The 60,948-nt window shown below is 51.8% G+C and overlaps 4 protein-coding genes and 1 non-coding gene across 11 annotated transcripts; 1 reads left to right on the top strand and 4 right to left on the bottom strand.

Annotated features, from left to right (window-relative positions):
* Positions 1–1,263: 1,263 nt before the first annotated feature.
* PIN1 (peptidylprolyl cis/trans isomerase, NIMA-interacting 1) lies at positions 1,264–16,099 on the bottom strand. Of its 2 annotated transcripts, XM_034944429.3 has the most exons (4): positions 15,374–16,099; positions 12,131–12,343; positions 2,796–2,906; positions 1,264–1,856 (listed from the first exon to the last, which is right to left on the bottom strand). In XM_034944429.3, exons 1-4 carry the CDS (start codon positions 15,429–15,431, stop codon positions 1,747–1,749), a joined length of 492 nt encoding a protein of 163 aa, XP_034800320.1. In that variant the 5' UTR covers positions 15,432–16,099; the 3' UTR covers positions 1,264–1,746. The 2 variants fall into 2 exon arrangements, with proteins under 2 accessions (XP_034800320.1, XP_034800319.1); XM_034944428.3 differs by lacking the exons at positions 12,131–12,343; positions 15,374–16,099 and adding an exon at positions 3,273–3,644.
* A 4,563-nt stretch (positions 16,100–20,662) lies between these two features.
* On the bottom strand, positions 20,663–23,263 carry UBL5 (ubiquitin like 5). 2 transcript variants are annotated; one of them, XM_003809608.6, is made up of 5 exons: positions 22,794–23,263; positions 22,383–22,449; positions 22,107–22,190; positions 21,908–21,945; positions 20,663–20,813 (listed from the first exon to the last, which is right to left on the bottom strand). In XM_003809608.6, exons 2-5 carry the CDS (start codon positions 22,436–22,438, stop codon positions 20,770–20,772), a joined length of 222 nt encoding a protein of 73 aa, XP_003809656.1. In that variant the 5' UTR covers positions 22,439–22,449; positions 22,794–23,263; the 3' UTR covers positions 20,663–20,769. The 2 variants fall into 2 exon arrangements, with proteins under 2 accessions (XP_003809656.1, XP_003809657.1); XM_003809609.5 differs by having other exon boundaries at positions 22,714–22,881.
* A 9,053-nt stretch (positions 23,264–32,316) lies between these two features.
* LOC100972116 (large ribosomal subunit protein uL16-like) lies at positions 32,317–32,780 on the bottom strand. Its single transcript, XM_063599857.1, has one exon. It carries the CDS (start codon positions 32,778–32,780, stop codon positions 32,385–32,387), a length of 396 nt encoding a protein of 131 aa, XP_063455927.1. The 3' UTR covers positions 32,317–32,384.
* LOC112439161 (small nucleolar RNA SNORA70) lies at positions 32,749–32,889 on the bottom strand. Its single transcript, XR_003027460.1, has one exon. It is a non-coding gene; the product is annotated as a small nucleolar RNA SNORA70 (small nucleolar RNA).
* A 1,022-nt stretch (positions 32,890–33,911) lies between these two features.
* On the top strand, positions 33,912–42,686 carry FBXL12 (F-box and leucine rich repeat protein 12). Of its 5 annotated transcripts, none has more exons than XM_063599856.1 (4): positions 34,096–34,233; positions 34,370–34,442; positions 39,718–39,761; positions 41,247–42,686. In XM_063599856.1, the coding sequence occupies exon 4, from the start codon at positions 41,247–41,249 to the stop codon at positions 42,066–42,068; it is 822 nt and encodes a 273-aa protein (XP_063455926.1). In that variant the 5' UTR covers positions 34,096–34,233; positions 34,370–34,442; positions 39,718–39,761; the 3' UTR covers positions 42,069–42,686. The 5 variants fall into 5 exon arrangements, with proteins under 5 accessions (XP_003809654.3, XP_054959413.1, XP_054959412.1 ...); XM_063599855.1 differs by lacking the exon at positions 39,718–39,761 and adding an exon at positions 38,649–38,853; XM_003809606.7 differs by lacking the exon at positions 39,718–39,761 and having other exon boundaries at positions 33,912–34,259.
* The last annotated feature ends 18,262 nt before the right edge of the window (positions 42,687–60,948 follow it).

Genomic DNA, 60,948 nt, shown 5'->3' with positions numbered 1-60,948 from the left:
CAGACAGACAAGGGAAGAGGGTACCTGGAGGGGCAGGTGGTCACACTCAGAACCGGAGGACTCTCAGAACCGGAGGACTCCCAAAATGCACAGGACACAGAGAGACGACCAGTCACATGGCCCCACACATTCTTGGGCAAACGCAGACACACACACACACACGGGTGGGGGCAGCGGCTCCCACACAGAACGATGCACAGCCTTCCCTGGGCCCTGCTGCTGACGGTCAGGACACAAAGCCCATTCTTCACCCTGGAGTGGAACTCAGCAAACCCTCTGGGCCCCAGCCACTAATTTCCGATCCTTCCAGACCCAGGGCCTCCACTGTTCCAGGAGGGGTGCGGTCACTTCCCCAACCCCACATCCAACTGTTGGTGTGAATGGTGGCATGGCTGCCTCACTCCCAACCCCCCTCCACCAGGCGATGGGAGAACATTCTGCCTGGCGGTGTATCCATGCAGCCGGCTCTCCCCAGCCCTCTGGAGCTGAGAGGAAACCCATTAAACCTTCCTAATGACAAATGCTCTGGCAGGCAGGCAGCAGGCGAATGAGCGATTGCTCCCGAAGCCAGCCAGATGGGAGCGGGTACAGGTGATTGTTTATGAGGCTTGGCCTTTATTAGAAACTCAGCGCTTGGGGGAGGGGAGGTCCCTTGGGGCCAGGCTTTAGTTGCTCAGGTCCCTAAGCTCTGCCAGCCAGGCACCCCCGCAATCTGGGCTGGTACCCATCAAGTGGAGGGGGAATAGGGCATGCAGGAATAACCACTTCTCCATCAGACCCACAGCCCCCCGACTGAACAGGGGATGGGGGTCAGGCATGCCACATCCACAGCCCCCACACTGGCAGGGGACCCCATCTCCCCGCCACCCGCCCCAGGATTCCCTCTGCTCCACCTTCAGGCACTAAAAGCCGTGTCTGCTCCCATCCCCCTCCCTGCAGGAGCCCCCTCCAGTCCGGGAGGGCCCTGTTGCCATGGTAACTGCAGCTGCAATGGGTGCTGGGCCAGGTGCCGGGTTGGACCCACGAACCTTCTGGAAGCCCCTGAGATGGCAGGGAAGCAGATCTCAGGGTGCTGGGCAGCTGGTCAGTGCCCATGTCCCCAAGAGCCAGCTGTTGTGACTCCCCCTGGCCCAGGGCAAGGGGGAGCCTCGGGGGAGAACTTGCAGCTGGGACCCTTAGGATGGGGGGGGCCATGATCCCCTCCCCACGACATCTTCCCCGCTATGCTTCCCTGAGGAGAAATGAGACACAGGAGAGCAGAGCAGTGGTTCTGGGTTTAATTGGGGGTGAAAGGGTGCTGCACAGTTGCTCAGAGGGCCCATGGCTGGGCCGCACGAGTGTTCGCCTTTGCGAATGATCAGAGGAGCGTGGCCTAACTAGAAACAATTTGGCCCTCGAGTCTGCCTCCAGCACCTGGGGGGACACGGGGTGGCTCTGCTGACCAGGCCTTCTCTTTGGAACACCCCTCCCACCACACTGCCCTGGGTCTGGGAGCCTCCCACCCCTGCTGAAGTCAATTCCTTAAGGGAGAATCTGGCGGTCGCAGCCCCAGCTGGGGATGGACAGGGAGTGGGGACCCCAGGGCCCCCAATCTGGAAGGGCCCCCTCCCAGCCATTTTGGGAACAATAAATACTGTGTGACGGTGGCAGGGAGTGGGGGGTTCGGCCACTGGCTGGCGGGCAAGGGGGAGCTGGCCGGCCTAGCCGCCCTGCCCTGCCCCGAGGCCAGGCCTGGGCTCCCCACCCTCACTCAGTGCGGAGGATGATGTGGATGCCGGAATCCGTGAACACGGGCCCGCTCATCTCTCCCGTCCGCAGCGCAAACGAGGCGTCTTCAAATGGCTTCTGCATCTGACCTGGGAGCCAGGAGGGGCGGTGGGGGTGTCAGGGCTGGGCTGGCAGAGGCCAGGATGAGGCAGGGTGGGTGGCAGCCGCGACAGATGGGGCTCCTGCCTGCGCTGAGCCTCACACTCGTCCACACTCATCCGTCACCGTGTTTATTGCCAGTGCTGAGCGGCGGCCCAGCTGGGGGTGGCAGGGCCATTAAGGAGGCCCTGGGAAGCCCGAGGACAGCATGAAGGATAGCAGGCAGGGCTACGGCCGCCGCCGCGCATTTAGGGGCCACTTCGGTGGTGAACTCATCTCCCTGGGCCCGGTTCCCAGCCCTACCATGTCATCTGTCCCACCAGCCTCCTCGGAGGAGGTGGGCAGCTGCTGGTCCCATGCTGCCGCCCCACCCCACTAAGACACCTGCACACCACACCCTGCAACCCATCCTGGCCTCTCCCTGATGTTGTTCTGTAGACCCCGAGGACTGAAGAGGAGGAGGCCTAGCCCCCTCTGTCCCTGATTTCCACTGTCCTGGCCAGACAGGCCCAAACTCAGGGCCACCTCCTCTCACCCCTGGTTTCCCCACCTTTGAGAGGGATTCTGGGGGACAGGTCCTGGGACTCTCAGGGCCCCCAACCTTAAACCACAAAAAGGAAGAGGCAGAGGACAGGATGTACCCGCCTTGGTGGGCCTGGGATGAGGACATCTGTGCATAGACACACAAGAGACCATGCCCCCTGGGGTAGAGATGATGCCAGGAAGAAAGTGCTGCAGCCCCCTCCCTGTGTGGCCCTGGCCCTGCCCAGCAGAGCAGCCTCTGAAGCCTGAGGAAGGGGCTGTGCTGCCACCTGCTGGACCCCGAAGGCCGGTGTGGCACCTGGGAGCCCAATGCCCAGACCCTCCTGGCCTCTACCCCTCAGGGTGGTAAGGGTCACCCGACCTGGTGGGGCCCATTCCTTGCGTACCTCTGCTGAAGGCACCCAGGTCTCCCCTGGCCTTGGCTGAGCTGCAGTCGCTGAATTGTGAGGCCAGAGACTCAAAGTCCTCCTCTCCCGACTTGATCTTCTGGATGTAGCCTGTGGACATGGAACGGAATGGGAGTGCCAGGTCAGGGGCGGGGGGTGGGGCCTGACCAGACAGGATGGAGGACTCCAGAGCTGGCCAGAGGGGGAGGCAGCACTTCACTTGGAAAGCCTCCCCCCACAGGTGCACATGCTCCCCACAACCCCTCTCCTCACACATACCTGCATGCGCAGTCACACCTGTCCTCACCCACACCCAAGAAGAGGCGCCTTTCACGAGCATGAGCACTCAGTGCACCCCGCCAGTCATCCATGAGCCCTGCCACCCTGCAGGTCTCACATCCCTGCTCCCGCTGTCACTCTCACCAGCACACACACATGCACACACACACACACACACGTGAGGGAAAATCTACATACAAGCTGGATGGGCCAGAGGAGAGCAGCAGGCAGGGAGAGGCTGACCCAGGCAGGGGGCTGGCCCCCCGGGCCCCCTGGGCAGAGGTGGGAGAGCTGTCCAGAGAAAGCCCAGCACTGCCACGGCAGCCCATGGCCCCAGCTGTCCCATCTGGAAAGAATAGCCTGGCACTGGGATGGGCCTCCAAGGCACCCTGGTGGGCTCTGCAAGGGACACTCGTGGGCTGTAGCCCCAGGGTCCCAGAGGCAGGCAACATAGCTCTTCTCCCGGCTCCCCACCTACAGTCTGCATGCTGGCAGAACTCAGGGTGGCCCCACCCTGTGTGGCCCAAACTAGCCCATCGGCTCTGACGCTCCAGGAGGCGGAGGAGGCCAAGGCTGGTGGAGTTAGGAGGAAGAGGGCTGCCAGCAGAGGGGGCAAGACAGCAGCAGAGTAGCATCTGAGTGACTCACGTTTCGGAAGCCAAGTGGGGAGGGCTGCGTGTGTGTGCACGTGGTGTGTGTGGTGTGACTGTGTGAGCAAGTGTGTGTAGGCACTCTTGTGCATGTGCCAGGTCGGGAGGAATGGCCTACCGCCTTCCTGACTCCAGGCCACCCCCAGGAAGGTGCCCATGGGCCAAAGCCTGCCCTACCCCAATCCTCCTCTTGCTCTGACACAAACGGGCGTCCCTTCCAGTGTCCTCCCTAGGCCAGTGGTGCGACAGCCCCAGCAAGCCAGGGCAGCCCTCTGGGTGAACTGCACCCACCCCGTGTACCCTAAGGCCTGGCAGCCACTCTCCAGGGACACCAGTTCTTCTCTCCAACGTGAAGGTCACCCTGACACACTCAGTAGGGGGTTTCTTAATGTCACCCTGACACTTCTACCCTTGCTCCTTCTGACCTAAATGATGCCATGACACACCTGCCGGCCAACTTGCCCAGGACATACATAGCTGATACACTGGCCTGGAGCCTGTCGGAGAGCCACGGGAACACTGCTGGGTGACCTAGCCAGTGCTGGGAGGCCTGGACACCCAACCGTGGCACCTGCTGAACACACTGGACTGATCCAAGTGTCCCCAGGGCCCCTCGGCCTCACACTCTAACCTGCTTGGGACTGCAGTGGAAATGGTACCACCGTGAGAGCACAGCCATAGCTCCCTGTTTGGCTGCACGTCATGGCAGCCACCAGTGTCCTGGTATCTGAGCTGGATGTCACCACGACCTGCTGCCCTGACATCCCTGTGCCTCTCCGCCTGACAGTCTTGTGCCAGTGGCTGTGACATGCAGCATAGTGCCCGGCACCGAGCAGGACCCTGACCAATGTCCCTTACTGTCATCATTCTTCCCCTCCATGGGGACTGCATCCCAGGGATGACGCAGCCTCTACTGCTCTGCTCTCCCTATCCTTGGCCCTGCCGGCCCACGTGTCCTGGTCTGACAGGGACATCGATGCCATACAGGGCCCCAGCTTCTGTTGGGATGGCACATTACAGAGGCTTCTGCCCGTGATGCCCTGGTTTGATCAGAATGCCCCGCTTCCAGGGCTGCCACGAGGTCCTCCTCTGTGCCAGACACATCCACCAGTGACTCCGACTTAAACCAGATGTTGCTAGGACCCCCTCCCACCCCTCCTCTCCCTGAACTTCTAGGTATCTCCTTGGCCTTAGGCACAGAGCACTGGAGTCCCCTGTCCCTCCTTCTGTCTGGACCACTAAGCCAGCCAGGGGATCGCACGGTGCCCCCAGGGGTACCCACCTACTTCAGGGAAGCAGTACTGCCTGCAGGTGCTGAGCGTCTGAGGAGCCAGGCCCAGGCCCTGAACAAGCATCACCTTGCCACAGCCCCCAGCGGCCAGGGCTGGGGACACAGCCACAGGGATCCCTGAAATTGGACAGCCCGCCCAAGTTGTCCTCTCTCACACACATAGTGTGCAAGCCATACCACTTAAAAACAAATAAAAGCCACACTTTGGCACACCAATAGCTCATATCACCCAGATCTGCCTCTGACCTGCCAGCTCTCTCGGAAAATTTTCTGCTATGATGGGAGCCTGCAATGACTGTTTTTGTTTTCCTTTTGCAGAGATGGGGTCGCACTATATTGTTCAGGCTGGCCTCAAACCCCTGGGCTGCAGCAATCCTCTTGCCTCAGCCTCGCAAGTAGCTGGAATGATTTTTTTTTTTTTAAACGCTTTCTCTTGAACCTGAGAGGTAGAAGGTACAGTGAGCTGAGATCGTTGCCACTGCACTCCAGCGTGGGCAACAAGAGCGAAACTCCATTTCAAACAAACAAACAAACAAAAACGCTTTCTTCCTGAGTTCCTGGTCTGTGAGGCTGACCTTGAGGGGTTTGGTCCTGTGTGTCTTGTTAGCTCAGCCTGTACCTGACCCCCCGACAATGACATCCTCCGACTCCCACCTCGCAGACCTTGGTTTAAGCCTCTTGTCCCGCCTGAAACTCACCAGCTATCCTCTGGTCTCCCCCAGAAGCCTCCCCTAATCCCCCACTGTGTGAGGTGCCTCCCACTAGGTGCTGCATTTACTACCATCCTATTGGTGGGTTGCTTGCCCACCTCACAGTGCAGGAATGGAGGCTGCTGGGTTGGCCTTGTTCATTGCTGCACCCTCAGAACCCAGCACTGTGCACAAAACAGGTGTTCACGAATGTTCAAGAAGTTAATGAATAAATGAGACAGAAATAGGCCATGGGGAAGGAGGGAGACAGGGATCTACCACGGGGCTTGAGGCAGAAATGCTGGAATCTCATGCCCTGTCTGCCTGAAACTCAGGCTGCCACCCTAAGGCCAGACTTCCTGGGCCTCCTCCAAGACAATGTGTCAGCCTTGCCCGACGACGCCAAAACCCGTGAAATTTGATGGGGACTGTCGGGTGCTGGAGCCCCATCCTGATTCGATGTGGCTCCAGCTTAGAACCACACAGACACAGGGTGGCCTCGCCAGGAGCTCCCAGTCTGGAGCAGGGGCCTCCACCTGCTTCAAGGTGTTCAGGACCCCCTGAAATTGTATGCAAAACAGAATGGTACCTATCTGTGCTGGCAGACCCCAGCCAGCCTGCTCACAGTGTATCCCCAAGGTCCAGGAGGACATGTTATGGGTGCTGACTCCAGACTCCATCAGGTCCAGATCCTACCTCTGCTGCTCCTGAACAATGAGAGTCTGGCAGGTGACTTTACCTCTTGGAGCCTCACTCAACTGGCCTGTAAAATGGGGTAACCGCTGCTCCCACGTTGGAGCCTGTTCCAAGGAGTGAATCAGTGACCGCTTAAGCAGTGGCTGTTGCAGAGCAGGCCCCTGACAGATCCAAACTGCCCATCCGTTATGGACTCAATGTTTGTGTCACCCCAAATTCATGTGTTAAAGCCCTAACCTCCAGTGTGGCTGCATCTGGAGATGTGGACTTCGGGGAAGTAACTAGGGTTAAATGAGGTCATAAGGGTGGGGCCCTGATCCAACAGGATTAGTGTCCCTTTTTTTTTTGAGGCAGAATCTGGCTCTGTCACCCAGGCTGGAGTGCAGTGGTACAATCTTGGCTCACTGTGACCTCTGCCTCCCGGGTTCAAGCGATCCTCCTGCCTCAGCCTCCTGAGTAGCTGGGATCACAGGCGTGCGTCACTACATCTGGCTACTTTTTTTTTTAGTATTTTTAGTAGAGATGGAGTTTCACCATATTGGCCAGGCTGGTCTTGAATTCCTGACCTCAGGTGATCCACCACCTCAGTCTCCCAAAGTGCTGGGATTACAGGCATGAGCCACTGCGCCTGGCCAGGATTAGTGTCCTTATAAGAGACACCAGAGAGCTCGTGCTCCTTCACTCCATGCACATGCGCCTGGGGGATGCCATGTGAGTGCACAGTGAGAGGGCAGCCGTCTACAAGCCAGGAAGTGGGTTCTCGCCAGGAACACAATCTGAGGGAACCTGGATTGTGGACTTCTGGCCTCCAGAACTGTGGAAAGTGATGACTGTTGTTTAAGCCACACTGTGTGTGATATTTTGTTACAACAGTCCAAGCTAATGCACATCAGTGACCTAGGTGGGAGTGAGGGAACAAATGGGGTAGTCCTTGACCCCAAAAATGTTTCGAGACGTGCTGTCTCCTCTGCCTTGCCAGATCATTATGCTGCTTCCAGCATACTTCCCCCAAGCTGCCCAGGCACCAGAGGGGAAGGGGCCTGGTCGGGGAAAGAGGTGACAGGGTCAGATCTGAGAAGACCAAGATCCAGAAGGAGGGGCTAGAGGCCGGCCCAAGGCCAGCAGGCTGGAAGGGCGCCAGTGACCTTGAGGACCCCGGGACAAAGGGGCTGACCTGGATGCTGGGATGGTTATGTGAGTAGGACAGCTGCTCATAGTCTCAGCCTTGCTGGGACCCTCCAGGCCCTGGGCATGTGAGGGGTGGCTGTCAACAGATCTGGGTGGAGAGCGGGCAGGGAGGGCTTCTCCACGGCCCATCCTCCTTAGACAAGGACACTGGCAATGACTCCCTTGGATCTCTGACAGCCTCTGGCTGTGGCCCAGCAGCTGCAGAGGAGCCAATGCTGGGAAAAGGAGCCTCAGCAGAAAATGTGGAGGTCCCGGCTCTCTCTGCAGGCAGCCTGTCCCTTCAGGGCAAGGGCGGAGCACCAGATCTAAATGGGCACTGAGGAGATTTAGCCCGGCTGCCAGCTGGGGAGTGAGCTGCCCAAATCATGATCTCCTGATCACCCGGCATGAACCCTCGAGGGGAGAACATCCACTTCATGGAAGAGAAAATGAGGCCCAGGTGCCCAATGCCTGCGCCGACACTGCACATGATGATCTGTTACCGAGTGTACCTCGGCCGGGGCCACCTCACTGCATCCTCCTATCGACCTCTGAGGAGATCTGCCCCAGCACCATCTCAGGCAGGAGGATACCAGGAGAGGGAGGTCGTGGGCCAAGGTCATCATCCGTGTGCTGAGCCCACCAGGCCTCCTGTGGTCCTATCCGGAACTCTTTCTACGGGCTGTGGGGTGGCAGCAGGGGCTGCCCGTGAGCAGAGGCCTTGACTTGACCTCAGCTCCCCCACCGTCCACACCCAAATGACTGGGGCTGAGGCTCCACCACGCAGAGCGTGCCAGCCACTGAGCCCATCGCTCCTGGATCCTCATAGGCACCCTCTCCCCATTCTACAGATGAGGCAACTGAGGCCCACACAGCTGGCACTGAAATCCAGCCCTGTACGAGCCCAGGGTGGGCCACGCTGTTCTGCCCTGACCCTCCCCCAGACATCCCACCCCTGCCCACCTAATCCATCACCCAGTCCTCTCTATCCTGCCTCCTGAATCTCTCTTGGGTCTGCTCCCTCTTCTTCTTCCACTTCCAGCCCCCAAGTTCAAGTCACACCACCTCTCGCTCCAATTCCTCCCACAGCTTCCACCAGGTGGGCAGGCAAGGTTCCTGCTGACATTCCAGAATCTGCAGGTACCTACGGTGAGGCCTCAGGGCCTGGCTACTTACCAGGTGCACCTGTCCAACCCAGAGATGGGGGAGACACCCTCGCCCACCACACCCAGACCCATGCCCTCCTCACTATCCCCACCGACCTCAGCCTTCTGCCAGCTCTCACCAGGATTGCTTGGAGCAGCTCTGTCCTGTGCCTGGCTGCTCTGCTGACCCCCAGGAGCCCACTTCATGCCGCTCCATCCCCAAATGCCTGCACCCTCCTGCTCACTCTTATAGGGTCCGGAAGCCTCAGAACAGAGACCACTAGAGCTGGGAGGACCCGAAGGGTCTCTCTCCTGCCTTCTCCCTCCACTTCTTCTTCTTGCTCTGGGGCAACCAAAATCTCTGAAGGTTCTGGGCCTTCCAGCTTCCCTGGCCCTTGACATTCTAGCTTCACAGATCTCTGCTGAAAGCAGAGCACTGTGGGTTCCTCTCCTGGTCCCACATGGGCACATATGTCCTGCTGCCTCCAGGAAAGAACCCAACCTCCTCACCTGACAAGGACCCTCCTCAACCTGGCTGGGACCTGCCCGTGAAGGGTCTCACCACCCCCTAGCTCCCTCAAAGCCTTCCCCAGAGTCCTGGCTACATCCTAGTCCTAGGCCTTTACTTCTGCCCCGTCCTGTGCCAGGAATCCTTCTTGCTTCCTACTGGCTCATGAAACAAGGCTGTGAGGGCTGACTCTGGGCCAGGCTTTGTGTGGCAGGATGGGAATACAGGGGAAAGAGAGAGATCCAGTCCCTGCCCTCAGAGGTCAGGAGGCTGGCTCTTCAATCAGTCTTCAAGATTCTGTGCAAGAACTCGGCTTCTCTCTACCATGCTTACATATAAGACTAACGGGTGGCACTTACTGTCCTAGATGCCATGTTGGGGGTGTGCATGTGTAATAACATCTTATAGGCCAACTGGACCAAGTGATGAGAGAGTAAAACAACAGCCAATACTGACCGAGTGTACACTCTGTGCTGGGCCCTGTGCTACCACAACCAACAACAGCAATGACAGTGACCACTAACAATGACAGAACATTTACCGATGCCAGGAGCTGTTACTCCCGCTTCACTGTATTAGCCAGGAGTCCTCACAACTACCCTGTGAGGTGGGTCTTATTATCCTAATACTAATTTTATAAATGAAAAAGACTGACAGCTGGGGGCGGTGGTTCATGCTTGTCATCCCAACACTTCGGGAGGCTGAGGTGGAAGGATCACTTGAGCCCAGGAGTTTGAGACCATCCTGGGCAACATGGAAGTCCTGTCTCTACTAAACATACAAAAATCAGCCAGGTGTGGTGTTATGAACCTGCAGTCCCAGCTACTCGGGAAGCTGAGGTGGGAGGATCACCTGATCCCAAGGAGGTTGAGGCTGCAGTGAGCTATGAACACTGCACTCCAGCCTGGGTGACAGAGCAAGACCCTGTCTCAAAAGAAGAAGGAGAAAAAGATTGAAGCCCAGAGATGTTAAGTAACTTGCTCAAGATCACATAGCTAGGACGTGGCAGAGCTGCATAGCAACCCAGGCTGTCTGGGCATGGTTGAGAGATGGGTTGTTTGGAGTAGGGACAGTCCAGGAGGTTTGGGGACTCTGAGAAAGGCATCAGACACAACTTACTGCAAGAATGGAAAAGTGTTTTTTTTTTTTTTTTTTTTTTTTTTTTTGAGACGGAGTCTCGCTCTGTTGCCCAGGCTGGAGTGCAGTGGCACGATCTCGGCTCACTGCAAGCTCCACCTCCTGGGTTCATGCCATTCTCCTGCCTATCTCCCGAGTAGCTGGGACTACAGGTGCCCGCCACCATGCCAGACTAATTTTTTTGGATTTTCAGTAAAGACAGGGTTTCACCGTGTTAGCCAGGATGGTCTCGATCTCCTGACCTCGTGATCCGCCCACCTTGGCCTCCCAAAGTGCTGGAATTACAGACGTGAGCCACCGCGCCCGGCCAAGAATGTAAATGTTTTATATTCCCGCTGTCGAAGATGGCAGCCACCAGCTAAAGTATGACCAGTGCAATTGAGAAACCAATTTTTGATATTATCTTATTTATTTTTGAGACAGGGTCTTGCTCTGTCACCCAGGCTGGAGTGCGGTAGCATGATCTTGGCTCATTACAACCTCTGCCTCCTGGGCTCAAAGGATCCTCCCACCTCAGTCTTCCAAGTAGCTGACACTACAGGCATGCACCACCATGTCCAGCTAATTTTTTAATTTTTTTAGAGATGGGGTTTTGCTATGTTGCCCAAGCTGGTCTCAAACTCCTGGGCTCAAGTGATCCTCCCGCACAGGGTGGGAGTGGCAGCCAAACTGGACAGCTTTAGACAGGGCTCTGCAAATGATGGCCTGCAGGCCAAATCCTCCCAGATTTTGTAAATAGTAAAGTTTTCTTGGCACACAGCCATGACCATGTGCTTGCTTACATATTGGTTATGACTGCTATCCAGTTACAAAGCAGAGCTGATAGAGACTGCATGGCCCACAAAACCTAAAATATTTACCATCTGGCCTTTAAAGTTTGCCACCTTGGTGCCAGACTGCAGAGGAAACACAGAACAGAGCAGGGAATAGCTTCCTCCCTTACGTCAGAATTAACTCACTATCTGCTGGCACTCACTACCTCTTTTTTTTTTTTTTTTTTTTTTTTGAGATGGAGCCTCACTTTGCTGCCCAGGCTGGAGTGGAGTGGTGCGATCTTGGCTCACTGCAACCTCTGCCTCCCTGCCTCAGCCTCCCGAGTAGCTGGGATTACAGGCATGCGTCACCACATCTGGCTAATCTTTGTATTTTTAGTAGAGGTGGAGTTTCACCATACTGCCCAGGCTAATCTCGAACTCCTGACCTCAGGTGATCTGCCCTCCCAGGCCTCCCAAAGTGCTGGGATTACAGGCGTGAGCCACCGCACCCTGCATGCACTCACTACCTTCCTGACTGCTCTCTCTGGATCCACCTATGTTTGTGACTCAGGCCCCTAGTGGATGATATTACTATTGACAACACTTCCCACAGACTGAGGGCCTACTGTGCAAAATCCATTGCCTAATTCCCTTGAACCTTCACAATGGTCCTCAGAGGATGCCCATTTTACAGAGAAAGCTGAGTCTAGGGGAGGTGACATGAGTCCCCTCCCAAAGGTCACAGAGTTCACAGAGGCACAGCTACTACCTGAACCCATGTCTGCCAGCCCCCAGGCTGGGTCCTCTGCCCCCACCTGGCTCACCCTCAAATGCCAGATGGAAAAGAAAGAGAATGGCTGCTGTGAAGGTCAGGGTCAGGTCATGCACTGGCGTTTTTGTGTTGGCCAACATCACGCCTGGCAGCTGAGCAAGCTGGGGTGAAGGGTCTGATGTGACTTCTACAAAGGCTCACCTGGGAGAAGCCTCCCTCCCAAGCCCCTGCCCTCGCCCTGCTCACCGTTGATCAGCTCCAGGGCCTCCTCCTTGGTCCGGGTGATCTTCTCCTGCCGCCAGGACGAGGGCCGCCTTGACTGGCTGTGCTTCACCAGCAGGTGTGAGCAGCGGACCCTGGCAGGCTCCCCCTGCCCGTTTTTGCCACCACTGCTGCTGTTGCCGCTGGGCCGCTCCCACTGGCTGGCGTTAGTGATGTGGTTGAAGTAGTACACTCGGCCTGGAGGGGAGGGCAGGCAGGAATTCAGCTAGGGTTGTGCTCCCAGGACACCCCTGGGCCCACAGCCAGAAGCCAGGGTAAGGGCCTGGCTTGCAGGGGGTGCCTTCATTCAACAAATCCATGGTGTATCCACCATGTGCCACAGGCTCTCCAGACATGGGCCAATGTGGCAGGATACAGTCCCTGCCCTTAGAGAGCTAACATTCTAGGTGAGAGCAGACAGGTGCTAAACAAGCAAACGAAACACAGGATAGTATCAATCCCTGATAACTTTAAGGACGAAAATAACCCAGAGTGATGGAACAGAGGAAGCTGGGGGACAGGGAGTGACTCAAACCATGCACTCAGCAGCCAGGCCACCTGGATTCAAATCTGAATCTGGGTTCAAATGTGATCTATCTTCCCTGGGCCTTGGTGTTCTCACCTGTAAAATGGAGATAACAGTTCCTACCTTAGGGTCATTGAAAGGACTAAATAATAATTTTTAAAAATTTTTAAAAGGGCTAAGCACAGTGGCTCTCACCTGTAATCCCAGCACTTTGGGAGGCCAAGGCGGGGTGGATCACCTGAGGTCAGGAGTTCAAGACCAGCCTGGCCAACACAGTGAAACCCCATCTCTACTAAAAATATAAAAAATTAGCCCGGCATGGTGGCAGGCACCTGTAATCCCAGCTACTGGGGAGGCTGAAGCAGGAGAATCGCTTGAACCCGGGAGATGGAGGTTGCAATGAGCTGAGATTGTGCCACTGCACTCCAGCCTGGGCAACAAGAGCAAAACTCCGTCACAAACAAACAAACAAACCAACATTAGCCAGACGTTGTGGTGTATGTCTGTAATCCCAGCTACTCGGGAGGCTGAGGCAGGAGAATTGTTTGAATCTGGAAGGTGGAGGCTACAGTGAGCCAAGATCATGCCACTGCACTCCAGCCTGGACGATAGAGTGAGACTCTTGTCTCAAAACAAAAACAAAAACAAAAACAAAAACAACAGGCTGGCTGGGCGCAGTGGCTCAGGCCTGTAATCCCAGCACTTTGGGAGGCTGAGGCAGGTGGATCACCTGAGGTTAGGAGCTCGAGACCAGCCTGGCCAACATGGTGAAACCTCTTCTCTACTAAAAATACAAAAATTAGCCAGACGTGGTGGCAGGCACCTGTAATCCCAGCTACTCGGGAGGCTGAGGCAGGATAATCACTTGAACCCGGGAGACGGAGGTTGCAGTGAGCCAAGATCATGCCACTGCACTCCAGCCTGGGTGACAGAGTGAGATTCTGTCTCAAAATAAACAAACAAACAAACAAAAAATAAAAAATTAGCCATGGGTGGGTGGTACATGCCTGTGGTCTCAGCTACTTGAAAGGCTAAGGTGGGAGGATTGCTTAAGCTTGGGAGGCAGAGGCTGCACTGCAGCCTGAGCCACACAGTGAGACCATCTCCAAAAATAATAAGAAGAAAGCACTAAATAAGCTCACACATCTGCAAAATGCCTAGGACAGAAACTGGCACACATTAAGAGTGGGATAGCCTTTATTATCTCTATTGTATAGATGGCAAAATGGAGGCCTCACCTTTTGCATCTCTGGGAATGGCAGCAGTGGGTAACGCTTCCTGAGTGTTTACTCTGTTCCAGGCACACACAGGGGAAGGCAGGAACTGTACTCAGGTACTTCACACCCGAAAGCTCTGCTCTTAGCTACTACACCGTGCACGGTGCTGCAGAGCTAGGAACCAGCATTACTGGTGGCCCGATGTTACCCAGGGAGTGAGGGGTATGAAGGAGTGAAGACTGTGAACAAGAAGCTGGAAGTAAAGACCCTACTGGGTGCCACTCCAAAGGCTGACAGTTCGCCTGGGTGACATGGAGTGTCACCCATAAAGGAAGCCATCAGGGTTGAACTGAGCAGAAATGGGCCCAGAGCTGGGCAGAGCATCCGGTTTATGCTGGAGGTCCCAGCCACAGGCCAGGGCTAGAGCAGGGTGGGCGAGAGCGCGGGTTCCAGGTGCAAATGCAGCTGAGCTACTGACTCACTCTAAAACCTTGGCAATGGGCTCTAATCTCCCTGCACCTCAGTTTTCTCATCTGAAAAATGGGGAATAGAGAATAAGGAGATCAAACCTCATGGGGTTAATGAGGAGAGTCCATGTATCCAAACAGTTCACCAGAACCTGGCACTCAACCAAGGAGAATTATTACTGCAAATGCGATTGCTATGGGCTCTAGAGGCAGCAGAGTGACTCGGGACCTGCCCACAGATGCTGGGCCTCCTCCTCAGGAGTTTGCAGTGACACGGGCAGGGGGATTTGTAGGCAAAATGCCTAGGTCCTAATCCAACCCCCAGCCCCTGAAATGAATGATCTTGGACGAGTTCCTTCAGTTTTCTGACCTCAGTTTCCTTGCTGGTAAGATGGAAGTAGTAACTACCTGGCTCCCAGAGTTGCGGCAATTCAGAGAGAACTTAAAGCGCTTGACACAGAGACAAACATGCCCTGTTACTGGCAATATTATCACTGTGGCTAACCCTTAAATCGGGCCTAAGCACAGGGGCCATCGTCTGGCAGAATGTCACCGGCGATGTCGCAGACTCAGCATTAGGTGTACATAGCAGGGGTGTTAGCAGGGGTAGGTTGTGGACCCGAGGCCGGGCAACACCCTACGCCCTTTGCAGGGTACTGGGGTGTCTCCCTCCCAGGGGTGCCCCCGGGCCCAGCAAGGTGCACAGACGTCTCCCGGGGTGTCAGGTGCATTAGGCCGAGAGGTATCAGCCGGGCCGGCAGGGCCAGGGCCATCGCCCCGGACTCCCCCGACCCTCACCCGCCCAGCCCCCTGCCTCAGCTTCCTCAGGCTTCCCGGCGGCTCCTGAGGCTCGCAGTCCCCACAACAGGGCGGGCCGGGGCCGTTACCCCGGGGACGACGCGGAGGAGCCAGGACCCCATGGGAGGGAGGCAGCGCTGCCGCCGCGCCCAAGGGGCGAGCTCGAGCCCTGCTTACGCGGGCCCGCGCAGTCCCGCCCCAGCCCCGACCCCCGCGGCACCTGAGCTGCGGCTCATGCGCTTCTCCCAGCCGGGCGGCAGCTTCTCCTCGTCCGCCATCTTCCCTCCTGCCGCAGCGCCTGCTCCGCCTCAGCCGCGCCGCCTGTCGCCCGCGCCCGCCCGCCGCCGCTGCCTATTGGCTAGACGCGCTCTGCAACGGGGCCTGGCGGCGACGCCCATTGGGCTCCCCAACGGTCCGGATTGGCTTTCTGGCCTTCTATTGGGTAGAAGAAAGGCTGGGCGGACCCTCCCACGTTATCCCTGCGCCCCGCCCACGGCCAGCCTCAGCCTGGCCCCGCCCACTCGCTCTCCTCGGCTCCTGAGTGGTCCGAAGCGACGCGGGCCCGCCCTTCTCAACGCCCTTTAGCGAGCGCCAAAAAACTCCCGACCCCTTCTTGGCGCGCGTCGCCGCAGAGCCCACCCAGGCGGGATAGAGCTTATGGATTGGCTAATGCCGCAGCAACTCCCGCCTGCCTGAGCCGTTCCCGGAGGTCCGCAAGCCCCCAGCCCTCCCATGCGGAAGAGTCTGGCTGGTGCAGAGGTAACGGCGGTCCAGGAGGTACTTGGGCGGGGCGGTGCTGCCTCTGCTGTTGCCATAGCAATGCAGTTGCCTTGGAGATGAGCACCTAAGTACCCAATGCTTAAATTTGGCTCCTCTATCCTCCCTCTTCCCACCTGTTTCCCCCAAATGTCCAAAGCTAACCCAGCCTCTTATTTTTTGCAGGGCTCAACTTTTCCCTAGGCTCTGGACCCAAAGGCCTTCCACGTCCTTTGGAACCTGCTTACTTCCTTTATTCCCTCGCAGTCTGGCTCCTTCCTCCATCCTGGGTGACCAGTGGGTGCCGACATTGACATTCATATAAGAACACGGAGGAGGTGCAGGTGGGAGGAGATGAGCTCAGTTTTAGCCAACTTAAAATAGAGTCTGCAGAGCCCGTGGGACACAGGGGAGGTATTTGGGGACCCAGAGTTGGGGAACTGTGGGTAGATATGGGAGTTGAAGACACTGACAGCAAAGGGTGCAACTACAGTTCACCTAGCATAGAACCCTATGTGACCATTAAAAAGAATGAGGCTCAGTGAAGTGAACTCATAGGGAAACCTGCCCACAACAAATTAGACGCAGGATGCAGTAGAAGGCTAAGAGAAGTCTGGAGCCAGACTTGGGTTTAAAGCCTGGCACTGACACTTGCTATGCGACCTTGAACTGATTACTTAACGTTACTCTGTACTTTGGTTTCCCAATCTGCAAAGTGGGGTTAAGCAATTACATCCTTCTGTTTGATGTGAAGATTAAATAAATTAATCTACATAAAGCACTCAAGCCAGGCTCGGTGGCTCACACCTGTAATCCCAGCACTTTGGAAGGCCAAGGTGGGCGGATAACCTGAAGTCAGGAGTTCGAGACCAGCCTGGCCAACATGGTGAAACGCTGTCTTTACTAAAAATACAAAAATTAGCCAGGCGTGGTAGTGGGCACCTTTAATTCCAGCTACTCGGGAGGTTGAGACAGGAGAATTACTTGAACCTGGGAGGCGGAGGTTGCAGTGAACCGAGATCGCGCCACTGCACTCCAGCGTAGGTGACAGAGCGAGACTCCATCTCAAAAAACAAAAAAAGTTTAAGTTTTAATAAAACATTTTGTTTTTTACAAGTATGTATTAGCATAATATTAAAAAGATACTTTTTATAAAGATAATTTTAGACATGGGCAGTTACAAAAATAGTAGGGTTTTCATGTACCCTTCACCCAACCTTCCCTAATATTAGCGTCTTAAATAAACAATAGAACAGAATTCTCAACCAGTAGCGATTTTGTTTCCCAAGGGACATTTGGCAACATCTTGATACATTTTTGGTTGTTACAACATCTTCAGACATTTTGGAACAGGAGATACTACTGGCTACTGGCATTTAGTATTAGATGCCAAGGATGCTGCTAACATCCTTCAAGGCAAAAGAATTATCCAATCCAAGGGCTGAGCGTGGTGGCTCACACCTGTAATCCAGGGCTTTGGGAGCCCAAGGCAGGAGGATCGCTTGAGCCCAGAGTTGGGGACCAGCCTGGGCAACATGGCAAGACCCTATCTCTACAAAAATAATTCACTGGGTGTGGTGGCACGTGCCTGTAATCCCAGCTACTTGGGAGGCTGAGGTGGGAGGACCTCTTGAGTCTAGGAGTTAAGAAGCTGCAATTGGCCATAATCTTGCCACAGCACTCTAGCCTGGGTGACAGAGGGAGACTCTGTCTCAAAAAAATAAATAAATAAATAAAAATAAAAGGCTGGGCGCGGTGGCTCACGCCTGTAATCCCACCACTTTGGGAGGCCAAGGTGGGAGGATCAAGAGGTCAGGAGTTCAAGACCAGCCTGGCCAAGATGGTGAAAACCCATCTCTACTAAAAATACGAAAATTAGTTAGGTGTGGTGGCAGGCGCATGTAATCCCAGCTACTCGGGAGGCTGAGGCGGAGAACTGCTTGAACCCCGGGAGTGGAGCTTTCAGTGAGCCAAGATCGTGCCACTGCACTCCAGCCTGTCTCAAAAAAAAAAAAAAAAAAAAAAAAAAATCCAACCCAAAAAAGTCAACAATGCCAAAGCTTAGAAACCCTGCTATAATTATCAACACTAAGAAACCAATATCAATATAATACTATTAACTAAACCACAAATTCCCCCCAATCCTGTTTTCCCACTAATGTTTTTATGTTCCAGGATGGGTGCTCACTGCTCCTGGAGTGTCACTGTTTCTGGTCCCTCTAAGTGGATAGAGCAAGGAAATATACATATGTATACACATCTATATGTATCAATATATCTGTTAAACGAAAACCATGAATTCAGACTGATGCCTCCAAATCCAGTCCTACAAGGTTCATTTTAAGCACTCCCATCTCCTGTTTTATTTGTAACTTCCTTCTCCACAGTGAGACACCCAGCTCTCATTATCTACAAGTTTACTTATTTGTTCAACCCTGTTTGTGTGTATTACATGGGCCCATGTGCCCACACACACACACACAAAAGTAGTTTCAAAATTGCTAAATCATGGCTGGCCCAACGGCTCACACCTATAATCCCAGCACCTTGGGAGGCTGAGGCGGGCGGATCACTTGAGCTCAGGTGTTTGAGACCAGCCTGGCCAACATGGTGAAACCTTGTCTCTGCTGGAAATACAAAAAATTAGCCAGGTGTGGTGGCTTGTGCCTGTAGTCCCAGCTACTTGGGAGGCTGAGGCAGGAGAATCGCTTGAACCCGGGAGGCAGAGGTTGCAGTGAGCCGAGATTGCACCATTGCACTCTAGCCTGGGCAAAAAGAGCAAAACTCCATCTCAAAAAATAATAATAAAAAATAATAATTAAAAAAAAGCATAGAAAAGCAAACTATGGAATGGCATATAAATATTATGGGACATATAATTATCCCCGTATGATAAAAACTCTAGGTTATTCCAGAAAGTTTCTAGAGTCACTCAAATGTATTAATGCCCACCACTGGTGGGAGGAGTGGTATAAGAAATAAGAAATTCAGGGCCGGGCGCAGTGGCTGACACCTGTAATCCCAGCACTTTGGGAAGCTGAGGTGAACGGGTCATGAGGTCAGGAAATCAAGACCATCATGGGTAACATGGTGAAACCCTGTCTCTACTAAAAAAAAATTAGCTAGGTGTGGTGGCATGCACCTGTAATTCCAGCTACTCAGGAGGCTGAGGCAAAAAAATCACATGAACCCAGGATGCGGGGTTTACAGTGAGCTGAGATCATGCCATTGCACTCCAGCCTGGGCAACAAGTGTGAAACTCCATCTCAAAAAAAAAAAAATTTAAATTTAAAAAATAAAACAGGACAGGAGCAAGGTTGACACAAAGAACTGTGGCCAGGGGAACAGAGGGACAGTTGGTCTCCTGTCTACTCACACCTAGAGGAAGAATACAGCAAATAACATTATGTGCCAGGCATCCTGCTATTCTAATTGCATGATCTCATTGAGATGTGGGTGCCACTGTAGTGCTCATTTTTAGAGGATGAAACTGAGGGTCCCAGAGGCTGAAATCCCACTGCTAAGGATCAATCAAAATTCAAATCTAGTCGGTCTGACTCTTGAGGCTGGGATCATGTAGCCACACTTATAGTGCCACACTGCCTCACTGTCTACTATCACGTTTTGTCTTGAAAAGAAGTGCTAGGGCCAGGCATGATGGCTCGTGCCTATAATCTCAGTACTTTGGGAGGCCAAGGCTGGAGGATCATCTGAGGTCAGGAGTTCAAGACTATTTTGGGCAACATAGGGGAGACCCTGTCTGTACAAAAAATTTCAAAATGCCAGACGCGGTGGCTCACGCCTGTAATCCCAGCACTTTGGGAGGCCGAGGAGGGTGGACCACTTGAGGTCAGCAGTTTGAGACCAGCCTGGCCAACACGGTGAAACCCCATCTCTACTAAAAATACAAAAATTAACTGGCATCATGGGGCATGCCTGTAGTCCCAGTCTCCTGCCTCAGGTGAGGCAGGAGAATTGCTTGAACCCAGGAGGCAGAGGTTGCAGTGAGCTGAGATCGTGCCACTGCACTCCAGCCTGGGCGACAGAGTGAGACTCTGTCTCAAATAAAATAAATAATAATAATAATTTTAAAATTAGCTGGCGTGGTGGTACACACTGCCCAGCTACTTGGGAGGCTGATGCAGGAGGACTGTGTTGAGTCCAGTTCAGGGCTGCAGTGGGCTATGAACGTACCACTGCATTCCAGCCTGGGTGACAGAGCAAGATCCAGTCTCAAAAAAAGAAAAAAAAAAAAAAAAATGCCAGGAACTGTGGATGTTTAAACATGCTTTAAACTCATCTATACCTCCTCACAATATGCCAATTGAAAGCAGACATGAAGTAAACGCAATTATTTCCAGTGGATAAGGAAGTAAAGGCTTACAGAGGTTAAAAAATTTTGCCTAGTGTCACTCAGCTGCTTGGTGGCAGAGCTGACATTCCACACATGGTCTGTGTGATTTCAGAATCTGAATTCCTAACAATTATATCTACTGTCATTAGCCGGAGGTTCTTTGCTTTATTAGGGTGACAATAATCCCAGAGTCTCTTGACCTTCAGACACCCACAGCAAACCCCAGAGCTCTCTCTGGGCTCCCACACAGACTCCCAGCCTGCTGGTCTACTCTGCCCTCATGGATCCAGTTGATCAGAGCTCTTATTTTAGCAGCTGCATACTGACGGTGCAGTGATGACCAAACGGCGACTGATCCACCCATCACTAGACAGCTCTCATACAGAGACAACAACAAAGCAACATCTAGGTCTTTATTAAGGTGAGTTTTTACAAACAAGCATCTATCCCAGTGTGGGGGATGAGGATGGGAGAGGAAAGCGGGGCAGGAAGATGAGGATTCTCATCTATTGATAATAAAGCTCCAGGTTCATCCCATCGTGGATTTCATCTGAAGGAAAGGTGTTAAGGAATCCTGACTCTGACTTCGGTCCCCACCCCTCTCATCCATTCACAGCCGGGTCAGGTGGCCTGAGGTCTCAGCCCAGGGCTAAGGAAGCCCATTTTGGACCAGGCCATTTTTATTTGGAGAGAACCAAAACTTTACAAAAGAATTTCTGGCTGGGTGCAGTGGCTCACACCTGTAATCCCAGCACTTTGAGAGGACGAAGCAGGTGGCTCACTTGACGTCAGGAGTTTGAGACCAGCCTGGTCAACACGGTGAAACCCCGTCTCTACTAAAAATACAAAAAGTTAGCTGGGTGTGGTGGTGGGCACCTGTAATCCCAGCTACTTGGAAGGCTGAGACAGGAAAATCGCTTAAACCTGGGAAGTAGAGGCTGCAGTGAGCCAAGATTGTACCACGCACTCCAGCCTGGGCAACAAGAGCAAAACTCCATCTCAAAAAAAAAAAAAAAAAAAAAGTTTCTGTTCCTTCTAGGCCAGGCGCAGTGGCTCACGGCTATAATCCTAGCACTTTGGGAGGCCGAGGTGGGAGGATCACTTGAGGCCAGGAGTTTGAGACTAGCCTGGCATACATGGTGGAACCCCATCTCTACTAAAAATACAAAAACTAGCAGGGAGTGGTGGCACACACCTGTAATCCCAGCTACTTGGGAAGCTGAGGCAGAATTGCTTGAACCCGGGAGGTGGAGGTTGCAGTGGGTCAAGATCGTGCCACTGCACTCCAGCCTGGGCGACAGAGCCAGACTGTCTCAAAAAAATAAATAAATAAAATAAAAATTTTCAAAAGTTTCTGCTCCTTCTGCACAATAGATATGCCTGAGTCTCACCCCACCCTGACCTACTGTCCAGCACTCAGGTGGAGGTCAGTAATAAATATTTTGAACTTGAAGTCAAACTATTTCACCAACCACTCTCCTCCCCAAACAAATAATTACCTAGCTCCCATTTTCTAAGTGCTCACCATGTGCCACGTATTAAGTTAAACACTTAATATGCATAAGCTCATGCAGACTTTAGTTTTGAACAGATAACCGAGGCTGGGTATGTAGATACTTCCTCAAAAAGTCACACAAAGGATACAGTCCCCCAGAGACACGTGGTCCTTAAAAATCGTGTACCTAAGAAAAAGAGACATTTCAGAGATAAGGCTAAGGAGGCTCTTCAGTTTGTAGGCCGAATGAGGTAGCCAAGCCTAAGCAAAGGGCTGCCTGCAGCGCTCCCCCAACCAAAACCTTCCGGCCTAGTCCAGTCCACCTAGTGGCTCTACCGCTGCACTCACCACTTCTTCAGGACAATCTTGTTCCAACGGGTACCAGTTTGGGCTGCAATCAGCTTCTTAAGGTCCCCGATGGTATCATCCGTGCTGGGCGCAGAGCAGTTAAGGCAAATGGAAGCGGTAGAACGAGGAAGAGGACATTCTAGGGCAGAATACCATCTGCCAGGACCCCATCCGCCCCCTCTCCCGGTTAACTCAATCCGACAACACAGATTGAGTTGCCTGCCTCACGCCAAGCACCCCTGCGGGTACCACTGCCTCTCGGCTGCCAGTGGATACTTGCATTTAACGCGGACCTTCTTCCCCAGACGGTCGTTGCAAACAACCTCGATCATCCTAGCTGGAGCTACACAAAGCGGGGGGTGGGTGGGAGGCAGCAGAGTCAGACTCTTTCAGGCGTCTCCCAGGCCCAGAAACCCCAGCCTACAAGTCTCCCAGTCCCAGGCCCTAAAATTCCCGGTTACTGAGCCTTCCGTTCTGCCCCCAACCCCCCGGACTCGAATACTCCCAGGCCCCAAGTCCCCTGTCCCAGGGCCGCGAACCCCAGGGAGCCGCGCCTCTGCCCCTTCTCGCCGCCTGAAAGCCCTGCTACAAAACTCCCTGGCCTCACCTCCCACCGACCCCAGACCCTGGGTGGCTGGGTCGCGACAGCTTTCTCCGACTCCGAGCCTCTCCGCTTGACCCCCTCACCTCGAATCGCCTCGAACCTGCCGACACCACCAGCTCCTCACCCGAGCGCTGAACCCCGGTCACAGTTAACGCTAGGAACCGGAAGCGGAAGTTAAAGTTCGAGGCCGGAAGCCCTGCCCCTAGCCAGGGGGTGTGGTCAACACTGGGACAAGTTCTTCCGGGTCTGCAGTCTGTGGTGTGTTTGCGGTTCCCAGGTATGGTTTCGGTGTCCCAAGGCTTGGCAGGTGTCGCGCCTGTGGTAGACGCGCCGGGTAGAGAGGGGGGCCTCGGCGGGTTTGTGGCCAGGGAAGGGGCGTGGAGCGAGAGTCAGAGGTCAGGCGCCGGCGCCCAGCTCGTTTGAAGTCATTGTTTGTTGCAGGGAGACTCGGTCACATGGTGGGGACGCCAGAGGGTCCCGGGAGTAGGGGTAAGCTCCTGATCCTGAGCCCGAAGCCTCTTGCAGCGGCTACTAGGAGCAAGGGCGGAGGGTGGGGGCGGGGGACGAGTTCTGCAGTCATCCCTTCTGACCCCCTGGGTTCATTCAGGGCTGGGCCTCGTGAGCATTTGGCTCACCTCTTCCCTCTGGCCATCGCGTTCCCCCGGGATACGGACTCCAGTCAGTAGGCGAAGCTTGATCCTAGACTAGACTCTACGCTGCCCAACAGCTGCTGTTACCGCATGGTGCCGCACAGTTCCAGGCTCTTGGTGTCCTGAACAAAGATTTGGACCAGACACACAGAGATAGCAAAGCTGCAAGTTTATTAAGCACAGCATTCCACTCTCGGAGTGGTGAGAGCGGACTGACCTCTGCGAGATAAGATCAGCCCCAGCTTGGTATAGTTTGGGTCTTTTTTTTTTTTTTTTTTCTGAGACGTAGTCTCGCTCTGTTGCCCAGGCTGGAGTGCAATGGCGCGGTCCCGGCTCAACCGCAACCTCCGCCTTCCGGCTTCAAGCGATTCTCCTGCCTCAGCCTCCCGAGTAAGTAGCTGGGATTACAGGCGCCCGCCACCACGCCCGGCTAATTTTTGTACTTTTAGTAGAGATGGGGTTTCACCATGTTGGCCAGGCTTTTTTTCTCTTCCCAAGGCTGCCTAATATCTAGCCAGTGTCTACCTTTTTGAATGATAGGTGTGTTGCTTACTTTGGCCCCTGTGTGCTTGAGAGCCGCCTCCATTACATAATTTTAAGTACATGCATGATATGACGTCCATATGCCTGAGCGCTAATGAGCTGGTTATCCTTATCATGTTAAGGATACTTTTTGTCTTTAATGCGCGTGCTTATGCCTAAAGAGCTGCTCCTTACTGGTTTGGTCCTGATTTCCCCGGCCGTGGGATTTTTACTGTTTTTTTTGTAATTTTATTTATTTATTTATTTATTTATTTATGGAGTCTCGCTCTGTCGCCCAGGCTGGAGTGCAGTGGCGTGATCTGGGCTCACGGCAAGCTCCGCCTCCTGGGTTCACGCCATTGTCCTGCCTCAGCCGCCTCCCGAGTAACAGGGACTACAGGCGCCCCCCACCACGCCCGGCTAATTTTTTTGTATTTTTAGTAGAGACGGGGTTTCACTGTGTTAGCCAGGATGGTCTCGATCTCCTGACCTCGTGATCCGCCTTCCTCAGCCTCCCAAAGTGTTGGGTGTGAGCCACTGCGCCCGGCCTTTACTCAGTTTTTAATCTTCCTTTTGTTTTGTCTCCTGAGCTTCTGCCATTTATCTTGCTTCTTGCTGGGTGAGCAAGAAGGGGCGGGTGCCCCTTCACCTTGCTTCTGCTCTCTGCTTTTACGTATTTTACCCTTTATCCAACTTTTAATTCCCTTTGCTATTCTTCTGCCTCATTTTCCCTATTCTCCTTTCTCACTGCCAGTCACCAACCTTAAATGCCCGCGAGGTAACTGGAAACATTGCACAATTGCACAGTCTCCTGCATCTGTATCTTTGGGGAGCACTTTGTACCAGATTCCAGGTTTGTGAGGGCTGGTGGGACAAGGACCGTCCTTCCTCAATTTAGTCAAACAATTTGTAAACCAAAAAGTATCTGAGACAGTTCTCAATAAATTGACAGGTTTATGTAGACAAGGTTAAGGACAAGCCTGGGAGAAAAGGAACACAAAACCCCAGGAACAATCTGTGATCCGTGCTTTTTTCCAAATATGATTTTGAGGGCTTCATTATTTAAAGGGGAAAAGTGGGCTGGAGGGGAAAGAGGGAGAGTATGGTCACATTATTTAATCTACATGAAGAATACTCCATTATGTATTCATTTGGTGCTCAGTAAATTGGCACTTTCCATAACATAAAGTAAGCTACCTGTGGAGATATCTGGCCTTTAAAAAAAATTTTTTTTTGAGGCTAGGCATGGTGGCTCACACCTGTAATCCCAGCGCTTTGGGAGGCCAAGGTGGGCAGATCACAAGGTCAGGAGTTCGAGACCAGCCTGGCCAACGTGGTGAAACCCCGTCTCTATTAAAAATAAAAAATAAAAAAAATTAGCCAGGTGTGGTGGCAGGCACCTGTAATCCCAGCTACCCGGAGGCTGAGGCAGGAGAATCACTTGAACACAGGAGGCGGAGGTTGCAGTGAGCTGAGATCGCGCCACTGCACTCCATCCCTCCATCCTGGGCAACACAGAGTGAGGCTGTCTCAATTTTTTTTTTTTTTTATTGAGGCAGAGTCTCACTCTGTTGCCCAGGCTGGAGTGCAATGGAACAAACTCAGCTCACCGCAACCTCCCGTGTTCAAGCGATTCTCCTGCCTCAGCCTCCTTAGTAGCTGGGATTACAGGCACATGCCATCACGCCCAGCTAATTTTTGTATTTTTAGTAGAGACAGGATTTCACCATGTTGTCCAGGCTGGTCTCAAACTGCTGACCTCAAGTGATCTGCCCACCTCGACCTCCCAAAGTGCTGGGATTACAGGCGTGAGCCACCGCAACCGGCCTATTTGCTTTTGAATGGCAGGATCCAGAGACTAAAACCACCTTTTAGTATCGTTGAACTATACTGCTACAGTGGTTTAAGAATTCTCCAAGGCCAGGCGCAGTGGCTCAAGCCTGTAATCCCAGCAGTTTGGGAGGCCAAGGTGGGCACATCACCTAAGGCCAAGAGTTCAAGACCTGCCTGACCAACATGGAGAAACCCCATCTCTTTAATTTTGTAAAAATACAAAATTAGCCTGGCATGGTGGCGCATGCCTGTAATCCCAGCCACTTGGGAGGCTGAGGCAGGAGAATCACATGAACGAGGGAGGCGGAGGTTGCGGTGAGTCGAGATGGTGCCATTGCACTCCAGCCTGGGCAACAAGAGAGAAACTCCCAGGATTACAGGCATGCACCACCATGCCTAGCTAATTTTGTATTTTCGGTAGAGACGGGGTTTCTCCATGTTGGTCAGGCTGGTCTCGATCTCCCGACCTCAGGTGATCCGCCTGCCTCGGCCTCCCAAAGTGCTGGGATTACAGGTGTAAGCCACCACGCCCAACCTTTCTTCTGTTTTTCTATGCTAAGGTCTCATAATGTTTAACCCGTGTACTTTGCTTAAAAATTCCAGAAACTGGCCTTGAAAATCTAAATATAGGCCAGGTGTGGTGGCTCACACCTGTAATCCTGGCACTTTGGGAGGCCAAGGCAGGCGGATTGTGTGAGTTCAGGAGTTGGAGACCAGCCTGGGCAACACGCTGAAACCCCGTCTCTACTAAAATACAAAAAATTAGCCGGGCGTGGTGGCCTGTGCCTGTAGTCTCACCTACTTGGGAGGCTGAGGCAGGAGAATTCTTCTCTTGAACCCAGGGGGGCAGAGGCTGCAGTGAGCCGAGGTCACGCCACTACACTCCAGCCTGGGAGACATAGTGAGACTCCGTCTCCAAAAGAAACCAAACAAAAAGGAGGAAAATCTAAATATAAAACCAAGGTTGTGGAACGTCCCATCCCAGGGAAAGAATCCACAATTCTGTTTTGGTCAAGCTGACACCTGCCAGACCAGCAGGTGGCTCATTACTCAAAATAGTAATGGAAACCAGACATGCTGACTTGTGCATCTGAACTCCATGTCTTGACCCCCTAGCTGCAGCTGTGCCTCGGTAGAACACCCCTTTTCGTTCCTGTCTTGATGATTGTTGGAGCACTCTGTAAGTTTCCCTAATAAACGCTTTGGACTGATTGCTCTGGTAATTGGTGTTTTCTTGAAATCCCCACTGGCCCCATCTTGGGATGATTTAGGGCATTCCTTTGTGGGAATTCCCCTGCCTCTGCTTTTGGGGAGACTCTAGCTGGGATGAAACAGATTGGAAGGTCAAAAGTGAGCTGAGGGGGCTGAGGTGCCTAAGGAAGTTTAGAAGCAGCACATCTTTGCATTCTCTTAGAAATCCTGGGTCACGGCCGGGCATGGTGGCTCACACCTATAATCCCAACACTTTGGGAGGCCAAGGTGGGTGGATCACTTGAGGTCAGGAGTTCGAGACCAGCCTGGCCAATTGGGGAAACCCCATCTCTACTAAAAATACAAAAATGTGGCAGGCGTCTGTAATCCTAGCTACGCAGGAGGCTGAGGCAGGAGAATCGCTTGAACCCAGGAGGCAGAGGTCACAGTGAGCTGAGATCATGCCACTGCACTCCAGCCTGGGCAACAGAGTGAGACTGTTTGAAAACAAAGAAATGCGGGGTCACACAAGCATTGACTGTAGTTACCACTTCATGGTAGGATTACTGAGAGTCTCATTCTCCCTTCTTTTTTTTTAATTTTTTAATTTTTTAATTTTTTTTTTTTTTGAGACAGTGTCTTGCTCTGTCACCCAGGCTGGAGTGCAGTGGCACAATTATAGCTCACTGCAGCCTCCAATTCCTGGACTCAAGGGGACTCACCTCCTGGGACTTCAGGCGTGCACCACCACGCCTGGCTGATTTTTTTAATTTTTGGAGAGACAGTCTCACTATGTTGCCCTGGCTGGTCTCAAACTCCTGGCCTCAAGTGATCCTCCCAAAAAGTGCTGGAATTACAGGCATGAGCGACCACACCCGGCCTCATTTTCCCTCTTTGTGGTGTTTTTCCAGATTTCTGACACAGAACATATGTTACTTTTGTAATCACCGGGGGTGGAAAAGGAAATGTTTGCTTTTTCAAAATGTTCTAATTTCTCAGTGCTTGATTCAAAGATCTGCCAAGCACAGGGTCTTGGTGCTGAGCTGTGGGGCGAGGAGTTGGGAAAGGGATGGGAAGTGCTGCTGAGAGAAGAGGAAAATGGGGCCGGGTGCCATTACATCACACCTGTAATCCCAACACTGGGAGACCAAGGTGGTAGATCACCTGAAGTCAGGAGTTCAAGACCAGCCTGGGCAACATGGCAAAACCCTGTCTCTACTAAAAATAGAAAAATTAGCCAGGTGTGGTGGCACATGCCTGTAGTTTCAGCTACCTGGGAGGCTGAGGCACGAGAATCACTTGAACTCAGGAGGCAAAGGTTGCAGTGAGCTGAGATCACACCACTACACTCCAGCCTGGGGGACAGAGTCGGACTCTCTCTCAAAAAAAAAAAAAAAAAAAAGGCTGGGCGCAGTGGCTCACACCTGTAATCCCACCACTTTGGGAGGCCGAGGCGGGCGGATCAGCTATCACCTGAGGTCAGGAGTTCGAAACCAGTCTGACCAACATGGTGAAACCCCATCTCTACTAAAAATACAAAATTAGCTGGGCATGGTGGCGCATGCCTTAAATCCCAGCAACTCGGGAGGCTGAGGCAGGAGAATGGCTTGAACCCGGGAGGTGGAGGTTGCAGTGAGCCGAGATCGTGCCACTGCACTCCAGCCTGGGCAACAAGAGCGAAACTCTGTCTCAAAATAATAAAGAAAAGAAAGTAAATTTTATTTTTTTTATTTTTATTTTTTTTAAAGAATACTTGTATTTACTTAGATTTTATAGTACTATTTTTATTTTTCTCTTTATTTCTTAGATATAGGTACTCAGATTTCTACAAACTGACAACATAATATACTTACTTTAAAATATTACCAGAATAATTGAAGTTGATAATTAAAAATGAAAGAGAAAAGTATGAGAATTGCTGAAGCCTTGTGATGGGTATGTATGATAAATGTTAGTTTATAATTCTCCCTATGTTTGCTAAGATTTTTTATTTTCTTTTTTTTTTATTTTTTATTTTTATTTTTTATTGATCATTCTTGGGTGTTTCTCGCCGAGGGGGATTTGGCAGGGTCACAGGACAATAGTGGAGGGAAGGTCAGCAGATAAACAAGTGAACAAAGTTCTCTGGTTTTCCGAGGCAGAGGACCCTGCGGCCTTCCGCAGTGTTTGTGTCCCTGGGTACTTGAGATTAGGGAGTGGTGATGACTCTTAACTAACATGCTGCCTTCAAGCATCTGTTTAACAAAGCACATCTTGCACCGCCCTTAATCCATTCAACCCTGAGTGGATACAGCACATGTTTCAGAGAGCACAGGGTTGGGGGTAAGGTCACAGATCAACAGGATCCCAAGGCAGAAGAATTTTTCTTAGTACAGAACAAAATGAAAAGTCTCCCATGTCTACCTCTTTCTACACAGACACGGCAACCATCCGATTTCTCAATCTTTTCCCCACCTTTCCCCCCTTTCTATTCCACAAAACCGCCATTGTCTTCATGGCCCGTTCTCAATGAGCTGTTGAGTACACCTCCCAGATGGGGTGGTGGCCGGGCAGAGGAGCTCCTCACTTCCCAGTAGGGGCGGCCGGGCAGAAGCGCCCCTCACCTCCCGGACAGGGCGGCTGGCCGGGCAGAGGGGCTCCTCACTTCCCAGTAGGGGCGGCCGGGCAGAGGCGCCCCTCACCTCCCGGACAGGGCGGCTGGCCGGGCGGGGGGCTGATACCCCCACCTCCCTCCCGGACGGGGCGGCTGGCCGGGCGGGGGGCTGACCCCCTTACCTCCCTCCCGGACGGGGCGGCTGGCCGGGCGGGGGGCTGACCCCCCCACCTCCCTCCCGGACGGAGCGGCCGGCCGGGCAGAGGGGCTCCTCACTTCCCAGCAGGGGTGGCCGGGCAGAGGCGCCCCTCACCTCCCGGACAGGGCGGCTGGCCGGGCGGGGGGCTGACCCCCCCACCTCCCTCCCGGACGAGGAGGGAGGACGCTCCTCACTTCTCAGACGGGGTGGCTGCCGGGCGGAGGGGCTCCTCACTTCTCAGACGGGGCGGTTGCCAGGCAGAGGGTCTCCCCACTTCTCAGATGGGGCGGCCGGGCAGAGACGCTCCTCACATCCCGGACGGGGCGGCAGGGCAGAGGTGCTCCCCACATCTCAGACGATGGGCGGCCGGGCAGAGACGCTCCTCACTTCCTAGATGGGATGGCGGCCGGGCAGAGACGCTCCTCACTTTCCAGACTGGGCAGCCAGGCAGAGGGGCTCCTCACATCCCAGACGATGGGCGGTCAGGCGGAGACGCTCCTCACTTCCCAGACGGGGTGGCTGCCAGGTAGAGGCTGCAATCTCGGCACTAAGGGAGGCCAAGGCAGGCGGCTGGGAGGTGGTTGTAGCGAGCCGAGTTCACGCCACTGCACTCCAGCCTGGGCGCCATTGAGCACTGAGTTAACGAGACTCCGTCTGCAATCCCGGCACCTCGGGAGGCCGAGGCTGGCAGATCACTCGCGGTTAGGAGCTGGAGACCAGCCCGGCCGACACATCGAAACCCCGTCTCCACCAAAAAAATAAGAAAACCAGTCAGGTGTGGCGGCACGCGCCTGCAATCGCAGGCACTCGGCAGGCTGAGGCAGGAGAATCAGGCAGGGAGGTTGCAGTGAGCTGAGATGGCAGCAGTACCGTCCAGCTTCGGCTCGGCATCAGAGGGAGACCGTGGAAAGAGGGGAGAGGGGAGAGGGGAGAGGGGAGAGGGGAGAGGAGAGAGGAGAGAGGAGCCGATGCCAAAGAAAGTAAATTTTAAAAAATAAAGTGGATCCTGGTACAAGGTTTACAAGGTATGTAAGAATGCCTCCATTATTTTAACTGAACTCTTAAGTTCTGAGAAAACCCAGGCAGGGTCTTAAGGACTTTGTTTTACCTTCTAGCCTTTGCTCGAAGGCCCCAGTTTTTCCAGGTCTTTAATATTTAACTTACGCATTCATCAGAGCTACCACAAGGTGTTGGTGAAGGCTCACTGCTGTGGTTGCACATGGAGACCTGGCCTGCTGTAGGAAGATCTGCTGTTCTCACAGCCGCTTTTCCTTGGGGGAGGTGGATACTTCCCAGGAGGTAGAGTTTTGGGTCAAGACCCAAGGAGCAAGCTGGGGAGGCTTCTTCTCCCCCCTTGCTTCTTGGGTTCCTGGCCCAGAGGAAGGAGCTTGTATGTGGGTTTCTTTTGCTCTCACCTGACTACTTCCCTCTCTCCAGCCCTGTATGCTGGTGGTGCAGGAACCCCCTGTAACTGAGTAGGGATGGCAGGGAAGGGACACCTGGGTTCTGCCAAACTTAAAGGCACTCCCCTTCCCCTGCCAGAGTTCACAAGAAGGGAAATAATCTTAGGGGTGGAGGGAGGGGCATAGGAGTTTCCTCCCCCCATTATCTGAGCACCTCAGCAGGGCCGGGGTGCACAAGTCCCACCTGCCACCCCAGAATTCAGTCTGATATAGGAGGGCAACAAGCCAAGAAGACACACGTAATGCAGCCATAAAAAAAGAATGCAATCAGCTGGGCGTGGTGGCTCACGCCTGTAATCCTAGTACTTTGGGAGACTGAGGCAGGAAGAACTTGAGCCCAGGAGTTCAAGACCAGCCTGAGCAACATGGCAAAACCCCAGCTCTACAAAAAAATACAAAAATTAGCCGGGCGCAGTGGCTCACACCTGTAATCCCAGCATTCTGGGAAGCTGAGGCAGGTGGATCACCTGAGGTCAGAAGTTCGAGACCAGCCTGGCCAATATAGTGAAACCTCATCTCTACTAAAAACATAAAAATTAGCCGGACATGGTGGCGGGCGCCTGTAGTCCCAGCTACTCGGGAGGCTGAGGCAGGAGAATCACTTGAACCTGGGAGGTGGAGGTTGCAGTGAGCCGAGATTGTGCCACTGCACTCCAGCCTGGGTGACGCAGCAAGACTTCATCTCAAAAAACAAAACAAAAATTAGCCGGGCGTGTTAGCATGCGCCTACAGTCCCAGCTACTCGGGAGACTGAGGTGGAAGGATCGGATCACTTGAGCCCCAGAGGTTAAGGCTGCAGTGAGCTATAATTTCGCCACTGCACTCCAGACTGGGTGACAGAGCGAGACCCTGTCCCAAATTTAAAAAAAAAAAGATAATGAAATCATGTCCTTTGCAGTAACATGATTTTTTTTTTTTTTTGAGATGGAGTCTCGCACCCGTCGCACAGGCTGGAGTGCAGTGGCGCGATCTGGGCTCACTGCAACCTCCACAATCTCTTTCCTATTCTTTTTTTTTTTTTTTTTGAGACGGAGTTTCGCTCTGTCACTCAGGCTGGAGTGTGGTGGCGCGATCTCAGGTCACTGCAATCTCCGCCTCCTGGCTTCAGGAGGCGTGCATATATATATATATATATATACACACACACACACACACTTTTTTTTTTGGACAGGAAGTAGAATTTATTGGTGAGTATTAATAGGGGGGCAGCACATTGGAAGCCCTCATGAGTGCAGGGCCAGCCACTTGTCCAGAGGGCCACGATTGGGGATGTACTTGACCCCACATCCATCTGGGATGAGCCGCTTCTCAACCACCATGTCTTCAAATTCATCAGCATTGAACTTGGTGAAGCCCCACTTCTTTGAGATGTAGATCTTCTGGCGGCCAGGAAACTTGAACTTGGCCCTGCGCAGGGCCTCAATCGCATGCTCCTTGTTCTGCAGCTTGGTGCGGATGGACATGATAACTTGGCCAATGTCAACCCTGGCCACAGTGCCCTGGGGCTTTCCAAAGGCACCTCGCATGCCTGTTTGGAGCCTACATTGTGGTAGTGCAAGGTCAGAAACATGAACATCCATCGGAAAGGCCTGTCTCCAAGGTCCCTTAGAGCAACCCATACAACCAACAGGCTGCGTACACTACCAAGGAAGCTGCTGTGTGCAGCCATTGCACACACACATTTTTATAGTTTCTTGGAGGACTTGCCAATTCAGAAAATATCTGTAGTATCAATGAAAGTGAAAAATTCAACAGGTCCTTTGGCCACGATATTCCAGTAATACAAATTTATCCTTGTGCATAGACATCAAGAAGCATCATTAAGTAAAAAAATAGAGTTCTCTGACTCTCTACCAAGCCATTCGCTCGGGGCCAGACCCACAGGCCTCGCCCCGCCTCAACCACGCCTTCATGGCGTAGTCTTCTCCCTGTCTCCGTCCCCCCCTCCCCACCTTCCGCGCGTCTCCATCGCTCCCCAGCCACGCCCTTGGCGCCTGGTCCTGCTGCAGCCTGGTTTCCGTCCAGACCACGTCTTCTCGGCTAGGTCCTCGTCGTCAACCCCGCCCCCAAGGTCTCGCCCCGCCCCAGCCCCGCCTTCCAGCGGTTGTCCGAGCCTCTACCCGCCCTGCGAGCCTCGTCCCGCCCTATCCACGCCTCCAAGGCGTGGTTCTCGTCTGCAGCCCCACCTAGGCCTCGCCCCGCTCCAGCCGCGCCTTCCGGGCTTGATCCTCGCCCCACCCCAGCCACGCCTTCTGGACTTGGTCCTAGTCTCTAGCCCCGCCCCGTAGCCGCGCCCCAGCCCCGCCTTCTGGACTTGGTTCCGGTCTCTGGCTGCGCCCCTGAGCCTTGCCCAATTCCAGCGACGCCTTCCGGGCTTGGGCCTCGCCTCTAGCCCCGTCCCCGGGTCTCGCCCCTCCCCAGCCACGCCTTCCGGACTTGGTCCCCGTCTCTAGCCCCGCCTCCGATCCTCGCCCCACCCCAGCCACGCCTTCCGGACTTGGTCCTCGTCTCTAGCCCCGCCTTTGGGCGGTGCCCCGCTCCAGCCACGCCTTCCGGGCTTGGTTTTTGCCTCTAGCCCCGCCCCAGGGCCTCGCCCCGCTCCAGCCTCGCCTTCTGGGCTAGGTCCTGGTCTCTAGCCCCGCCTCCGATCCTCACCCCACCCCAGCCACGCCTTCCGGACTTGGTCCTCGTCTCTAGCCCCGCCTCCGAGCTTCGCCTCACTCCAGCCCCGCCTTCCGGACTTGGTCTTAGTTCCCAGTCGCGGCCAAATCACGCCTCAGCCACGTCCCGCAAACCTCTCACTGCCTCAGCCACGCTTTCCAGGCTGGTTTCTGGTCCCCATCCGCGGCTGGTCCGGCCCTGGGACCGAATCACTTCCCAGCGAGAGGAAAGTCAAATTTCTCGACCGGCTACGGGAAGGTCGCGGCCGCCGCCCTGTCAGCCGCCTCGGCGCCCCCAGGAGGACCCCTCGGGTCTCTTTAACCGGAAGCGGAAGTGCGTGTCGGCAGGATCATGGCGACTTTGGTCGAACTGCCGGACTCGGTCCTGCTCGAGATCTTCTCTTACCTCCCGGTACGGGACCGGATCCGCATCTCCAGGTGCGGCCCCGCCTCCGGGGGGAAGGGCAGGGCGGAGGGCGCAGCTGGCACCTGGAGATGCGTTGTGGCCCGGGGCTGGGGTCGTTCTAACCGCGCGTCCCCTCCCCCAGGGTCTGTCACCGCTGGAAGAGGCTGGTGGACGACCGGTGGCTGTGGCGACATGTCGACCTGACGCTCTACACGGTACGCGCAGCTGGCCGGGCGGGCCTGGGCCGCGATCGCGGTGCCCGGACCCCGAAGGCCACCTCTCCCACCCTGGGACTGTGTGTCGGGGCCCGGGCTGGGGATTTAGAGCCAGGCGATCCGGGGCCTATCTCGGCATCATCGCTTACCAGCTCCTCTTCGACCTCAGGGCCTCAATTTCCCCATCCCTGCAATGGGGATAAAGGACAGTACCTGCCTCACGGGGCTATTGTGGGACTTCACTGAGATCACGCAGGGAAAGGGCTTAGAACAGTCTGGCACATATTTATCATTCGATAAATGCTAATTTATGACTATGTTATCAAGTTTTTGTTTTGTTTTTGAGACAGAGTCTCGCTCTGCTGCTCAGGCTGGAGTGCAGTGGGGCGATTGCAGCCTCGACCTCCCAAGCTCAAGCGATCCTCTCGCATCAGCCTCCTGAGTAGCTGGAACCACGGGCGCTCGCCACTGCACCTGCTAATTTTTTATTTTTTGTAGAGACAGTCTCACTATGCTGCCCAGGCTGGTCTCGAACTCCTGGGCTCAAGTGATCCTCCCGACTTAGCCTCCCAAAGTGTTCAGATTACAGGCATGAGCCACAGCAACTGGCTCAAAACATTTATAGATATATTTGTTGCCCTTTTTGAAACTGTCTTCATAGATAATTGCTATTATAAAGTGGATTTGCACCCTTCCTTTTACGTTACTTCATATGTGTGTGTCCAAAAACAATTATAGTGTTAGTAATGTATTTCTAAACTTCAGGTAATGCTGTTCTACTATTTAGATAGTGTTCTACTTTTAAACAATTTTACTGTATATATCCATCTGTAACTCCCTTTAATACAGTGTTGCTTTTGAAGTTCTTTTTTTAAGGACAGTCTTGCTATGTTGCCCAGGACGGTCTCGAACTCCTGGACTCAAGCTGTCCCCCCACCTCAGTCTCCCAAAGTGCTGGGATTACAGGTGTGAGCCACAGTGTCTGGCCTGATAATATGAAACTTTTTCTCAGTTGTTGAAACTTAGTTGTTGGTTTTGCGAGGAAAAGTTGATTCGTCCATTGGTTTTGTGTGCATTTAAAATTTTACCAACTTTAACTGCTACCCTTGTGAGTTACCATTCGGTGGCCACTATTTCCAGTCAATTTCTGCTGACCCACACGGGTCTAAATTTGACAAGGAAGATTTGATTCCTCTGTCAAAGGTAGCCCATAACATTTATGCTCTGCAGTTTATCTTTTTCTAATTTATTTTTTTGAGATGGATCTCACTCTGTCACCCAGGCAGTGGCAAAATCATAACATACTGCAACCTCCATCTCCTGGGCTCAAGCCATCTTCCTGCCTCAGCCGCCTGAGAAGATTCATTAAAACATGTTTCTTTCTCTCTTGGTTCATGATATGGTTTGGCTGTGTCCCCACCCAAATCTCAACTTGAATTCTATCTCCCAGAATTCCCACGTGTTGTGGGAGGAACCCGGGGAAAGTAATTGAATCATGGGGCCAGTCTTTCCCATGCTATTCTTGTGATAGTGAATAAGTCTCACAAGATCTGATGGGTTTATCAGGGGTTTCCTTTTTTGCTTCTTTCTCATTTTCTTTTGCCGTCAACATGTTAAGAAGTGCCTTTCACCTCCCGCCATGATTTTGAGGCCTCCCCAGCCATGTGGAACTTAAGTTCAATTAAACCTCTTTTTCTTCCCAGTCTCAGGTATGTCTTTAGCAGCAGCGTGAAAACAGACTAATACTGTAAATTGGTAGCAGTAAGTGGGGCGTTGCTGAAAAGATACCCAAAAATGTAGAAGCATCTTTGGAACTGGGTAACAGTCAGAGGTTGGAACAGTTTGGGGGGCTCAAAAGAAGACAGGAAAATGTGGGAAAGTTTGGAACTTCCTAGAGACTTGTTGAGTGACTTTGCCCAAAATGCTGATAGTGGTATGATCAATAAGGTCCAGGCTGAGGTGGTCTCAGATGGAGATGAGAAACTTGTTGGGAACTGGAGTAAAGGTGACTCTTGTTATGTTTTAGCACAGAGACTGATGGCATTTTGCCCCTGCCCTAGAGATTTGTGGAACTTTGAACTTGAGAAAGATGTTTTAGGGTATCTAGTGGAAGAAATTTCTAAGTGGCAAAGCATTCAAGAGGTGACTTGGGTACTGTTAAAGGTATTCAGTTTTATAGGGGAAGCAGAGCAGAAAAGTTTGGAAAATTTGTAGCCTGACTATGTGATAGAAAAGAAAAACCCATTTTCTAGGGAGAAATTCAAGCCAGATGCAGAAATTTGCATAAGTAGCAAGGAACCTAATTAGGACCATGGGGAAAATGTCTCCAGGCCATGTCAGAGACCTTCACGGCAGCCCCTCCCATCTCAGGCCTGGAAGCCCAGGAGGAAAAAGTGGTTTCCTGGGCCGGGCCCAGGGTCCCTGTGCTGCGTTCACCCTGGGACTTGGTGTCCTGTGCCCTAGCTGCTCCAGCTGTAGCTGAAAGGGGCCAACGTATAACTCGGGCTGTGGCTTCAGAGGGTGGAAGCCCCAGGTCTTGGCAGCTTCCGCATGGTCTTGAGCCTGCTGGTGCACAGAAGCCAAGAACTGAGGTTCAGGGCCAGGCACAGTGGCTCACACCTATAATCCCAGCACTTTGGGAGGCCAAGGCAGGCGGATCACTTGAGGTCAGGAGTTCAAGACCAGCCTGGCCAACATGGTAAAACCCCATCTCTACTAAAAATAGAACAAATGCGTGGTGGCGCATGCTTGTAATCCCAGCTACTCGGGAGGCTGAGGCAGGAGAATCGCTTGAACCCGGGAAGCAAAGGTTGCAGTGACTCAAGATCGTGCCATTGCATTCCAGCCTGGGCGACAAGAGCGAAACTCCATCTCAAAAAAAAAAAAAGAATTGAAGTTTAGGAACCTCTGCCTAGATTTCAGAAGATGTGTGGAAATGCCTGGATGTCTAGGCAAAAGTTTGCTACAGGGGTGGGGCCCTCATGGAGAACCTCTGCTAGGGCAGTGTGGAAGGGAAATGTGGGGTCAGAGCCCCCACACAGAGTCCCTACTGGGTCACTGCCTAGTGGAGCTGTGAGAAGAGGGCCACTGTTCTCCAGACTCCAGAATGGTAGATCCACCCACAGCTTGCACCATGCACCTGGAAAAGCTTCAGACACTCAACACCAGCCTGTGAAAGCAGCTGGGAGGGAGGCTGTACCCTGTAAAGCCACAAGGGGCGGAGCTGGTCAAGACCATGGGAACCCACCTCTTGCATCAGTGTGACCTGGTTGTGAGACCTGGAATCAAAGGAGATAATTTTGGAGCTTTAAAATTTGACTGCCCCACTGGATTTCAGACTTGCATGGGCCCTGTAACCCCTTTGTTTTGGCCAATTTCTCCCATTTGGAATGGCTGCATTTACCCAATACCTGTACTCACATTGTATCTAGGAAGTAACTAGCTAGCTTTTGATTTTATAGGCTCATAGGTGGAAGGGACTTGCCTTGTCTCAGATGAGACTTTAGACTGTGGACTTTTGGGTTAATGCTGAAATGAGTTAAGACTTTGGAAGACTGTTGGGAAGCCATGATTGGTTGTGAAATGTGAAGACATGAGACTTGGAGGGGCCAGGGGTGGAATGATATAGTTTGGCTGTGTCCCCACCCAAATCTCAACTTGAATTATATTTCCCAGAATTCCCATGTGTTGTGAGAGGGACCCAGGGGAAATAGTTGAATCTTGGGGGCCGGTCTTTCCCATGCTATTCTCGTGATAGTGAATAAATCTCATGAGATCTGATGGGTTTATCAGGGGTTTCCATTTTTGCTTTGTTCTCGTTTTCTTAATTTTTTTTTTTTTTTTTTTTTTTTTTGAGATGGAGTCTTGCTCTGTCACCAGGCTGGAGTGCAGTGGTATGATCTCAGCTCACTGCAACCTCCGCCTCCTGGGTTCAAGTGATTCCCCTGCCTCAGCCTCCTGAGAAGCTGGGACTACAGGCACGTGCCACCACACTGAGCTAATTTTTTGTATTTTTAAAATTAATTTATTTATTTTTCTTTGAGACGGAGTCTTGTTCTGCCGCCAGGCTGGAGTGCAGTGGTGCGATCTCAGTTCACTGGAACCTCTGCCTCCCGTGTTCAAGCGATTCTCCTACTTCAGCCTCCTTAGTAGCTGGGACTACAGGCATGCACCACCACACTCAGCTAATTTTTTTTTGTATTTTAGTAGAGACGGGGTTTCGTCATGTTGGCCAGGATGGTCTCAATCTCCTGACCTCGTGATCCGCCCGCATCGGCCTTCCAAAGTGCTGGGATTATGGGCATGAGCCACTGCGCCCGGCCTTCTTTCTCATTTTCTCTTGCCGCCGCCATGTAAGAAGTGCCTTTCACCTCCTGCCATGATTTTGAGGCCTCCCCAGCCATGTGGAACTGTAAGTCCAATTAAACCTCTTTTTCTTCCCAGTCTCAGGTATGTTTTTATCAGCAGCATGAAAATAGACTAATACAGTTTGTATTACATGGGTATATATATGCATGTATAAAAGGCAAATGTAAGCATGCTTTCTGAAGGATTGATGATAAGCTATTTTCTTCAGTGAATGGAAGAGTTTGATGTAGAAACACCTTTTTGGCCGGGTGCGGTGGCTCATGCCTGTAATCCCAGCACTTTGGGAGGCTGAGGTGGACAGATCACTTGAGGTCGGGTGTTTGAGACCAGCCTGACCTACATGGAGAAACCCTGTCTCTACTAAAAATACAAAATTAAGGCCAGGCGCATGGCTCATGCCTGTAATCCCAGCACCTTGGGAGGCCAAGGTGGTCGGATCACGAGGTCAGGAGATTGAGACCATCCTGGCTAACATGGTGAAACCGCGTCTCTACTAACAATACAAAAAAAACATAGCCGGGCGTGGTGGCACACGCCTGTAGTACCAGCTACTCGGGAGGCTGAGGCAGGAGAATTGCTTGAACCTGGGAGGTGGAGATTGCAGTGAGCCGAGATTGCACCACTGCACTCCAGCCTGGGCGACAGAGCGAGACTCTGTCTCAAAAAAAAAAAAAAAAAATTAGCCGGGCATGGTGGCACATGCCTGTAATCCCAGCTACTCAGGAGGCTAAGGCACGAGAATCGCTTGAACCCAGGAGGCGGAGGTTGCGGTGACTGAGATCGTGCCGTTGCACTCCAGCCTGGGCAACAAGCAAAACTCCGTCTCAAAAGAAAAGAAAAGAAAAGAAACACCTTTGTAAGCACACATAAAGAATATGTTATTAGACAATTTTCCTTTTTCCATTAGGCCCTATGATGCCAAGTAGAGAAATCCAGCAATAAAAGGCAGATGTAAGCATGCTAACTTTTTCTTTTTAAGATAAAATGTACTTAGAATGAAATGCCCAGTGCAATCAATTATATATATTTTTTATTTTCTACTAAGTCTAACTTCCCAGGGTTTATTTTTGCAGCTTCCACTGTACCAGGCTTTGATATATTTTTTTTTTGAGATGGAGTTTCGCTCTTGTTGCCCAGGCTGGTGCAACGGCACGATCTTGGCTCATCGCAGCCTCTGCTTCCCAGGTTCAAGCGATTCTCCTGCCTCAGCCTCCCAAGTAGCTGGGATTACAGGCGTGTGCCACCACACCTGGCTAATTTTGTATTTTCGGTAGAGACGGGGTTTCTCCATGTTGGTCAGGCTGGTCTTGAACTCCTGACCTCAGGTGATCTGCCCGCCTTGGACTCCCAAAGTGCTGGGATTACAGGTGTGAGCCACCGTGCCCAGCCTTTTCATTTGTTTTTTTGTTTTTTTTTTTTAACATAGACCTAATTTACTCTGGGTAGTTTTCGGCTTTTAAAATTTTATTCTGTGTCGCTTATTTCTACTGGAGGTGATCATTAAGAAAGGGGTAAAATATCAATGTGTTGCTCTGCTCTTTTTCTTAGTCCAGAAAAAATGGTAAAAATTTATTGCTAAAGATAGATTCTGTTAGTATCTTTTTTTCCCCTACCAGATTTATCCTTTTTTTTTTTTGAGACAGAGTCTCACTCTTATCGCCCAGGCTGGAGTGCAGTGGTGCGATATCGGCTCACTGCAACCTTTGTCTCCTGGGTTCAAGTGATTCTCTTGCCTCAGCCTCTTGAGTAGCTGGGATTACAGGTGCTTGCCACCATGCCCAGCTAATTTTTGTATTTTTAGTAGAAACATGGTTTCACCATGTTGGCCAGGCTGGTATTAAACTCCTGACCTCAAATGATCCATCCACCTCAGCCTCCCAAAGTGCTGGGATTATAGGCATGAGCCACTGTGCCCGGCCCCTACCAGATTTATTCTAAGTGGCCGAGTGCAGTGGCTCACGACTGTAGACCCAGCACTTTGAGGGGCTGAGATGGGAGGATTGCTTGAATCCAGGAGTTGGAGACCAGCCTGGGCAACATAGCAAGACCTCGTCTCTACTAAAAATCACAAAAATTAGCTGGGCATGTGTCACAAGTCCCAGCCACTTGGGAAGCTGAAGTGGGAGAATCACTTGAGCCTAGGAGGTCCAGGCTGCAGTGAGCCATTATCTCACCACTGCACTGTAGACTGGGTGACAGAGCAAGACCCTGTCTCAGAAAAAAAAAAAAAAAAAAAAGATTTGTTCAAAGCCCTAGCAGGCAAGATGGTGCACTCAAACCATCTGGTTGAACCTGGGGAGGAGACTGGCTAGGGAAGGGCAGAAGCCCAGCGGGGCACCAGAATCCCCCACCCCGGGGTTGTGTGTCTCCAGCCCAGCAGGGGCCTTGGAAGCTCCATACCTCTCACTCTGTCACCCCAATCTCTGGCTCTTACAGATGCGACCTAAAGTCATGTGGCACCTCCTTCGAAGGTACATGGCATCCCGGCTCCATTCCCTGCGGATGGGTGGCTACCTGTTCTCTGGCTCCCAGGCCCCCCAGTTGTCCCCTGCTCTGTTGAGAGCCCTGGGCCAGAAGTGCCCCAACCTGAAGCGCCTCTGCCTGCACGTGGCCGACCTGAGCATGGTGCCCATCACCAGCCTGCCCAGCACCTTGAGGACCCTGGAGCTGCACAGCTGCGAGATCTCCATGGCCTGGCTCCACAAGCAGCAGGACCCCACCGTGCTGCCCCTGCTCGAATGCATCGTGCTGGACCGCGTCCCCGCCTTCCGTGACGAGCATCTGCAGGGCCTGACGCGCTTCCGGGCCTTGCGCTCGCTGGTGCTGGGTGGTACCTACCGTGTGACCGAGACAGGGCTGGATGCTGGCCTGCAGGAGCTCAGCTATCTGCAGAGGCTCGAGGTGCTGGGCTGCACCCTGTCTGCCGACAGCACCCTGCTGGCCATCAGCCGCCACCTCCGAGATGTGCGCAAGATCCGGCTGACCGTGAGGGGCCTCTCTGCCCCTGGCCTGGCTGTCCTGGAGGGAATGCCGGCCCTGGAGAGTCTGTGCCTGCAGGGTCCCCTCGTCACCCCAGAAATGCCCTCCCCCACTGAAATCCTCTCCTCCTGCCTCACTATGCCCAAGCTCAGAGTCCTTGAGCTGCAGGGGCTGGGGTGGGAGGGTCAGGAGGCGGAGAAGATCCTGTGTAAGGGGCTGCCCCACTGTATGGTCATCGTCAGGGCTTGCCCCAAAGAGTCTATGGACTGGTGGATGTAACTACTCCACCTACCCTTGGGACCCATCCCAGTTTTCATCGTTGAGCCCCAGACCCTCTAAGCAGCACCTTGAAGAGGGCAGATAATCAGACTTGAGGAAACTGAAAGCCCCAGGTTGAGAGAACAGAGGCCTAGGGACCTCCAGACCATTGGAATCACTGTTTGCCAGCTGTGTGGCCTTGGTCATATCATCAGCCTCTGGGAAGCCTAGTTCCCACATCTGGAAATAAGGATGATCATAGCTACCTCATGGTTACATTGCAAAGCCTTACTCTAAAAGCTCCCAGGCTCTCAATGAAGAGTCACCTTCATGGTCGTCTTCAGGAACAGGACGGATGAAGAAGGGGTGGGGTTAAGACTCAGGGGCACCCGAGCGTCTGAGCCCCCTTATGAGTACCCAAGAAGGACTGTCTATGCATGCACACCCACAAGCCTATACACCGTTTATATACCTACACGCACGCAAGAGACGCAGAGAGATAGGCGATGCAGACTCGCGATTCAATGATCGATATGCTCATAAAAGTGCTCAATTATATTTTCTGTATTTTGTATGCTGTATTTTCCAAGACGTATATTATTTTGCTATTAAAGAAAAAAATCTTTTTTTTTTTCCCGAGAAGTATTCAGTTTATTCATTCAACCAATCTTTCTTGAGCTTCTGCTATTTTGCAGGCACTGTTCTAGGTTCTGGGAAACTGGGCCACCACAGTGAACAAAACTGACAAGACCCTGCCCTCGTAGATCTCATAGAGGAGAAGACAGGACAACAAACAGGTAAGCCAGTCCATGCTTTAATTTTTTTGTGTGGGGACAGAATTTCACTCTGTCACCCAGGCTGGAGTGCAATGGTGCAATCTTGGCTCACTGCAGCCTCCGTCTCCCGGGTTCAAGTGATTCTCCTGCCTCAGCCTCCTGAGTAGCTGGGATTACAGGCACCCGCCACCACGCCCAGCTAATTTTTGTATTTTTAGTAGAGATGGGGTTTCACCATGTTGGTCAGGCTGGTCTCAAACTCCTGACCTCGTGATCTGCTCGCCTCGGCCTCCCAAAGTGCTGGAATTACAGGTGTGAGCCACTGCGCTCGGCCACCATGTTGTAATTTTGGAGACTCTGAGCCAGTACACCAGGGTCACGTGATGGAGGCATAGTTGCATGGTTGAGTGAGCAGGGTAGGCCTCTGTGCTGAGATCTGAGAGGTGAAGAGAAAGCAAAGATCAGAAGAGCTAGGGCAGAAGAGGAAAGGCCAGCACTGCTAAGATGAGAATGAACTTGGCATTTTCCAGAAACAGAAAGAAGGTTGTGTGGCAGAGTGAGCAGGGGTAAGTGCTGTCGAAGTTGAGGTCAGGGCCGGGCGTGGTGGCTCACATGTGTAAACCCAGCACTTTGGGAGGCTGAGGTGGGTGGATCACTTGAGCCCAGGAGTTTAAGGCCAACCTGGGACATCTGAGGCAAGTGAATCACTTTGAGTTCAGGAGTTCGAGACCAGCTTGGGCAACATGGTGAAACCCTGTCTCTACAGAAAAAATTAGCCAGGTGTGGTGGTGTGCATCTACCCAGCTGGTATCCCAGCTATTCAGGAGGCTGAGGTGGGAGGATTGCTTAAGCCTGGGACTCGGAGGTTGCAGTGAACTGTGATCACCACTGCACTCCAGCCTGGGTGACAGAGTGAGACCCTGTCTCAAAAAAAAAATAAAACAAAAGGAGATAATGGGGACAGGAGTGGGCAGGGCCTCGCAGGTGGCTCAGGCTTTAGGGGTTCAGTAAGTAACACCACCTTTTCCTGCCTTTCGAGTCTGAACCACTTGAAAGATGCAGGTGTCAGATTGTAAGTGTGAGTGCCCACCCGTGAGATGAGCGTTGCTGTGTGTGGCTAAGCCCCGGCTCTGTGGGTTCACCGCCTGCTCAGCAGGCCCAGGTGCCTCCTCTGGTGCTTAGAGCCAGGTTGGAGAAGAGGGCTGAGCTGGGTACACTTGGTTTCTTATTCCAAGCTTACCCATCAGAGAAGAGCCAGAGATGTTCCTCCCATGCTCTTCCCACTCAGAGTTGCAGTAGAAATTCCTTTTCTTTCTGTCTCTCTTTTTTTTTTTTTTTGAAATGGAGTCTTGATCTGTTGCCCAGGCTGGAGTGGCGCAGTGGCGCAATCTTAGCTCACTGCAACCTCTGCCTCCCAGGATCAAATGATTCTCCTGCCTCAGCCTCCTAAGTAGCTGGGAATACAGGCATGTGCCACCATGCCCGGCTAATTTTTGTATTTTTAGTAGAGTTGGAGTTTCACCATATTGGTCAGGCTGGTCTCAAACTCCTGACCTTGTGATCTGCCCACCTCGGCCTCCCAAAGTGGTGGGATTACAGGTGTGAGCCACTGCGCCCAGCATTTTTTTTTTTTTTTTTTTAATAGAGATGGGGCCAGGCACGGTGTGTCCCATGCCTGTAATCCCAGCACTTTGGGACACCAAGGCAGGAGGATCATCTGAGGTCAGGAGTTTGAGACCAGCCTGGCCAACATGGTGAAACCCTGTCTCTACTAAAAATACAAAGATTAGCTGGACTTGGTGGCACATGCCTATAATCCCAGCTACTCAGGAGGCTGAGGCAGGAGAATCGCTTGAACCCTGGAGTGGGAGGTTGCAGAGAGCCGAGATTGTACCACTGCACTCCAGTCTGGGCAACAGAGAGAGACTCTATTTCAAAAACAAATATAGATAGATAGATAGGAGGTTGCAGAGAGCCGAGATTGTGCCACTGTACTCCAGCCTGGGCAACAGAGAGAGACTCTGTTTCAAAAATAAATATAGATAGATAGATAGACAGACAGGTAGATAGATAGAGACAGGAGTCTCCCTATGTTGCCAAGACTGGTCTCGAACTCCTGGGCTCAAGCCATCCTACTTCAGCCTCCCAAGTAGCTGGGACCACAGGAATGTGCCACCACACCTAGCTACTTTTTATTTTTTGTAGAGATGGGGGTCTCACTGTGTTGCCCAGGCTGGTCTCTAACTCCTGAGTGCAAATGATCCTCCTGCCTTGGCCTCCCAAAATACTGGGATTACAGGCATGAGCCACCTCACCTGAAATTCCTTCTCCATCTGGCCACATGAGGACTAGGCTATGAGTGTGCCCCTGATGTGGCCCTAGTCAAGGTCTGATTGTCCAATGCTGTGACCAACCCCAGCAGCTCCAGCCCAGGACATCGGGGGGCTGGGTTGAACCAGGTAGAAACATAGAGATTGGTGAAGTCTCAGAGCCTGTGGGAACAAGGAGGGAAATGAGGTTTGTTTTGCTTGCAGAGAGTGTCTGGAGAGCTGGGGTCAGTTTGGGAGAATATGAGGGTGGCTCAACACCAGCCCTGTGCTGGACTCTGCAGGTGGTTCTGGAAGTGCATTGCCGATGTCCCAACCTGGAACAACTCTAGGGGAAAAAAGCTTCCTTTCTTTTTCCTCTCTGCCTTTCCAGTTGGAAGGGAGGGAGCAGCAGGCATTCATTTTAGTTTTTTTGTTTGTTTTTTGGAGATGCTAGTCTCACTCTGTCACCTAAGCTGGAGTGCAATGGTGCGATCTCAGCTCACTGCAACCTCTGCCTCCAAGGTTTATGCTGCAGCCTGCCTCAGCCTCCTGAGTAGCTGGGATTACAGGCACATGCCACCACACCCAGCTAATTTTTATATTTTTAGGAGATGGGGTTTCACCATGTTGGCCAGGCTGGTCTCAAACTCCTGGCCTTAAGTGATCTGCCTGCTTTAGCCTCCCAAAGTGCTGGGATTACAGGTGTGAGCCGCTGCAACTGGCCAGCAGGCATTAATTTTGAAGCAGGTAAGTGTTTACAGGCAGTGCTAGCAGGTGGGGGAAGAAGGCCCTGATCTGTAGCATTTGCAGATTACTATGGTGTAAACACTGTCTCACCACAGCTGGTTTCAAGCTACCAACAGTTTAACAACTGGCTCACAAAATAATTGAAGATTCAGCATTTGGCTCTCCTGAGCTGTGGCATACCACTGGTTACAGGTGTCTTCTTCCTGGGCTTACCCTATGGAGAATTCATTCTGCCTTAGTGACCTCTAACATGGGCCTTGCCCCAAGGGGTGATGGGGTGATGGGACATCAGACAGAGCTTCTCCCCTTTTGGAACCTCCCCGCCCCTAATCATTGCCTTCTCCCAGATAAGGGGCTGGGGGCTTCAGGACTGCCCTCCAATGAAGGCAAAGCATAATCACAATAGCTGACATTTATTATTATTTTGTTTTTATTTATTTATTTTGAGACACGGTCTTACTCCATCACCCAAGCTGGAGTGCAGTGGTGTGACTGTAGCTCACTGCAGCCTCGAACTCCTGGGTTCAAGCAATCTTCCCACCTCATCCTCCCCAGCAGCTGGGAATACAGGCATGCACCACCACACCTGGCTAATTTTTAAAAAGAATTATTATTATTATTATTTTGTAAAGACGTGGTCTCACCGTGTTGCCCAGGTTGGTCTCAAACTGCTTGGCTCAAGCGATCCTCCTGCCTCAGCCTCCCGAAGTGGTGAGATTACAGGCGTGAGCCACCACACCCAGCCTATTGAGTGCTTCTTATGTGGCAGGCACTGTGCTCAGTCCTTCATGCATGGACTCCTATAAGCAGCCCACTGAGGGAGGTAGAGATGAAGACACTGAGGCACAGAGAAGTTAAGTTGCCCAAAGCAACATAGCTGGTAAAGTAGAACCTGAGTAATTTTACTCCACAATCTTGCCCAGGATATAAAGCTGCCATGCTGCCATGTAACAGTATCTGAAGGGAGGCCCAGTAACTGGGCCCTATTAGGGGCTGTGAAGGCAATCATGACTCCATCTTGGATGCCGACTGCCATCTTGACTTCTGCTTAACCCAAGTCCTGAGAACAACTCCAACATTTCTAGATTTTTTTTTTTTTTTGAGACGGAGTTTTTGTTTTTATAGCCCAGGTTGGAGTGCAATGGTGCAATCTTAGCTCACTGCAACCTCTGCCCCCAAGGTTCAAGAGATTCCTGCCACAGCCTTCTGAGTAGCTGGGATTACAGGTGCCCGCCACCATACCCAGCTAATTTTTTGTATTTAATAGAAATGGGGTATCACCATGTTGGTCAGGCTGGTCTCAAACTCCTGACCTCAGGTGATCCACCCACCTTGGCCTCCCAAAGTGCTGGGATTACAGGCATGAGCCACCGTGCCCCACCTACTTTTTTTTTTTTTTTTTGAGACAGAGTCTTATTCTGTCCCTCAGGCTGGAGTGCACTGGCCCAATCTCGACTCACTGTAACCTCCCTCACCTGGGTTGAAGCAATCCTCCCACCTCGGCCTCCCAAGTAATTGAGACTACAGGTGCACACTACCATGCCTGGTGGTTTTTTTTTTTTTTTTTTTAAGACATAGGGTTTTGTCATGTTGCCCAGGCTGGTCTTGAACTCTTGGGCTCAAGCTATCGCCCACCTTGGCCTCCCAAAGTGCTGGGATTACAGGCATGAGCCACTGCACCCAGCCAGGATTTCTACTTTATTTACTGTTCCTTGTGTAAGAACATGTACTCGCCATCGATCCTGCCCTTGGACCAAAGCAGCCTTGATGTTATTGTATAAATTATAGGCTATGACACATATCACATTCTTACCTGTCTGGAGGGTTAACTTGGCCTACACATTCTTTAGGAAAAAAAGAAAAAATTTTTTTTCGAGACAGGGTCTTGCTTTGTTGCCCAGGCCAGAGCGCATCATGGCTTATCTCAGCCTTGACCTCCAGGGCTGTAGTGTTCCTTACCCCCTCAGCCACACAAGTACCTGGGACTATAGGCAAATGCCACCATGCCCAGCTAATTTTTCTTTTTTTGTAGAGATGGGTTCTCACCATATTGCCCAGGCTGGTCTCAAAGTTTTGGGCTCAAGCGATCTGCCTGCCTCAGCCTCCCAAAGTGCTGGGATTACAGGTGTGAACTACTCACCATGCCCAGCCCCTACAGCTTCACTGAGGTATAATTAACATGTAATAAATTGCACATATGGCCGAGCGTGGTGGCTCACGCCTGTAATCCCAACACTGGGAGGCAGAGGCAGGCGGATCACCTGAGGTAGGGAGTTCGAGACCAGCCTGACCAACATGGAGAAACCCCGTCTCTACTAAAAATACAAAATTAGCCGGACGTGGTGGCACATGCCTGTAATCCCAGCTACTCGGGAGGCTGAGGCAGGAGAATCGCCTGCACCCGGGAGGCGGAGGTTGCGGTGAGCCGAGTTCACACCATTGCACTCCAGCCTGGGCAACAAGAGTGAAACTCCATCTCAAAAAAAAAAAAAAAAAAGAAAAGTTTAAATTTACCTATAGCGTGGAAGCTTCCTGCTTTGAGTTGTCCTGCTTTTCTGGACCAAGCCAATGTATTTATTAAATGTATTTGATTGATGTCTCATGTCTCCCTAAAATATATAAAACCAAGCTGCACCCCAACCACTTTTGTCACATGTTCTCAGGACATCCTGAGGGCTGTGTTGTGGGCCATGGTCACTTATATTTGGCTCAGAATAAATCTCTTCAAATATTTTACAGAGTTTGACTCTTTGTCAACCATCGCCTTTGCAAAAATAATAATCAGGACAGTCGAGGTGGCTCACGCCTGTAATTCCAACATTTTGTGAGGCTGAATGAACTCCAGAATGGGCAGGTCATTTGAGCCTGGGGAGGTCGAGGCTGCAGTGAGCTGTGATTGCACCTCTGCACTCTAGCCTGGGTAACAGAGTGAGACCCTGTCTGAAAAAAATATATATCAGAAAATTATGACAGTGAAAGAGATCTGAGCCAATCCACCCCCCATCTTCCCTTTCCCTTAATATTTCCTGGGCTATTGGGCTGAGGTAACTTTAAGAAACATTTAGGCTATAGTTTAAGTGATAATAAGCTTTGCCTAAAACTCAGTCGCTTTGGTAAAACTAATGGGGAGCCATCAGCAGGAGAGGAGCCTGATTCCTGCTAAGGCGCAAACATGTATGTCAGCCACTATTCCAGAGGTTATGAGATATGCAACTTCCCCAATTACTCCTGCAAATAACACCACTATTGCAGAACCCCAGATTGGCCTTTGGAGATATCCTTTCAGGTTTTATTGCATGACACCTAACACTCATCATGGACCCATCAACCCTGCTCCTATGGCCCCACCCAAAATCGATTCAGCCTGTAGGAGGAAGGCTTCGACCCCCCCTATGATTGCATCTGCCCCAACCAATCAGCAGCAAGCACCTGTTACTCTGCCATCCCCACCCGTTCCCCCAAACTGTCTTTGGAAAACCCCTAACCTAGGAGCTTTGAGATGATTTGAGTAGGAACTCCGACTCCCACGTGGCATGGCCAGCCTCATGTCCACTAAACTCTTCCTTTACTACAATGCCATTGTCTTTCTTTATGCAGTGGGCAGGAAGAACCCTCCGGCAATTACAGCTTGAGCCCAGGAATTCGATGCCAGCCTAAGCAATGTCGATGAAAAGCGTCAAACTCTGTAAAATATTTTAAGAGATTCATTCTGAGCCAAATATGAGTGACCATGGCCCGTGATACAGCCCTCAGGAGGCCAGGAGAACATGTACCCAAGGTGATTGGGGTGCAGTTGGTTTTGTACATTTTAGGGAGACATGAGATTTCAATCAAATACATTTAAGAAATATATTGGCCGGGCGCAGTGGCTCACGCCTGTAATCCCAGCCCTTTGGTAGGCCGAGGTGGGCGGATCACATGAGGTCAGAGTTCGAGACCAGCCTAACCAAGATGGTGAAACCCCGTCTCTACTAAAAATACAAAATTAGCCGGGTGTGGTGGCACGCGCCAGTTATCCCAGCTACTCAGGAGGCTGAGGCAGGAGAATCGCTTGAACCAGGGAGGCGGAGGTTGCAGTGGGTGGAGATGGCACCACTGCACTCCAGCCTGGGTGACAGAGCGAGACTCCGTCTCAGAAAAAAAAAAAAAGGAAAAGAAATACATTCATTTGGTCCAGAATGGCAGGACAGCTCAAACCGGGAGCTGGGGTGGGGTGGGAGTGGGGATTCCAGCTTATAGGGAGATTAAAACTTTTTCTTTTTTTGAGAGGAGGCTTGAGGCTGTGGAGACCCAAGTTCTTTTTTTTTTTTTTTTCTTTTTTGAGATGGAGTCTCGTTCTTGTTGCCCAGCCTGGAGTGCAATGGCACCATCTCGGCTCACTGCAACCTCCACCTCCCGGGTTCAAGCGATTCTCCTGGCTCAGCCACCGGAATAGCTGGGATTACAGGCGCCCGCCACCACGCCCGGCTAATTTTTTTTTTTTTTTCGGAGACGCAGTCTCGCTCTGTCGCCCAGGCTGGAGTGCAGTGGCATGACCTCAGCTCACTGTAACCTGCGCCTACCGGGTTCCAGCAATTCTCCTGCCGCAGCCTCCTGAGTAGCTAGGATTACAGGCGTGTGCCACCAGGCCCGGCTAATTTTTGTATTTCTAGTAGAGACGGGGTTTCGTCATGTTGGCCAGGCGGGAGACCCAAGTTCTTATTTCCAGAGGAAGCCTTCAGGTACTAGACTTCAGAGAGAATAGGTTGTAAAATGTTTATCCGACAGACCTGGGGGCGTGGCTTCCAATGAAGACCAGCCCTAGAAGGCGGGGCTGGGAGACTGCGAAGTCGGAGGGGTTGAGGGGGCTTCAGGCAGAGTGGGTGGAGCAAAGGAGAGGGCTCAGGCTTGGGGGCGGGACTTGGGTGGGTCCTCCATTCTGGTTGGCCAAGCCTCTATGTCCCAAATAAAAGTCTCTACCTTCCCGAGAACTTATTACAATAGAACACCAGATTTCCAGAGGTATCTGCCAGTCCACAGAGTGAATCACGTTTCCATTCATCCCGTTTCTTCTATAGGCCCTTGAAGAGAGTTTTAACATTTTCTTCTTAAATCGGTTGTATCTTTCGGTGAGGTTAACTCCTAGAGATTACATATAAATACATTTAGTTTTTTTGCTCTTTTTTCCAACCGATGGTTATTGAGGAGTTCTGAGAGATGAGAAACGTGCTGATTTAAATCACAAATGTAGGCCAGACGCAGTCACTCACACCTGTAATCCTGGCACTTTGGGAGGTTGAGGCAGGATCCTTTGAGCCCAGGAGTTCTAGACCAGCCTGGGCAACATAGGGAGACCCTGTCTCTATGAAACATTAAAATTAAAATTAAAAAAAGAAAAATAAATAGCCCGGGTGCGATGGCTCAAGCCTGTAATCCCAGCACTTTGGGAGGCCGAGGCGGGTGGATCATCTGAGGTCAGGAGTTCGAGACCAGCCTGAACAATATGGTGAAACCCGCTTCTACTAAAAATACGAAAAATTAGTTTGGCGTGGTGGCGGGCGCCTGTAATCCCAACTACTTGGGAGGCTGAGGCAGGAGAATAGCTTGAACCCGGGAGGCGGAGGTTGCAGTGAGCCGAGATCGCGCCATTGCACTCCAGCCTGAGCGACAAGAGCAAAACTGTCTCAAACGAAACAAAACAAACCAAAAACCCAATAAAATACAAAAATTAGCTGCGCGTGGTGGTGCACACCTGTAATCCCAGCTACTCGGGAGGCTGAGGCAGGAGAATCGCTTCAACCTGGGAGGCGGAGGTTGCAGGGAGCCGAGATGGCGCCACTGCACTCCAGCCTGGGTGACAGACTGAGACTCCTTCTCTATAAAAAAAAAAAAAAGAAATAGAAAAAAGAAAAATGAATAGGCCGGGCACGGTGGCTCACGCCTGTAATCCCAGCACTTTGGGAGGCCGAGGCGGGCGGATCACTTGAGGTCAAGGGTTCGAGACCAGCCTGGCTAACACGGTGAAACCTCGTTTCTACTAAAAATACAAAAAGTTATCCGGGCATAGTGGTGCGTGCTTGTAATCCCAGCTAGTCGGGAGGCTGTGGCAGGAGAATTTCTTGAACTCGGAAGGCGGAGTTTGCAGTGAATCAAGATCACACCACTGCACTCCAGCCTGGGTAACAGAGGGAGACTCCGTCTCTTAAAAAAAAAAAAAAAAAAAAAAAGCAAAATAAGTAAATAAAGTAGATAACAGATATAAAATAGTGTCCAGATGAAACAATAGATGCCCAACATCCTGGAATGGGACATCAATTAAAAAAAAAAAATAGAAAAGAACAAGAGATGCCCAGCAAATAGTTATTTTCACTTTCCCCCTAACGAAGGGTGAAGAGGTCTACAAATGTTCGCTGTTTCTCTTAATTCCTGTGTTTTGAGAATTAAGGATTTATAAGGCAAACCAAGTGATGCGCTGTTGTCTTCTGGAGACCTATGGTATTACATTTCATCTCAAGCAGGTGCTTTTTGAAACTTACCTTTAAACCTTCCTTCCCTATTGGAAAGTTATCACTTGAAAAAGCATTTTCATCATACCTGTAATCCCAGCACTTTGGGAGGCTGAGGTGGACGGATAACCTGAAGTCAGGAGTTCAAGACCAGCCTGGCAAACATGGTCAAACCTCGTCTCTACTAAAAGTACGAAAATTGGCCGAGCATGGTGGCTCACACCTATAATCCCAGCACTTTGGGAGGCTGAGGCGGGTGGATCACCTGAGGTCAGGAGTTCAAGACCAGCCTGGCCAACATGATAAAACCCCATCTTGGCCGGGTGCGGTGACTCACGCCTGTAATCCCAGCACTTTGGGAGGCCGAGGCGGGCGGATCACGAGGTCAGGAGATCGAGACCATCCTGGCTAACACAGTGAAATCCCGTCTCTACTAAAAATACAAAAAAATTACCTGGGTGTGGTGGCGGGCGCCTGTAGTCCCAGCTACTCGGGAAGCTGAGGCAGGAGAGTGGTGTGAACCTGGGAGGCAGAGCTTGCAGTGAGCCGAGATCGCGCCACTGCACTCCAGCCTGGGCGACAAAGTGAGACTCCATCTCAAAAAAAAAAAAAAAGAAAGAAACCCCATCTCTACTAAAAATACAAAAAATTTGCCAGGTGTGGTGGTGGGTGCCTGTAATCCCAGCTACTTGGGAGGCTGAGGCAGGAGAATCGCCTGAACCCAGGAGGCAGAGGTTGCAGTGAGCCGAGATAGTGCCATTGCACTCCAGCCTGGGCAACAAGAGCAAAACTCAATCTCAAAAAAAAAAAAAAAAAAAGTACAAAAATTAGCTGGTGTGGTGGTGCCCGCCTGTAATCTCAGCTATTCCTGTGGCTGAGGCATAAGAATTGCTTGAACCCACGAGGGTTCAAGTTGCAGTGATCTGAGATCGTGCCACTGCACTCCAGTCTGGGCAACAGAGCAAGGGGCCAGCAAAAAAAAAAAAAAAAAAAAAAAAAGCCTTTTCCAAGCTGGGATGGGGATGGAACAACAGTTTGACAGATGAGAAAACTGAGACTCAGAGTCATCTACACACAGTATTTCCACTTCATCTCCAGGAAATGACTGAAGGAATTTAGGGAATGTCTGTTAATTTCTGAGGAAAGACAGAACAGCAAGTGCAAGGGCCCTGAGGCAGGAAGGCAGGACAATGCTTCTGTAACAGCAGAAGCCCTGTGTCTGAAATGGTTTAAGTGAGTTGGGTAGGATGGAGACTAGCAGGAAGGAAGTCAATTATCAGTCAGATCATATGGGGCCATGAGAACAACTAAACATTTTGGGTTTTACTATGAGTGCAATGCAAAGTCATAGAAGGGTCTGAGCTACTGGAGCAATATTATCTGATATATATTTTAAGAATATCTGTCTGTCATTTGTACAACTCTTGGGAATCAAAGGTAGAATCAGGGAGCGTAATTGGAAAGTTAAGGCAATAATCCCGATGAGAAGAAAGTGGTTTGGAAAGTTGGTAGCAGGGGACAGAGGGGTTGTGGCGTGGTCTGAGGCTAAAGTGAAGGTAGATCCAAGAGCTATCTGCTGATGGATTTTCTTTCTTTCTTTTTCTTTTTTTTAGAGACAGTCTCACTCGGTCACCCAGACTGGTGTGCAATGGCACAATCATAGCTCACTGCAGCATGGAACTCCTGGACTTAAGTGATTCTTCCACCTCAGCCTCCTCAGTAGCTGGGACTACAGGCGCCCACCACCACAGTCAGCTATTTTTTTTTCTTTTTGTAGAGATGGGATGTCACTATGTTGCCCAAGCTTGGCTCTAACTCCTGGCCTCAATCGATCCTCCTGCCGTGGGCTCCCAAAGTGTGGGATTATAGGCATGAGTTACCAAGCTTGTAACCGCCTAACTGCCTAGAGCTGATTTACCAATACAGGAAATTGCAATAAACAAAGAGTTTCATTCATGCAGAGCCAGCTAGCCGTACAGGAGACCAAAATTTTACTATTATTCAGATCAGTCTCCCTGAAAACTCTGGGATCAGGGGGTTTGTTTGTTTGTTTTGAGACAGAGTTTCGCTCTTGTCACCCAAGCTGGAGTGTAATGGCGCCACCTCAGCTCACTGTAACCTCTTCCTCCTGGGTTTAAGAGATTCTCCTGCCAGTAGCTGGGATTACAGGTGGCCACCACCACGCCTGGCTAATTTTTCTATTTTTTTTTAGTAGAGACGGGGTTTCACCATGTTGGCCAGGCTGGTCTTGAACTCCTGACCTCAGGTGATCCACCTGCCTTGGCCTCCCAATGTGCTGGGATTACAGGCGTGATCCACCGCACCTGGCCTGAGATTGTGGTTTTTAAGGATAATTTGAGATAATTTTAAGGATAATAGGGGGTCTGAAAGTGGGAAGTGCTGATTGGTTGAGTCTGAGATGAAATCACAGGGAGTGGAACCTGTCCTGTTGCTCTGAGTCAGTTCCTGGGTGGGAACCACAAGACCAGATGAGCCGGTTTATCCATCTAGGCGGCCTCAACTTGTGCACTGAAACACAGGGTCTGCAAAATATCTCAAGCACTGATTCTAGGTTTTACGATAGTGATTTTATCCCCAGGAGCAATTTGGGGAGGTCCAGAATATTGCACCCACCAGCTGCATGACTCCTAAACCATAATTTCTTATCTGTGGCTAATGTGTTAGTCCTGCAAAGGCAGTCTAGTCTCCAGGGAAAAGGAGGTTTGTTTTGGGAAAGCATTATTGTTGTTTTTGTTTCAAAGTTAAACTATAAACTAAGTTCATCCCAAACTTAGTTTGGCCTATGTCCAGGAATGAACAAGGACAGTGTGGAGGTTAGAAGCAAGATGCAGTTAGTTTGGTCAGATCTCTTTCCCTGTAATCAGTTTCTCAGTTATAATTTTTGCAAAGGTGGTTTCAAGCCCAGTACCCAGGGCTCGTAAGAAAGACCTTCAGCTAGGCGCGGTGGCTCACGCCTGTAATCCCAGCACTTTGGGAGACCGAGGCGGGTGGATCACGAGGTGAGCAGATCGAGACCATCCTGGCTAACACAGTGAAACCCCGTCTCTACTAAAAACAAAACACAAAAGATTAGCTGGGCGTGGTGGCAGGTGCATGTAGTCCCAGCTACTCGGGAGGCTCAGGCAGGAGAATCGCTTGAACCCGGGAGGCGGAGGTTGCAGTGAGCCGATATCGCACCACTGCACTCCAGCCTGGGTGACAGAGTGAGACTCCGTCTCAAAAAAAAAAAAAAAAAAAAAAAAGATATTCAGGTCGTGCGCGGTGGCTCACCCCAGTAATCCCAGCACTTTGGGAGGCTGAGACGGGCAGATCACATGAGGTCAGGAGTTTGAGACCAGCCTGGCCAACATGGTGAAACTCCATCTCTACTAAAAATAAAAAATTAGCCGGGTGTGGTGGCATGCACCTGTAATCCCAGCTACTCGGGAGGCTGAGGAAGGAGAATCACTTGAACCCGGAGGTGGAGGTTGCAGTGAGCCGAGATCGCGCCACTGCACTCCAGCCTGGGCAACAGAGTGAGACTCAGCTTCAAAAAAAAAAAGAAAGAAAGAAAAAAGAAAGACATTCAATTAAGCTTCTTCCTTTTCCCACAGACTCTAGAGTTTAACGTCTTCAGTGGGAATCAGCATGGACGTTCAGAACAGTCCCTCCTTAAACACAAAGACATTTCCTACCTCGTACCTCATAATCACATGATAGAAGGGGTGAGAATGTCTCCACGGCCAATCCCATACAGGGGTGTTCAAGAATACAGTTATGGGTTGTTAGTTTTTGTTTCTGGTTGGGCCTGCAAAGCCTCTTCCTCATCCCTCTTTTCCACTTATCACTAGAAACAGAAACTAAAAACCATGGCTTCAGGCTGCTACAAGCCTAAAACAAAACAAAACAAGACAACAACAACAAAATAAGGCGACTTGGACAAACTTGCTAGTAAATCCATTAACGAAGGCCCCGCCCTCATGATCTAATCACCTCCCTAAGGCCTCATATCCTAATTTCATCACTTCTGCGGTTAGGATTTAAGCATTTGGCTTTGCGGAGTGGTGGTGTGGAGGCAGGACACACACAACATACAACCTTCAGACCATAGTGAGGTAGGAGACTGGGTAGGACTTACTTTGTTTCCTGGTCCCAACAGGATAAAGTGAAGAAGCCACCGGGAACCAGCAGATGGCACCAAAAGCCATCTCTAGTTGCTCTCCTTGCTTGTTAGGGTAAGACACTCCTACCAGAGCCATGACAGTTGGTAAGTACCATGGCAACAACATGAAAGTTACCATTCACTTCCATAACAATCACCTGGAAGGTATAGCCTCCTTTCTAGAAAGTTCTGCATGGCACACCCCTTAATTTGCATGTAATTAAAAGTGAGTATAACTATAGCTAGCCAACAGCACAAAATGCTGATTCTGGGCACACTGCATAGGTTTTAGCTGTACTCTGGAAAAAGCAACTCTGAGTGAATGAAAGATCCTTGTGTAGCACCACCAGTTAAATTCTTTCCTGGGTGAATCCCCAATGATGGCACTTACCTGCATCAGTAGCACACTTCTATTTCCTTAGGCACCTGCTTATAAGCTAAAACTGCCTACTTGCCAAAAAGATATAAGAATTTTTATTTTTCATTTGGATAAAGGCAATTAGTTAACACAAATGGCCACCCCAATTACCAAACTTAGGATGAACTTCAACAACATTGTTAACACAGTCATTGTGTTGTGAATTCTTTTTTTTTTTTTTTTTTTTTTTTTTTTGAGACAGAGTCTTGCTCTGTTGCCCAGGCTGGAGTGCACTGGCGAGATCTCAGCTCACTGCAACCTCCACCTCCTGGGTTCAAGCGATTCTCCTGCCTTAGTCTCCCAAGTAGCTGGGACTCAACACACCCAGCTAATTCTTTTGTATTTTTAATAGACATGGGGTTTCACCATGTAGCCAGGCTGGTCCTGACCTCCTGAATTCAGGTGATCCATCCACCTCAGCCTCCCAAAGTGCTGGGATTACAGGCATGAAAACCAGCACACCCGGCCCACCTGTGCGCTGTTAGTGAGACTATAAAATGGTGCAGCAGCTATGAAAACCAGTATGGCAGTGGTTCAAAAAATTAAAATTGATATTATCACATGATCTAGCAATCCCACTTCTGGGTATATATCTAAAAGAATGGAAAACAGGCTCTCAAAAAGATATTTGACCACCCACGTTTATAGCAGCATTATTCATAATAGCCAAGAACACACCTCATTCATAAGGGTGTATTTTGGGGCTTTCTATTCTATTTATTGGTTTAATTTATTTACCACTACACCAATATTACTGTCTTTTTTTTTTGCGACGGAGTCTCGCTCTGTCTCCCAGGCTGGAGTGCAGTGGCACGATCTCTGCTCACTGCAAGCTCCACCTCCCGGGTTCATGCCATTCTCCTGCCTCAGCCTCCTGAGTAGCTGGGACTACAGGTGCCTGCCACCACGCCCGGCTATTTTTTGTATTTTTAGTAGAGACGGGGTTTCACCGTGTCAGCCAGGATGGTCTCGATCTCCTGACCTGGTGAACCGCCTGCCTCGGCCTCCCAAAGTGTTGGGATTACAGGCGTAAGCCACCGTGCCCGACCCTGTCTTTCTATTTCTTAATGTCTGTAGGGTAAGTGCCAACAGTTCTTCAGGAGTATTTTGGGTTTTACTGGCCTTTTGTACTTCCACATACATACATTTTATTATAAGTAGATCAGGTTCTTCATCAAAACATGTTATTTTGACTGAAAACTTGTTAACTTTCTATATTAAGTAAGAAAAATTCAAGTCTTTATATTGAAACTTCTAATCCATCAACAAGGAAGGTCTATCCATTGATCTAGGTCATCTTTGATTTCTTTCAATAGTAGTTTACAAATTTCTCGGAAGAGATATTGCATACTTTTTTGTTGTATTTATTTCTACTTATTTTATTGCTGTTGTAATATTGCTGTTAAAAGAGACAAGTCGGCCGGGTGCGGTGGCTCACGCCTGTAATCCCAGCACTTTGGGATGCCGAGGCCAGCGGAATACCTGAGGTCAGGAGTTCCAGACCGGCCTGGCCAACGTGGCGAAGCCCCGTCTCTACTAAAAACATACAAAAATTAGCTGGGCGTGGTGGCATGCGCCTGTAATCCCAGCTACTCAGGGGCCTGAGGCAGGAGAATCGCTTGAACCAGGGAGGTGGAGGTTGCAGCAAGCCAAGATCAAGCCACTGCATTCCAGCCTGGGCGACAGAGCAAGACTCCGTCAAAAAAAAAAAAAAAAAAAAAAAAGAGAGAGAGACAAGACAATTATCTTTGCATATTGAGTTTTTAGCCACTATTCTTGCTAACCCGCACATTATGTGTAACAATTTAGATTCTTTTGGATCTCCCACTTAGACAATTTTGTTGTCTGTAAATAATGGCAGAAAAGAAATGTAGATAATGTTTCTTCCAATTTCTTTTTCAGACAGGGCCTTCCTCTGTCACCCCAGCTGGAGTGCAATGGCGCCATCTCAGCTCACTACAACCTCTGCCTCCGGGCTCAAGTGATCCTCCTGTGTCAGTCTCCGAAGTAGCTGGGACTATAGACATGCATCACCATGCCTGGCTAATTTTTGTATTTTTAAAAATTGAGACAGGGTTTTGCCATCTTGCCCAGGCTGGTCTCAAACTCCTGAACTCAAAGCGATCTTCCTTCCAAAGTGTTAGGATCTCAGGCGTGAGCCGCGCGTGGCCGTAACTACAATGCTTGATAGAATTCATGAGAGTGGGCATCGTTGCTGTACTCCTGAGCTTAGAACAGTTTTCAGTATTTCACTACAATGTTAGCTGTAGATTTTTTTACATGATCTTTATCAGTTTGTTGAGAGATGTTGAGAATGGGCCCGGTGCGGTGGTTCATACCTGCAATCCCAGCTCTTTGGGACGCCAAGGAGGGAAGATCGCTTGAGCTGAGGAGTTCGCGACCAGCCTGGGCAATATAGTGTGACCTCCCATCTCCACGAAAAATTTAAAAATTAGCCTGCTGTGGTGTCACGAGCCTGTAGTCCCAGCTACTGTTGAATTTGAGGGAAGATCGCTTGAGCCCAGGGATTGGAGGTTTCCGTGAGCCGTGATCGAGCCACTGCACTCCAGCCTGTGCGACACAGGAAGACCCTGACCTATAAAAACGCAAACGAAGTAGTGAAGAGAGATGTATCAGTTATCTACTGCCGTATAACAAACCACCAGGCAACAGCGCATCCTCGTACAAGCCGCATAAATGCAGAGGAAAGCGAGCAGAGGCATTTCGAGGTCCCGCCCAACAGACTCCCTCCATCGTGGTCCCGCCTCCACCCCATGCCGCCGCCGGGTTCCGCCCCCACGGTGCCCAGTGAAGCCGGAGGGACGGGGTCCAATCGCTGTCGGCTGCGCGGAAACTGGGACTTCTCCCCAGGGTCGTGGAGGACGCGGCCGCCGACCCTCCCACCACCTCACGCCTCGGAGACCGGGTCCAGAGCCCTCAGCCGCTTCCGAGCCCCGAGAGGGGAATCAGAAGTGCGCGTGAGCAGAGCGGCACCCCCTTCCCAGGAATCGCAGCTGAACCTATGGTTTCCCCTGCACCAGCCTTTGCGACCAGGTGGGGCTTCAGGTGCGGCTTCGCCACGTGGAGGTAGGAAGACTCGGTGAGGGGGAGACGGGGGTGGGGTCTTGGTGACCGAGAGACGGGGGCGGAGACTTGGTGAGGGGAGACGGAGGCGGGGACTCGGTGAGAGGATAGACGGGGGCGGGGACTCGGTGAGGGAGAGACAGGGGCGGGAATCGGTGAGGGGAGACGGAGGCGGGGACTCGGTGAGGGGAGAGACGGGGGCGGGGACTCGGTGACGGGGAGACGGGGGCGGGAATCGGTGAGGGGACGACGGGGGCGGGGACTCAGTGAGGGGAGAGAAGAGGGCGGGACTCGGTGAGGGTGAGACGGGGGCGGGGACTAGGTGAGCGGACGACGGGGGCGGGGACTCGGTGAGGGGAGAGAAGAGGGCGGGACTAGGTGAGGGAGAGACAGGGACTCGATGACAGACAGGGCAGGGTCTCGGTGAGGGGAACCGGGGGCCGGGGACTTCGTAAGGGAGAGACAGGGGCGGGGATTCGGTGATGGGGAGACTGGGACGAGGACTTGGTGAGGGAGAGACGGGGGGCGGGGACTCGGTGAGGGGCTGTCAGAGGCGGGATCTCAGTGAAGGGAGAGAAGAGGGCGGGGACTCGATGAGGGGGAGACGGGGCCGGGGACTCGATGACGGGAAGGGTAGGGAACTCGATGAAGGAGAGACGGTGGCGGGGACTCGATGAGGGAGAGGCAGGGGCGGGGTCTCGGTGAGGGGAGAGACAGGGATGGGAACTCGGTGAGGGGGAGGCGGGGGCGGGGACTCGGTTAGGGTGAGGCGGGGGCGTAGACTTGATGAGGGATAGACGGGGCGGGGACTCGATGAGGGGGAGTCGGGGGCGGGGTCTCCGTGAGGGGAGAGACGGGGGCGGGGTCTCAGCAAGGGAGAGGCAGGGATGGGGACTCAGTGAGGGGGAGGCGGGGGCGGG

Source organism: Pan paniscus, chromosome 20 (genome assembly GCF_029289425.2).
Source record: "Pan paniscus chromosome 20, NHGRI_mPanPan1-v2.0_pri, whole genome shotgun sequence".
Classification (NCBI taxonomy): domain Eukaryota; kingdom Metazoa; phylum Chordata; class Mammalia; order Primates; family Hominidae; genus Pan; species Pan paniscus.
This window is presented reverse-complemented; position numbering and strand designations above follow the sequence as displayed.

Excerpts from the sequence above, each read along its gene's own strand:
- LOC100972116 (XM_063599857.1), bottom strand. The coding sequence starts at position 32,780 with ATGGGTTGCTCTAAGGGACCTTGGAGACAGGCCTTTCCGATGGATGTT.
- FBXL12 (XM_003809606.7), top strand. The coding sequence starts at position 34,174 with ATGGCGACTTTGGTCGAACTGCCGGACTCGGTCCTGCTCGAGATCTTC. Across the intron at positions 34,260-34,369 it reads GACCGGATCCGCATCTCCAG|GGTCTGTCACCGCTGGAAGA; the intron begins GTGCGGCCCCGC and ends CCCCTCCCCCAG. Across the intron at positions 34,443-41,246 it reads TCGACCTGACGCTCTACACG|ATGCGACCTAAAGTCATGTG; the intron begins GTACGCGCAGCT and ends TGGCTCTTACAG.
- PIN1 (XM_034944428.3), bottom strand. The coding sequence starts at position 3,561 with ATGCAGACTGTAGGTGGGGAGCCGGGAGAAGAGCTATGTTGCCTGCCT. Across the intron at positions 2,907-3,272 it reads TCCTCTGGCCCATCCAGCTT|GCTACATCCAGAAGATCAAG; the intron begins GTATGTAGATTT and ends CCATGTCCACAG. Across the intron at positions 1,857-2,795 it reads CCTGGGTGCCTTCAGCAGAG|GTCAGATGCAGAAGCCATTT; the intron begins GTACGCAAGGAA and ends CCTGGCTCCCAG.
- UBL5 (XM_003809608.6), bottom strand. The coding sequence starts at position 22,438 with ATGATCGAGGTTGTTTGCAACGACCGTCTGGGGAAGAAGGTCCGCGTT. Across the intron at positions 22,191-22,382 it reads AAGGTCCGCGTTAAATGCAA|CACGGATGATACCATCGGGG; the intron begins GTATCCACTGGC and ends CTCTGCGCCCAG. Across the intron at positions 20,814-21,907 it reads CCACGTGTCTCTGGGGGACT|ATGAAATCCACGATGGGATG; the intron begins GTATCCTTTGTG and ends CCTTTCCTTCAG.